Here is a 72,089-nt window from a genome sequence, read left to right as displayed (position 1 = left end):
CCAAAATAGATTCAAACGTACACCAAATGATCCCAAATTCTCCAGATATGATCCTTGATGCCTCGAGACCAAAAGCCCTCTATCCCTTGCCTTCAATTCTCACCAAAATGCAAGTAATTTGTGTGTAAAGATTCGACCGAACCCTTGCCCTTTTATAAGCAATTTTCGTCCAAAATTCGGCTAATCAGGGGCCAAGCCTTGGCCACCAAGCTTCCCCACGTCGTATACAACCTCCCCCAGCTCCTCCCCGGCCGTCCTATCGCCGAGATCGGCCTCCACGTGAGGTGGATTTGTGACGGTCGAATTCCATGGTGTGTTCACATTGTAACTTTCATTTATTACACTTTGACCCCCTGTTTTCTTCAAATGACTTTTCTACCCTTTCCATGACACCCCTGATCTATCCAACTGTACCACTAAGGCTCGCAAGATTAGTACTTCTCATTTCAGCCTAGAAATTTTCAAAAATCTCATTTTGACCTCCTTCGGGCAAAATTAGAAAATTACACTTAGGCCCGATTGACTATTTTGACCTTAAATCCTTTAGTTTCAACCCAAAATCGCTCAAGGGTTGTTCTATACATAAAATATTGGTCATTAGCACGCACTGTTGACTTTTTGGATGTTTCCTACATCGATTCAGTTTTATCAACCTAGTCGATAGTTGTACCGAAAATTGTTCCCGATCACATTTCTTTTACCACCTAAAATCATAACTTGTATTACTCGTCCTTACTATACCATTTTCCTTAATCATCTAGGGTTCGGGGTACTCCCTCTGGCTGATTCGGTCTCTTAAAACTGTGATAGTGTACCTTAAAGCCTCATTTTTTAAAAAATTCCATTTCTACCCTTCATTAAATATCGTTTAAAGCCTCAAATAATTCTTGGGTATTATAGGGAAAGATAGAGAGAGAGTGAGAGGTGAGGGTGAAAGAGAGAGTGCAAGGTGAGAGTGAAACAGAGAGTGTCTCTATCAAGGGTAAAGTAGTCTTTTACACTAAGGGTTAATATGGTAATTTTGATGGAGTTGTCCACCAAGTTGTCCAAACTTTTGTTCATGTAGCATTATCCATGTAATTATCATTAACATTCATTAAATAATTAAAGTTAATCTTATAATATTCATACATTACTTAAGGAGTGATAACTATTTTTTTAAAAAAAATAAAATTAAAAACTAACTTAATGGTGTTATTTTTGAAGAAAATTAACATATAATCAATCTATAAATAGAGGGGTACAAAAAAAAAAATTAAATAAAGCAATTCGAGTTCCCAATCAAAAGCAATTCTTAGGGCATGAACCATCAGTGTGCAATTAGCTCATTGATTGAAAATATCCATTTAACTGTAGTGGTTTTTTTGCATTAAAATAATGGTTGGAGGTTAGTATATATATATTTTGAAAATTTCTTTTATAAGTTGGTATCAAAGCTATGTAGTATTTCTACCTTATTTGTTGCTATAATTTTTAACATTGTCTATCTCATTATAGATTGTTTATGAATCTTTTGATTCTAAACATATATTAAGAGATTGGCATGTTATTTTGATATTTTTCCTTATGCAAACCTGATTGACTTAAAAAAAATGCACATATGTATAACGAGATTTGATTGGGGAAAATCTTTTATTTTTGTGAGAAATTGATGTGGAAGTCGATGGAAATTTTGATTGAGAGTATTTTGGCTTTGATTTCATTAGAAACAGAGGTTCAAAGGCGAAGAAATTAATAGGTTACACTAGTTGCAAATTCGGGTCAAGTTCGACCCGACTGGAGGTAGGGGATGGAAACAAATAATGGGATGATAGAATGCATATGGCCATGTGACGTGCCATAGGAGGAGTGTGTGATCCACGCACAACCCTAGGTAGCTCCCAACCTTGGTATTTAGTCACACCTAAAGTTTTTGGGGTCTCTGGTTCCATTTGTGAGGTCCATTTCTCCTAAAAAAAATCTCGAACTCTAGGTTTGGATAAATTCAACATAAAGTCGAGTCTGAAACTTGTTTTTCAACTTGTAAAATTTAAATTTTATGCAATTGCATGTATTATTTATCCTAATTCACATGTTTAATTATTAATGCATGCTTAAGTGAATTATTTGTTATTTTTGGTCAATTAATTCCCATCCCAACTTTTATGCATAATCAATGATATTAGCATGCATAATTTTTTTTATTGCTTATTTATTATATATGCATAATCTATTGAAAATTATTATGCATAAAATCGGCTAAATGTCATGTGATCAATATAATTTTGATTAATTAGAGAGTCGCAACATCTTTAATTAATTAAGATTATATATTGAGTTGCAAAAGTCACATAAAATTAAATGACATTAATTGCCAAATGTAAGACAATCAGGTTTAAATTGCTAAGTATGAACGATGTAAGCGATCTAATCACTTCAATATGATATTCATATGGACACAGATTAATTTCTACTAGTATCCATGGTTCAATTTTTGAATGTAAGATAGTGAAGGAATTGCTAAATGCTATTGATGAGCAATTTGAGTTTTTAGATTTAATGCACTTCTAGCACCCTAATGGCAAAGCTATCATCAATGAAACTTACCAGTGTTAAAGGTGTGCGTGAGCACATCATAAAGATGAGGGACATTGCGGCCCAACTAAAGTCTCTTAAGGTTGAGATATTGGAATCTTTCCAAGTACATTTTTATTTTGAATTCTCTTCCATATCAGTATGGTCCCTTCAAAATATCTTACAATACACATAAGGATGAATGGTCTATTAATGAATTTTTGACCATGTGTGTTCAAGAGGCCAGGAAAGGGGGCTGATTATGGAAATGGGAGAGAGTACACATATGATCACCACTACAAGAAACAAGATTTTTAGTAGAGGCCAGGGTCATCACTAAAAACCCAAAAAGTAGTCACTAAAAGTATTGACGGCCAGACAAACCGTCACAAGTCGACACTAATGCCCTCGTCACTAATGTAATTAGTGACGATAAAGTTGGTCGTCACTAAAGAAGATTTTTTTGTGGCATTTCCAGTTGTCACTAAAGTATCCATATTAGTGACGATTAAAGATGGTTGTCACTAAAAAGGCCACTTTTAGTTACAAACACAATATGGTCCTTACTATTGTTTTAAATTATCAGTGACAACACAAGATGACTCTCACTAAATTGTCGTCACTAAAACTTTTATTTTAGTGACGACCAGTCTTGGCCATCACTAAAGCCTTTCTCTTAGTGACGGCAATGGCTATCACAAATAAAATTATTTGTGATAACATGATCCACCTGTCACTAAAAGTGTATATTTTAGTGACAATTCTGGCCTTCACAAATGCTATATTCTTGTGACAAAATGTTTAGCCGTCACTAAAAGTGAATTTAGTGACAAGTTTGGCTTTCACAAATGTTATATTTTTTTGACAAAATGTTTGGCCGTCAGTAAAAGTGTAGATTTTAGTGACAAGTTTGGCCTTCACAAATGTTATATTTTTGTGACAAAATATTTGACCTTCACTAAAAGATTCTTTTTTTTTTTTTTTTGTGACAATTTCTGTTGGCCGTCACTAAAAGTGGTTTACCATTTCACATTATTTAGCCTATAACATGTACCATGTACACTTACTTTACGAATTTACAAACATCTGCTTTACAAAATGCTACAAACTATCACAATATATGAAATATATTGTTATACGATCATCAACAACCCAAAAGGCAAACATATATATATATATATATACACACACACACATTATCAACAATCAAAAGCTATAATTCAAAGTATCACTTTACAAAATCAATAAACCAACAAAATATAAAATATGTTAAACACTATTCATCAATCAAAACATGTCATATCAACCAAGCATCATAATTCATTACTAATGCTTTCTAATCTAACCTCCTCCATGAAGCTTTTTAGCAAGCTAAGAGTTTCTACTTGAGTTTGCTCTACTGTGCTTAATTTTTCTTTCAACTCTTTATTCTCTTGTCTTAGTGTTTCAATTGTTAAAGCCATTTGTAATTGAGAAGGAAGCTTGCCAAAGATTGAAGAAGGTGCAGGACCGAAACCATATCCACGAACTTGACCATGCCTTTCTTTGCCCATCACTTCAAGAAAAATCTGATTTTCATCAACGGGTTCAGAAGACTGCTCCTCAGCTCTTTGGGCTGCTATAGTTTGAATATTTTCCTATAAGAAAATGTTACACAAATAATTGTTACATATTGCACTTAAACAATATTAGAAAATAATTATTTTCCACAACTAAATAGTTAAGTTTGAGAACTTCAAGTGAGACAAAATTCATATCCAAATAGAATTAACAGAGTTACTAGTTCCCTTTGTTTTTCTCTAATGCTCATGGATGAATGTAATATGAGAACATTTTTAGTTGTTTTTTACCTTCTTGGATTGGGCCTTACAAGGAAGAACTTTAATTTTGATCCATAATATTGCTTTTACTTCTACAACATGCATAGTTGTGTAATTGTGAAATTTAATTGTGTGAAACATAAGAACTATTCATATTGTTGCTTACTTTTAGAGTTATCATTGTTTTAACAGATGAAAAGGGTAAGAAACAATGGCCAACTAAATTCGTCATTGGAGCCAAACCAAAGGCTAGTGTTAAGCAAAAATTTCAATTAACAAACTTAATATCTATGTTGGTCTTATTACAAAAGCCCAAAAACATCTTAATGCTGACTCTTTATATGTGGAGGGGGTTAACGTGGGTTAAGGACGACCTTAATCTGTTGTTAGTGGGCTTGTCATGTACATTTCTCTTGAAGACATGTAGATTTTCTATTTTCTACATATCTAGGTTTCTGTTGATTATGTTTTCTTGCTGCCTATTGTTTTTAGGTCTCTATTCTCTACATTTCTAGTTTGGTTTTGTATCTCTATATTTTTTATAATAAACAACTTGTAGCTTTTTTATCAAAATAAAAATGCATGCTCTCCAAAACCATTGTAAAGACAACCACATTTATAGGCTTTATTGATATTAGTGATATTATTTTTGGAAAAAATTAAAAACCATTATTGATAATAGTTTTGATTAATAAAAGTGTGTGAAATATTGTTAAAATGTGAACAATGAAAAATGATATAAATTCTTCAACTATAAATTTCATGTGACACTCCTACGATTTAGCAAAAAAAAACCCACCGCTCTATAAATTAATGTTAATAATAAGATCATAATTATTTTTATGATCAAGAACAACAACATAAACTTTAAAAGTAACTGAAATACTTATCACAATTTCTATAGACGTCAAATCAACCATTGACTCATCCTTCTTTTTGTGTGTCAAGTAAAACATTTCTACTTCTATTGGGTCATGTCCTAATTTTTTATCCTGGATTTAAGTAATTATCAATAAAAAGGTATTTCTAATTAATAGGTAAAAGAATACTACACAAAACGAGATGTATTGATAGAAATTAAAACATTGAAAATTTATACCTCTTCAGCTCTAACTCAAGCAAAACTTCTTGTACTAGTAGTTTTTCTCATCTTTAGCTTTGATTGATTGTCCTTATATTTCGAGTACATATGGAGTTGATGTTAAGTAATATGAAAAAATTAATTAATCAAATCAAAAATCTCATGACTTTCTTTACTTTATAAGTAAATAATAATAAATACAAATATAATAAAGTAAACACGTTGAAGTATAGTATACCTGAAACTCAGGTGAGCTCAACCAATGCACAAAATCTCTCCATTGCTCTCTCTCATTGTCTATTGGACCCACTTGGATTCTCTCTTCATCTGTGGTGTACACGTCGCAGTATTTGACCTTCAATCTATGCTTGTAGTTTGCAAACTTGTTTCTTATTTTTCTTATAATCCAATTTTTCCTATTTTCATTTTCCTCAAACTCAAATTTGTCCTATCAAAAAAAGAAATATATCTAAAAAAGAATTAAAAAATGACCATCTATTATAAATTTTGCCTATTGACCTTACCAGTACATATGAATACATTTTAGCTTTGTTGGCTTGAGGAACATCTTCCCACCTTTTGCAAGTTATTGGAGCATCCTCACACACTGCAACAATCTTCCCTAAGTAGCTTGCAAACACGTTCACATTTGGACCTATTATTTGGCTATAATTGTTAAACTCTAATGGCAATTTCTGATCAGCAGCTAAACTTATGAGTTTCCTATTTTTGGTATTCCCCCGAGTTCTTTTTCTTGAGATAGACCCTATTCATGTTAGAATAAATACAATGTAATTAACATAATTAGGAAAAAAATATACCAATATAAATTAGGTAAATACATTATAGATTAAGCTTAATTTTGACATGTACTTCTAACAGAAGAGTTTAAATGAGACAATGATGGAGGAATTGAACTTGATGACATAGACAGATTTTAATCAACGCTTAGAGAAATGTGTGCACTACTTATTAGCTACAAAATACATACACACAAATAAAAATTGCACTATCATGTTATTTTCATGGCATTGTTTTCTAAAAAAAGGCAATGATTTAATATTTTATTTTTCAATATGCAACATCACTTAAAAAATATTAAAAGTTTATTTAGAAATAAAAAAAGAATTTATATTATATTTAAAATTATTTTTGTATATTTGACAATTTATTAAATATTCACATCACATCAAATGGAACAATTTTCTAAATGTCTGATGTAGAATTTAGGCACATGACTACGTAGCTTGATAAGGACAAATAAATGGTGGCCACGTGACTACGTAGCTTGATAAGAACAAATAAATGGTGGCCATGAAATTAAAATATATGCCCTTGCAAAGAAAATATTTTATATTAGATATTTTAAAAAAATATTAAAAATTTTAAAAAAATGGTGATCACCCACCACCTAAAGAGAGTGATTAAATCTTATCACTCACAGGATACATATAGTACTAAGTATTAAAAATTTAAAAAAATAAGTGATCACCCACCACTCAGAAAGAGTGATTAAATCCTATTACTCACAGGATACATACCTCAAACAATACAGGTATCACAAATGCACACACAAGACGGAAAAGAGATTTAGTGATTTTAATGATAAAAATTAAATTATAGTAATTAATTTATTAAAAAATATTAAATTTAAAAACTAATAATATAATTCTCTTTAACTTTATGCGGGATTGTCGATATCAACGCACTATCCCTAATTTATCCGATTAACTTTTTAACTTTTTATTATGGCACACTTAATTAGCACGCCTTTATATGACACGTGTAGGCACGTGTCTTCACATGGTACATCCTAATGTCATGTCAAAGCAATTACCATTGTTTGATTGGAGTGTAGATTTGATGAAGAGGAATAGAGGCGGAGGTAGATGGGTGAGAATGAGTTTCAATTTTTTGACTTGGATTAAGAGCAACTATGGGTGGATGTTTCCCCCCTTTATGTTCCATGCCAAGAATTTAAATGATGGTTTTAACCACAACTACTCTATTTGGAGAAACCTTTTACCATTCTAACTTGACCCCTTGCTCTATGCTCTGGGAAGAAAATGGTAGGGCCAAGAGCAATTAAGTAGCATGGGATGCCCTTTGAGACAATAGAAAAGGAAGCATTCATGTGCTTCTCACACAAAGAAGTCCCTCTTATAGGGATCAAGGCGTACCCCAAAGCAGCAAAGGCCCCTTATTACAGCTAGAGATAGCACTAATTTTTTTAATTATATATTAATTATAAAATATTTTATTTTCATTCATTAATATCAAAAACTTGCATATATTTCTTAAAATCATTTGGTATCCTAATGCTTCATTGTTTAAGTAAAAAAATAAATATATATTAACTCTTCTTTTTATTTTTAAATCAATTAATTTATTCTAATTTATTTCATTATTTTTTATTTTATTATTAAAATTTTAATATAATTTTTTAAACAATTACCCACACAATTGGTAATAAACAAACACTACAATGTTATATAATAATTAACTATAAAATCGAAGATAAGATAAGGGAATGAGACATTAAAGTACCCAAAATATGACATCCAATCTATATATTAATAGCTTTACAAGAGATTAAACCATGAGATAATACAACTACTCAAAAAGTCAAACCATAAAATTAATTCACCCACATTGATAGCTTTGAATGTTGTCGATGCTCAATGCTGATAATGTTTGCTGAATACGATGGATTTAAGTTCATCGATATCATATGGGAATGGCCACTGACTACTGCTAGTTTCGACTAGATAAGGTTGTGAACTAACTTCTTGAAAATAAGGAAACGACACATTTTCTTCTTGGATGACTGGGTTTTCAAAATTCCAAATAGGGTTTGGATAATCTAGGAATGGCCACTAGCTGTTGCTAGTTTTGATTGGGTAAGGTTGTGACTAACTTATTGGAAATAAGGAAACGACACATTTTCTTCTTGGATGACTGAGTTTTCAAAATTTCAAACAGGGTTTGAATCTTCCATGAAGAAAGATCCATTGTCAGAATATGGGTTTGAATTAGTTTCTGGGTGAAATCAATTTTGAATATTAAGAGGGTTTGCATAAGAGTTTGCAAATAATAATTCTTTCAATAAAGCTAGATGAAATTGAAGATTGATGACCTATTGTTGGAGGGAAAAAATGTAGGATACATAGCCGTAAATAGGATCTTGAAGTTTAGCTTGGCTTTCATACAAAAGTGTAGCAGCAGCCCCATAACGATCACTTAGTAGAAGTTGGGCTAGGATCTTGGAGGCATTACTAGCACAAAAAATAGTATGGATAGCTGCAAAATCAGTAGGTCTTTCTTCATGGGAGAAGTAAGGGGTAAAGACGCACAATTGAATACATTTTCTTCTCAAGATTTTGCAGGCACCGCACAAAGAACCGGGTCCTGACATGATTTGAGTAGATTTAATTAGCTAGATCTAGGTACTGGGTAGATTTGGGTACTGGATCTGGGTACTGGGTGGCTACCGACGCGGGTCTAAGCGGCACCAACAACAGTGACAGGTGTGGATCTAGGTGGTTATCGACATGAGTCTAGGCAGCACTAACAGCGATGGTGGGCTTGGATCTATGTACTGAGTGGCTGCTGACGCGGGTTTGGGTGGCACTAACAGCGGTGGCGGGCGTGGATCTGGGTATTGGGTGGCTGCTAACGCCGGTCTGGATGGCACCAATAGCGGTGGCAGGCACGGATCTGGGTATTGGGTGGCTGCCGACGCAGGTCTGGGCAGCCCAACAGTGGTGGCGGGCATGGATCTGGGTACTGGGTGGCTGTTGACGTGGGTCTAGGCGGCTCAAACAGCGGTGGCGGGTGTGGATCTGGGTGGTTGCCGACACAGGTCTAGGTAACACCAACAGTGGTGGCAGGTGCGAATCTGGATACTGGGTGGCTGCCGATGCTGGTCAGAGAGTGGGAGAGAGAGAGCCGAGAGAGGAAGGTGAGTGAGAAAGAAAGAGCAAAGAGAAGAAAATTAAAAAAGAAAAATATTGACCAAGGGCACTATTGAGTGACTTATTTTTATTTTAACTTTTACTTTACTTGGACTTAAAACTAATTTAAGCCAAAAATTAATTATTATTTTATTTTTCTAGTGTTTCTTTTATAATAGCGGTGGCAGGAGCGGATCTCGGTACTGGGTGGCTGCCGACACAAGTCTTGGCGGCACCAACAGTGGCGACGGGCGTGGATCTTGGTACTGGGTTGCTGTCGATGTGGGTCTGGGCGGCACCAACAGCAGTGGTGAGTGTAGATTTGGGTGGTTGCTGACGCGGGTCTAGGCGACACCAACAACGATGGCGGGTGCGGATCTGGGTACTATGTGACTACCGATGCTAGTCAGAGAGTGGGGGAGAGAGAGAGTAGAGAGAGGAAGATGAGTGAGAAAGAGAAAGCAGAGAGAAGAAAATAAAAAATAAATAAATATTGACCAAAGGCACTATTGAGTGACTTATTTTTATTTTAACTTTTCCTTTACTTAGAGCCTAAAACTAATTTAAGCCAAAAATTAATTATTATTTTATTTTTTTATTTTTCTAGTGTTTCTTTTATAATTTATTAATATGTTTGTTAGGATATTTAATTAATATTGGGGCTAAAAATTTATGACAAAATATTATAATAAAATATTTTTTCCGTACATGTCTTTTATTTTTTTTATTATGACAAAATGTTTTGAATTTTTTTGGTCACCAGATTATTATTTTTTATGCCTAATATGATGTATTTTTATGAAAGATTAAATTTAATAAAATTATTTTTGTTAAAAGGTCTGACACAGACAATTCCAACACGTGGTTGTTGGGTTTAGTTGCAATTAAATAAATAATAATAATAATTGATAAATGATCAATTAATATTCAAAAGTGATTAAGATGAGATGGGTTTCATTCTAAAATAAAATTATCCTTAAGTAAAATAATTACAGAATTAAAATTCTAGTTCATCTTTATCTTTTAAACCTTATTAGATAAAGTTTTTTTCTCTATAGATAGAGAAAGAGGTCCCTACATAAGGTTTAAGAGGCACAGATGGGCCTTTTGTTGGGCCTGTAGTTATTGGGCCTTTTGTATTTTATCTATGGTGTAAGTGTATTTTGTTGGGCCTTCTAGTTTATTTTTGGTCTTTTTTATTTTTGATAGGTTTAGCCTTATCCCATGCTCCTATGCGGAGCCTTCATTTTTAATAAAATATAATTAAGGATAATGTTAAATACTTTCTTAAATGCAACTTGTTTTCTAAATTATTTTATTAATTAATAATAAATAAATTACATTTTAAGATATTTAATTAGCTATATAAATTATTTAAAAAATAAAATAAGATAAAAAAATATAGTGAGGTTTAATAACTTTCGTGGGGTAACACTTCAATAACACTTCCTAATGGCCTCACCTCTTGTAAATCCATTTTGATGTGGCCATGCTCAATCAAAAGGTCGAGGGATTTTTTCTAAGAAAAGGAATACATTTTTTTCTTCACATATAAGTGATTTTCTTGCAATTTCAAATGTTTTATATATTTCTTTAACGTGAAGTTATACATCACAATATCATCGAGATAGACCACTACGTGTCCAAGTAGTTTTGGAATACCTTACTTGAAAAGGTGCAAAAGGTGGCTGGGGAATGAGTTAAAATGCTCTTATTTGCATCTTAACTATTACACTCAAAATAATTATTTGCAATATCTTATAATCAATTTGAGTAATAACAATACATCTCGCTAAAAGTTGCATATTCAGTGATGACCATATCGAGTCATTACTAATGCTCCCCCATCTGTGATCGACGTTGCACGACACTCACTAAAGATTACGCATTCAGTGACAATCATATGGGGTCGTCACTAATGCTCCCCCATCTGTGACTGACGTTACGCGACCCTCACTAAAGGTTGCACATTTAGTGACGACCATATCGGGTTGACACTAATGCTCTCCCATCTGTGACCGATGTTGCGACACTCGCACTAAAGGTTGCACATTCAGTGACGACCATATGGGGTCGACACTAATGCTCCCCTATCTGTGACCGACATTGTGTGACTCTCACTAAAAGTTGCACATTCAGTGATGACCATATGGGATCGTTACTATTGTGCCTCCATCTATGACCAACGTTATGCGACCCTCACTAAAGGTTGCACATTCAATGACGACCATATGGGGTCATCACTAATACTCCCCCATCTGTGACGGACGTTTTGCATATTTAGTGACCACCATATGGGGTCGTCACTAATGCTGCCCTATCTGTGATCGATATTGCGCGACCCTCACTAAAGGTTGCACATTTAGTGACAACCATATAGGGTCGACACTAATGCTCCCCCATCTGTGATCGATGTTGCGCGACCCTCATTAAAGGTTGCACATTCAGTGACAACCACATGGGGTCGTCACTATTGTGTCTCTATTTGTGACCAACGTTGCGTGATCCTCATTAAAGGTTGCACATTCAATAACGACCATATGGGGTTATCACTAATGCGGGTTATAACTAATGCTCTCCCTTCTATGATCAATGTTGCGCGACCCTCACTAAAGATTACATGTTCAATGAAGACCATATGCGGTCGTTACTAATGCTCCCCCATACGTGACCGACATTGCACGACCCTCACTAAAGGTTGCACATTCAGTGACGATCACATGGGATTGTCACTATTGTGCCTCCATCTGTAACCAACGTTGCGTGACCCTTACTAAAAGTTGATATTCAATGACAACTACATGTGGTCATCACTATTGCCCATCATCTGTGATGGATTCTATCTGACCATCACTAAATATTAGAATTAATGATGACTTTTGACTGGCCGTCACTAAATATGGTCACTAAAAGTCTAATTTCTTGTAGTGCACTCAAGAATGCACTTAAGAATAGAATAAAGTTGCTCGAGCCATACATAAGGGAAAGGGTAAAATACTTATCTACTATGAGGTTAACAAAGAATCCAAGTGCTTCTTTTGCAAAAAGAAAGAATACTTAAGAAGATTGCCTCAAAAAAAAAAAAAAAAAAAGAAGGGAAAGGGTAAAATAACTCATTGAATACCCATAACCAAGGCCAACTTAAGGCATAGGCCACTAAGCCTAATGCTTAGGGCCCGAAAAAGAAGGGCCCCCCAAAAAATGACACACTAGGAGAAGGATGAGAGATGTCAGAGTTAGGAGACACTGAAGAGTAAGAGAGACGCCGAATGAAGGAGACTATAAACGTCAATAGAAGGAGACATTGACGGAAAGAGATGGTGGATGCCGACGGGATATGAGAGACTAGGAGATAAGGTTGTCGATGGGAGGAAAGACACCAAGAGCAAGAAATAGCAGACCCATTGTCACCGGTTAAGAAGCAAGATGTTGTTCAGTGCTTGTATAGGATGTCGGAGAGAGAGAGAGCTACAGTCGGTTGTGCCGTTGCCCTCTACTATCGGTTGCCAAGAGCCCCACCAACTCTTAAGCCAGCCTTACCCATAACAATAATATTTAATCTCTATCATATATGTTTAGCATCTATAATAACATGCATATAAAACTAATGAATAATATTTCAAAAAAATATTTTGTTGAGTGTCATTAAGCCAACGTCATTGATCATGGCAGGGGATTTAAACTAAGTACCAATTGAATTTAACAGTTAAAAATGTGAAAGATACCACTTTTGGAAATGCATAGGTATAAACATGATAGTTTTACTATTTGGACGGGGAGGGAGGGGGAGGCTTATTTATTGGAAGTGTAATAAATCTGTGTCTCAGTGTGTGTGTTATATATTAACATGCACGTGTAAAGCAAGCATCGTGGGGATTATATATATGTATACATAGTTTAACATGAATGATTCCCAGATATTTTGTTACCTAACGCGTCCTTTTGGAAACTACTTGCAGCATCATGTCTGCCTTCTACTGGCGGAATGAATCGATTTCGTGGCCGTTATTTGCTGTAATAGAACTGCGGATCAACTGTTCGACGCATTGCCAAACTGAGCTTAATGGCTATTAATTAAGAACAAATGGCGGTGGCCACGGCTACTCTAGGAGAGACGTGCGCTCGCAGTGGGTTCTTCATGACGACGGTGAATTCTTGCTTCTCCGATAGATCAACTTCGTCGCCGTCCACGGCCTTCCATTCCAAGTACCAGACTAAGTTGGCCACGAACAACTCCAGGTGAAGCAGAGCCAACCCGAATCCCGGACAGATCCTCCTCCCCGCCCCAAATGGCATCATCTTTATCTCTCTGCTTCCTGTTATGTCCACTCCTTCATTCATCCCATGCCCATTCCCATCAAGGAACCTCTCCGGCTTGAATTCCATGGGTTCCTCCCAAACGTTGGGGTCCCAACCCATCTCCGCCACCATGAAGTTCACCGTCGAGCTTTTTGGCACCATGTACCCCTCCAAGTCCACGTCCTCGTTCACCGCGTGCGGCAGCACGAAATGGCCCGGCGGGTGCCTCCTCAGCCCCTCCAAAACCACAGCTTTCAGGTACGGCATCCTCTGGAGATCATCCTCTCTTATGGCGGCATCGAGTTCCTTGGTTTTCAGTTGCGGCGGCGGCCCCACAATCGCCGTAATCTCCTCGTACAGCTTGGCTTGGACGTGGGGGTATTTGACAAGGTTGGCCATGATCCACTGCAGGGCCGTTGAGGTGGTGTCGGTGCCCGCGTTGAGAAACTCAGAGCAGAGGCTCACCATATCGTCGTCGTTGAGCTTCCTCTTCTCGTCCGGCAGCTCCAGATCCACCAACGTGTCCACATATGCCACCACGCCCTCTTCTTCTTTATCTTCTCGCGTTTTCTTCTCCTGTTCATCATGATCTTCGTCGGTCTCGGGCATCTTCTTCTTCCGTCGTCGTTGTTGGACGACTTCGAGTCGGGCTTTAATGAGAGGAATCAAAACCCTGTCCTGATTCCGGCGAATCCGAATCAGCTCGTTCCAGCGGCGGCGGAACACGATCTTCCCTAACCTGGGCCAGAAATTGAGAATGTTGAAACGGTTGAAACCCAACAGGAAGTCGCGTTGAACGGCCTCGATTTCGTTGATTTGCTTCTCGTTCAACTTGTCCCCAAAGCACATCAGGACTAGAAGACAGAACATGGCGTACTGGAAATGATCCACCACCTTGACGGCGGCGCCGCCGGAGTCTAGGAGGCGGTGGATGAGGATGGAGAGCACCCATTTCCGGGCGCGGGAGTAGGATCTGACGCGAGACGGGTGGAGGATCTCGGAGGTGAGATTGCGGCGGAGGAGGCGCCAGGTGGGGCCGTAGGCCGCGGAACTGATGTTGTGCTGGTTGCTGGACATAAGACGGCTGGTGGGGAGGGCCTTGGGCCGGTCGGAGAAGATGGCGCCGTTCTGGACGAGGGCGCGGTGGGCTGTGGAGTGGGCACCGATGAAGATGGCTGGCCGGGACCCGATGCGGAGGGTGACGATAGGGCCGTACTGGTCACGGAGGCGGCGGAGGACGGGCTCGAGCTCCGAGAATGATTTCCGGAACAGTAGGAAGCTGCCGATGACCGGAACAGAGGGTGGACCTGGAGGAAGCTTCTTACTAGAAGAAGAAGAAGAAGAAGAGGCTAATAGGGTTAGGTTGAGGAAGGACTTGAGCAAGAGAGCTATGCAGAGGGAGACGACGATGATGAACCACGTCTCCGCCATTCCTGTTTCTCTGCTCTCTCTCTATCTATCAATCAGTTTCGATAATTAGATAATTGAGGCTACTCTACAGCCAAAGATAGAAGACGAAACGAAACGCATACATAACAATCAATCAAGATTAAAGATATTAGGGTGCCTTTCATAAAAAATATTTTTAGATGAAAGTTTTTATGAAAAATATATCAAAATAGACTTTAATGATTATATCATAAAATTTAATTTTATAAAAAAATATAATATACCAAATAATAAAGGTGGAATTTAATTTCTCAACGTAATATTTTTTATAAAATTTTTATGTTATCAAACACACTCTTATTGTCCTCAGTACATAAGTTAAGTGACGAGTAAGTAATACGCTAAAATTAGTACCAGTAGATCATGAGTTCAATATTCAACTTAGATAAGAGTCAAAGGTATATCTGTGATTTACCTCTTCTGTTGAAATCGAGGGCACGAGCGGTGGCAGACCATATAAGGGCAATAATTTTAAGATTAAAGATATTATTTAAAAAGAAATTATCATAAAAAAAATAAAAACAAAAATCTTATAAATTAGTTGGATTGTTTTAATTTCAAAATCTAAAATTAGAGATCTCTGATGATTAAATTTCGTTTTTAAAATAAAGAATTATGTAGTTTTTCACCAGAAATCAGCCAAATTAGGTTATGGAATGGCGTTTTCACATTGGGTGTCATACTTAATTTAAGAGATCTCATAGCTAATTAATTTTAAATAAATTAAGAATTGATTAGATAATTTTTAAAACTTAGGAGATATCCGGGTCAGATGACTAAAGTTTTTGAGAAGAGAGTCTCGTGAACGATGAGTAGAAAATGAGGGTACATGATGCCATTCTATGACATTTTTCTATATCTTTATCTTCTTATATACCCTAATTATTGGGTGTAAGGATGAAAAAAATAGCCCCCAAGCCATAGATTAATTGGCAAAGGAAAAATCCCTCAGATTTCATATTCGAGGTTTAGTCAAGAAATAGTTCAGCAGGTAAGCATCGATCTTGAAAATGAAAAATGTTTGTCGTCCTCACGTTTGTGGTTGTACCAGGGTCAAAACCTATCTGCTGGATTCCCTAATTTACCTCTCTTGCTGAAATCGTGGAGTCGAACAACGGGGGACTCTCGTGATGATGCATTAACCAAAAAAATACTTAAAATATTCTTATTATTTTTACTATATTTCAACTCTTTTTATTCTATAGTCAAACAAAGTAAATTTGAACTATTTAATAGAACCAAATATCATTATTATTCTAATAATGATTGTATCAAAACAAAATTGTTATGAACACACCATTAAGCTCCCCAAATCTTATCTTTTTTAAAAAATACAATATAATAAATGAACATAAATATAAATTTAAGAAAGAGTGAAGATTATGCATATGTGTTTATAGTAGTTCGGCTAACTACCTATATCTACTACCTTTCACATCTCATTAAGAATTTTTTAACTTCACTATGGAACATTTTTTGTACGAGCAAACACTATTCTCCATATAAATCCTTAACTTTTGACTAGGATAGCCATAATCGTGCAAATACTTTTTAAAAGCCTCAAGCAATAACCCTGTTACAAGATAGAATGAAATACAAATTGAGAGAAAAATACTCTCGATGCTAGGGGTTATAAGAAATTAAGGTCAACACAAAGAGGATAGCACTCTATATTTTGACATAGAGATAGAAATGAATGAGTATGAATAACTTGTTCTTTGTAGACGAGAAATAAAGTTTTCACTTAAGCTCTTGTTTTTTTTTTTTCAACTTGTTTCTTACTTTCTTGTTCTCTTTTTCTTTCTTTGGTGCAAAGTTGACGTGAACATGTGTATGTAAAACTTCTTAGTACTTTAGGACACTATTTAGGAAAGCCAACTCTTTTTCCTATAGATAATCAAAGATAACACTCTTTTTGCAAATAAACTCTATTAGTACATGTAATCTCAAAAAAATCAAAGGTACATTAAAGAGAAATAAACCGTGATAGTACATGTAAGCCGAACTACTTTATATTTTGTGTGCTGTATTTTTTAATTCTTTTTAAAAATAAATAAGCTTAATTCACCTCTCATAAACTAACATACTCTACAACAATACTATTTAAAATCTCTCTATCTATACAAAACTTAAAATAAATTATTAGTATTATTAATGATATCAAACATATATATTCTACTCTACCCTATGTAAATAATAAATTATATAGTGGATGGATCAAATCACTCATTGTAGATCAATGAAACTACATATGGGATTACCTTTAGATTTGATTTATCTTTTAATAAATATATTCTTATGCATTCTAAACATTTATCTCATTTTATTGTTTGTTAAAATGCTAAATAAATCATTACCCCCCCCCCCCTCCCCCGAACAACCATTATAGTAGATGTCTTCTTAAAGTTGTCATCAAGCGTCGTTTTAATTTTATTAACAATACTAATTTTATTCATAATCAAAATAATCTCTTAAAGTTATCAACACCCAAACCAAATCCCAAATTTATATTTGAAGAATCCCAAACACTTGCAATTTGTGTTTTTCTAAAATACAACGATCAATTTGATCTCAAATCATAAAATAATTGATGGTGGATTTTGATTGTTATCCTCGTCCTCATAGTTAGAGATTTAGGTTTTAATTAGTTTTGGTGGTTGAAATAAATGTTGATGATGCAATGATCGATCACCCTCATTTCTGTGTCGAACTAAGTACCTTCAATGGAGTCGGGAACTTGCTCTCCCGGGATCACTCCAACGTTCAAGTCAGATTACGGTATGAACAGAGGTTTCAACTATCTCAGTTTCTATCTTAGAGAAAAATAAAGATCGAAATCCCTTACCCGTTGCTGGTTCTCTTCCTTTTATCCTCCTGTTAAGATAAGGATCCTCTTTCAAATTATCGGGATCCTTATAAATTAGATTTTTATAAATTTAATTACAAGTTATCCTTTGAGAATGACATAAAGATGGCAAATGGGCGGCCCGGCCCGCCTCCTGCTTGGCCCACCCATTTGGTGGGCCGAGCCAAATTTGGCCCTCAAGAGAGGTGGGCCGGGCCGAGGCAATGGAAATTAGGGCCCAGCACAGCCCTATGGCCCTTAATAAATGGGCCAAGGCGGGCCGGGCTGGGTCGGGTTGGCCCGTGGGCCTACTGAGCCGGGTCGGCCCATGGGCCATGCTATCTAGGCCGAGCCGTGGGCCATTTATATTTATTTATTTTTATTTTTTCTCAAATGCAACAAATATTTTTTAAATTATGTTTATAATTTATATGTTTGTATTACATAATTTTGTATTGTTTACAGTAAACATTATGTCTGTAAACATTGTTTACAGACATAATGTTATAATTTTATGTTTATTATAAAATTTAATGTAAACTGTAAACATAATTTTATAATTTAATGTAAAATGTAAACATAACTTTATAATTTAATGTTTACTGTAAACAGTGATGTTTACCGTAAACATAATTATAATTTTTATGTTTGTAAAATTATAGTAAATTTTACAAACATAATTTTTAATTATTATGTTTAAAATATGTTTATAATTACTAATTACAAATATTTTTTTATTTTTTTTTATTTTTTGGTGGGCGGGTTAGGCCATTTTAGCGCCCACGGGCCATTTTGGTGGCCGAGTCGGGCTGGGTCCCGGGCCACATATTGCTGTCCCGGCACGGTCCTTATTTTGCTAGGCAGGCCAACCCGACCCGTTTGCTATAATAACGGGCCGAGCTATAAGGCGGGCCGGCCCATGGGCCGCCCAACCCATTTCCCATCTCTAAAATTATATGACAACATGATAATTTCTTTTATTAATTTGCCCCCACATATGAACCCAAAAAAGATTTCACATTTCAAAGTTGTAATTTTCACCCAAGACTGAATAAAAACCCAAAAAATAAACTCTTCCCCATAAATAAATAAAATAATGAATAAAATAGAAAAATAAGATCTATGTTTATCAAGAAAAATGAATTTATGGAGTGTTGCTTTCTTTCTTCATCCATTTAGTGGACAATTCCTAGACTATGGGTGGGCCAACATGAAAGAAATTGGTAAAACATTATGATTATTATTATTATATGTCCTTTGGTGGGATCCCATCAAAATTTGTCCCACCATTTCGTGTCCTTTGGTGTAATTGACCGCGTGCCAAACCATATATATCCTTTCACACTTAAAATTCTCAAATCATTATGTTTATATACAAATTAAAAAGAAAAAAAATCTCAAATCATCCAAAACATGATACTTGACATTTACATAAAAAATTGCTACCTTTACAAATAATTAAAGGGATATTCTATTCACAGCCACATTTTTACTCTTCACAATTATATTTTAAAAGGCAATGTATATGTGTGTATGTATATATGTGTTTTTTATTTTTGCAATTTATAAAGAGTCGTGACGGGAGAAGATGAACAACAATAATTTCTAATGAAGATGAACACGAATTTACCCTTACTAAATTGAAGATGAACACAAATTTCTAATGAAAGTGTCTGTATTTTGGTTATAATTTGTGGATCGAAATTGTTGAGATTTGAAAATGTGTTATAAAGATGAATGTGTGTGAATGACTATTGGTGTGTAGAAGATGGTATTTTTGGAAAATACTGGATGCAAAGAGTTATTAAAGTGGTTGCAAAAAGTGAAAGAATAAAAATAAATTTTTAATAGATGCGAAGAGCAAAAAAGTGGTTGCGAATAGAATCTCTCATAATTAAATTAGTGAAAAGATAATCAAAGGTATCAAATGACAAAAATGCCCTCACTTAATTTGTTACTATTATCTCTGGATGAAATCCGAACAGATTTCATGAAATAAGTTCAATCAAGTTTCATCCCATGATGAAGTCCGATTGGCTTTCATGGAGTCCGAATTTCTTCCATTTGTAACGTCTTGATGATCAATGATAAAATTTGAACAAACTTCATCATCAAATGAAATCTAATTTAATTATTGACCGTTTCATTCCTTTGTTACATATAGCATTATTGACCTTACAAATCTATCTTTTCAGTTGGTGACTTTAAAGCATCAGTTTTGAAGCTCTAAAAGTCTTTTTATTTCGAAAAACGCCATTTGTCAAATTTTTTTATTTTAAAAAATGTCCCCTATCAATTACTTATGAGATATTATAATAAATTTAAAATTCCTAAAAAGTTTAATCCCATAACAAATCTCTGTTTTGTGAGGTGCAATTCAAAAGAAAAATAGCCAATCATTGACGCCCTAATTTTTTTAGCGTGCTATAATTTAGGACAATTTTAAGATAATAATTTTTTTCTATTTAAAATTACGACTAAATCATATCATTTCTCATATCTATCCCAAAATCTTCATTCATTTATCTCAAAAGAGAATCATCATAAACATTAAATACGGAAACTAGAATTGAATCTAACATCTTCACATTAATCATAAATCAATTCTTACATTCTCATTAACCATAAATAAAGTTATACATCATCATTAACTATAAATAAGACTATATATCATCATTTCTCAAAACGTTTAGAATTCAAAGTAATAAAACTTAAATACATGGGCTACATAACATACATTCAACTCATCATACACTTTGCTAAGTGTCATTTCATGCCTCATTCATCTTCGTTTCTACTACAATCTTCATCCGGAACGTTTGAATATTCCAGGGGCAAAGCCCAAGTTAGATGATAAATCATCTAAGTAAGGGAACAAAATATTTAATGCTCATATATGTATGCAATGCACATAACATCATAACTCTCATGTTTGGGTTGACTGCACCTTAAAATTATCCACCATTTTTACAGTCTCCCTACCAGACCAAGGTGTATGGATGCACCATTGGCAAAGTAACAGAGTCAATACCTAATCCTAAACCCATGCAACGTATGACCGTAAATCTCATCATGCTCATATACATATTTCATCATCAAAACATGTAAATGCAATTTATATGACATACTTACATCAATGCATGACAATATGATAAAATTATTTACTTAAAATTAAATTTTGAAGTCGAACAACTTACAAATCAAACATTTTCATAAAACTAAATCTAGTTGGGAAGTATCACTTACCTTACAAAAGATAATTTTGCCCCTAGCATAATTTTGCCTCAAAATTCGCGTCGAACTTCTAATCGTACTCAATTATAAACCTTGACGTACCCTGGGCATCATAATTACTTAAGAAAATCATATTTCTATTTTTTTTTCTAATTTTCCTAATTTCTCTCATTTCCTCATATTATTTCCTCAAGATTATGAAATGAATACTTTATCATAAAATTTTCTCAATTTCTCTTCACAATAATTCCTAAAACAATATTCCTAAGTTTTATAAATTTCCTCATAATTTTCAAAATCCATACTCTATTTATTTCTCATTTTCTTTTTAATTTTCAAGCATCTATTGCCTAAAAAATCTATAATAAATACCAATCATGCATTTCTCTTTCAATTTTATCTTCAAAAATTCTAAAATATCATTCTCATATTTTTGAAATTTTTCAAGAAATTTTTGAAGATAATTTACCTTCCTGCATAGCGATATGGTATTCCTCTATACTGCGACAAAGTCTCGGTTTGCATATCTAACAACGCCTTTTGTCACAAATTTTCATACAAACTACCAAACTCAACCTATAGGATTTTTATAACAATTTTTTTGATATTTTTCTCTCTCTCTATATATTTTTTTTCTTTTTTTCAAATCTCTCTCTCACTCTCAAATTTTTCTTCCTTACAACCTTTCTCTCTCTAATCTAAGTCCTCCAACCTTTCAAGTTTCCTCTAATTATAGAAGGTTGAATTAAGCTTAGCACAATTGTAGTAACCCACTATCTTTAATTATTTTATCACATTTCTTAATTATTTTTTACTAAATCTCATTAATAATCTTTAATTATTTGTCCACACCCTATTTTGTGTCCCACATTTCTCAATTATTTCACCCATTATTTTTTATTATTTGTCCACTCTACTTTATCTTCCACATTTCTCAATTATTTCACCCATCATCTTTAATTATTTTATCACATTTCTTAATTATTTTTCACTAAATCTCACTCATAATTTTTAATTATTTGTCTATACCCTACTTTGTCTCCCACATTTTTCAATTATTTTACCCATTATTTTTAATTATTTTGTCACATTTCTTAATTATTTTTCACTAAATCTCACCCATAATCTTTAATTATTTCTCCACACCCTACTTTGTCTCCCACATTTTTCAATTATTTCACTCACTATTTTTAATTATTTTATCACATTTCTTAATTATTTTTTACTAAATCTTATTTTAAATAGATTATATTTAGTTCATTAATTTTAAACTTATTTTCTTAACCTACTAATTCTAACTCTATTTACTTAGCCTAGCCCATTAACTTTAAGCCCATTTATTTATCATTTTCTCTTTCAAATTAGCCCATTAACTCTAAGTCCATTAATTTTCTCAATTATAATTTTTAATGGATGTCAAAAAATATTTTAAATTTAAAAAAATTAATTATTATTATTATTACAAGTTAGATATTATCAATAAAATTCAAAAGAAATGTTCTCCACCTGTATCCAAAGGTGAAGCTCCTGCTCCTCTTCTCTTCGTTATGTTTATTGGCTATTCATTATCCAATAATACTGAACATTACTCTACTAAGATTAGATAGCATCTCTTTCTTTTACTTATTACTCATGTAATTTAGACCATCCCAAAAACAAGACTTGACTATGGTTCTGAAACCAGCGGTTTTGGTTCTATTATTTGCTGGTGGAACCAAATCAAATCGAACCGTCTCTGTTATTTTAATTAAATTTATGTTTAATGGATATTCATTATCTATTCTTCTTTTCTTTAAGTAAAAACTTTTAAAGTGTATCCAAAATATTCTCTTCACATTTCAGAAGTGTTCTTGACAGTTATTTTTAATATGAAATATTATAATGATAAAGTTAAAATTTAAATATATCTAATATCTATTAAAAATTCAAATGGGCTCACAAAACTAAAATTAAGCCACAATTGTTATTGAGATTATAATGTTAAATTTAAAATTTAAATTATATTTTATATATATATCTATAAAAATTAACTACGTTAATAAGATTTGAACTCAGTTACTATAAAGCCATCCAATAAACTTTCACTTATTTTTTTTTTTATTTTTTTTCTACACGATCCCTACAGTATTAAATAAGCAAACCTTTGATATAGTGTCTATTAAATTCCAAAAATACCTTTTCATCAATTTATTTAAGAAAATTAAAAGTAACTATATTAAATTATTGATAAGATTTGAACTCGTAACCTTTATAATTATAATAAATTTAAAAATAATTTTACTAATATATCAATACTTGTAATATTTAATTTGAAAAATTATTGATAAGATTGTATACGGATGGGATTACCTTTAGCTTTGATTTATTGCTACACTTTGATCAATATTATTCTATATTGTACCTAGTTTGACTCCATCATAGTTCACATAAGAAAAGAGAAGTTGTCGATTTTTGAACATAACTATTATTAAGTATTATTTTAACTTATTCTCTCTATCAACATTCAATAAAACTTAGCTTGGCAATAAAAACCAGAGAGAATCAAGTCATAGGACCCCATAACTCATTGAGCACCCATAATCAGCGTCAACTTAAAGGCGTAGGCCTCTAAAACTAATGCTTGGGGCTACCAAAAGGAGGGGGCCCCCCAAAAAATGGCACATCTTGAGATGGATCCAGGATATTTAAGTAGTCGAAGTAAATAACGGTGAGATAAAACGTAAAATTTAAAGTTATATAATAATTATCCATATTGATAAAAAATATTATAATATAACGTTAGGAAACATGAGAAGAGGGAGAGGGGATATTTAGGAAGAATTGAAATTATAAATAAAATTACGATAATAATTTAAGCTTTCAAAATTTTTTGAACAAAAAGATTAGATGGGGGTAAAAATGTAAACTCAAAATAAATATAATAAATTTTCAAAAAAAAAATTGTCTAGGCAGTGTCGGCAACTGTAAACACCCCGCCCGGATAATCCCAACCACCCGGACTACCCGAACGAAAGCGTTTACGGAATGGAAAGAATAAAACACTAGACAAAAACCACCATGGCATGCATACAAAAGAAGTAAAATAGCTGAAGTTAAACTATACACATGCATGCACTACGGGTACTCCGCTAGTACAACAGTCACATGATAAATAAATACATACAGACTCTTGTGCCGACATACACGAGACACGAGGAATGACCCGGCACAGTTAAGAATAATAGAGTGGATCTCACTCAAACATCAGAGTTGACGGGGACTGACGAAACTGCCTGTACACCATACCGACTCTGCTGCTAGAAGTTGACTCTTTTGCCCTTGACCCACGCTGCCACTACTTGGAATGATGAAAAATAAAATGAGTCGAAAGACTCAGCAAGCATAAGGAAAGAAATGCTGTAGGCTGTACATATCCAATAAACTCTCTCCCCAGAACATCAACTCTCATGTACATACAAGCCATGAGACGCTCAGCACAGTATAAAAGCATAAATAAAAGCACGTATCGGTCCTTGGGACTCACACAAGACACACGGCACCCAAGTCCCATACCAACATGCCGCTGCCCTGATAGGTAACAAATATCTCCAACAAACCTGTGTGCGTTGTCCTGGGTCGGTGCTCCCGACACCCGTGTGCTCTTGTCAGTCCTCCCGACACCCGAGCTGTAGAATAGTCGAGCCCCAGGCTCCCTCGGAATGGTCCTCCCGTCTAAGAATTGTGAACTGTCAGTAACCATACAAAGCACATAAAAATGCAATGTGCGTAGTGAGCATCAACGTGATACATTAGCGCTCATACATCCAGGCATCAGCCATGCTCCGCCCACATAGTAAACCATACGCGATGCATATACCTGTGCCAAATGCAATCTAATTATGCTAGAATGTTCGTGTTCAAGCATACTTAAAAAATGAATATCCCAACATGCATCCCGTACCCATATGCATATCAAACCATGAACGATAATACAATATATCAAATCATGCAGTAAATCACATAAACCACATAATGGTAGGGCTAGTTAGTAGTGTCCGGCACCGGTCAACGGTTTGTGATTAGGAGTGTCCGCCTGACGGTCCACTTCAGGGCCGTACGATAGTCTACTCCAACGTCACCAAACAGCCGACCCCTACCCCACTACTCGATAGCTCTAATCGACTTACACCCAAAAATTCATAATCAAACCTGCACATCTAGGAACCTAGTTCTCGAGTAGGGTTCGGCATCATTCCGAAAGGAATGGGGTCAGTACAAACCCCTGTAGGCACACAACAAACGAATTCCCAACGAGTCTCATATTTAATTTAAATTAAATCATATTAATTAATTCCCCATTTCCTATAATTAATACGCGAAACCGAGATGAATTAAGGGAAGGCATGGGGTTCATAAAATAGAAAGAGCTCACAAATGTATTTAACCCCAGAAGTCTCTTAATTAAATTAATTAAGCAAAATTCGCACAATAACCGTTTATAACGAACGTAATTAATTTATGGAACCAAATCATGTTAAGGGAGGATATAAAATTCATAAATCAACTGAGAGACATGAAGAGAGTAATGACATTGCCTCGTTTTAGCAGATTACAATGTTTTTATACTTGCACGCCACCAAATTAATACACGCTGCAAATTAACATAAACTCCCAAAATTAATAAAATTGGACCCAAAATTAAATTCCGTACAGAATGTTTAATACATAATTCCCTACTTACCTGCCTAATTAAAACTTGATTAAACCTTATTTAATCTTCAATTTTTCCTCAAAATGGCCTCCTGCGTGCTTCTTCTTCTTCTTCTCCTATTTTTGCTTTTTGGAATTGCCTGATTTTTTGCCCAATTTCATTCCAAATTGAGGCTTAAAAAGGAGAGGGAAGTGGGCGGCTCAGCGCACACCGCGTGGCAGCTACTAGCTGCCCATCGCCTTGCCCAAAACGATGTCGTTTTGGGCAAAGTTTTGGCTGAAAAATCAACCAAAATCCTTCAAGCGTGCGCATGCCCCGTGACTCAAACCCGTTCCTTGCCCAACGGATGTCCTCGCGCGCGACCGTCCGCTCCAGCAGCTCCTTTAACATATATACACATAGCATTAAATTTAAAATGAACCTTGGCCATTTTCGCAAATCACATTTTAACCCCTTAACTTCCAAAAATTAACACTTGCACCCCACATCTAATTTTCCTCTTATTACACTCATACCCCGAACATTCCAAAAACTTCACCTAATTAATTCCTTAATTGTTTTCTTAAATACTCCCAGTTAATTTAATTAATTACCTTTAATTTCCTATTTCTTCAAAACAACATAAATTATTATTTTACTTTAAATTAACCCAATAAATAATTATTTCCACATACCATTAAATAATTCAACACTTTCAAAATTACCCAAATAAATTATCACATTCCCATACATTCCCAAAGATTTAGGAATTAATTACCCCAAGCCCTATTATGAAGTTTATTATTATTCACCTCAGGAATAAAATATATTAACATCTCATTTAAATTAAATTAACACTATAACTGAATATCTAATTTAAATACCGAATAACATGCAGTTACAATTCTCTCCCTTAATAGAATTTCGTCCTTGAAATTCGCGCTCAATTCATTCTCTTGAGATACATTCGCATCTCCCGTGACAATATCTGACATTCTCCTTGAGACGTTCCATATTATCATTTTCCAGTATTTTTACAAGTTCGAGTCTACTACGCATCCTACTAGACTTAATACACGAGCACATCTTTCCAATCCATCTCTCAATCGGACCACGTTATACCTTAATCAGCTTAAGGAACAACATCCATCATATTATATACAACCACAATGTTCTCCTACTACAATGTCATAGTCCAACCGTTCCCCAAGCTATCTTGTGTTCTCATCGCACTTCTGTTTGGGACTATCTTGACCACATATCAACCGAAAGGTAAGCTCAAATTCAGAGGTATTCAATCCCCAATAATAAACTGGTTCGTAGCACAAAACTCAATGCAAATGCAGCTAACTTCAAATGCAACCGGTAGTGACAGGAGCGGAGCCATCCTCTTGCATGACGAGAGGATAATACTCGGTAACGTGACCGAGACCTGCTATGAACTTACAAAGCATAGGAACATGGAAACGATATACATACTCAATCAAAAATTCAACAGCAATATCCTTTAGTCTAATTTTTTCCAACTGATTCTTAACTAGGTACACAACATTTTCTCAGTAGTACTTTCTCCCACAATTTGTCGCATATGCTCGGGGTCCCGTCAATAAATAAGGGTAGTCATTTAATCAAGCAATCAAAGAATAAACGTTCTCCCACTCAATACACCTTAAGATCTAAAATGTCACCAGATCTCCCCCCTAAAGGAATCGACATACCCAATTGTTGGTTCCTACTATGACTTATTCGGCGACCACCCACCCTCAGTCTTGTCTTGCTATTGATCTTAACTCCAAATAGCTAATTGACCATACATCCTCTTGATCGCTAAATACCAACCCTAACCTCCTCAGAGATTCTATAAGTTAGCTGGAACATAATCTTTAGAACCGGTGTTATCTTCTCCGTAACCTGCTCGACTGAAAACACCCCACCATATCAATAACTGTTATAATCCCCAAGGCATCTCATAGGTCTTGCTTCTGGGGAGAAGTGACTTAAAATGTGGGTTAAGCATTCTTCTAGCTGGCATAACAGACCATCTCATGCTTCCGTCGATGTACCACTTGACCAGCACCCAAAAGAGTCTCATCTCCTCAACCGGTCAACAACTAATCCTAGGACATGTAGTCTGCAATTAGTACCGAATGTACTCATAGCAACCACTACTCTCACAGCAGAACCCAATAGCTACTTAGACATACATCCAACTTCGGTCCTAGCCATACACCCGGGGTATCTCCCGCAACATCAATATGGGTTTTCTTATTCCTAATTCACTTTATCACGGATGCTCCACGACGGCCCAAAACATCTACTACCATCTTTGCTTAATCCTATTTATTACAGAATCTCAAAGCCTTAGTCTTTCACCACGCCAACCTCGACGTCGCCTATACTCCGCTCCACCTGTGAGAACTAAACATCTATACATACCCTATCTAGGTAGTGATGCCAAATCTCCAAGCAACATAACTGCTGTAAGCTCCAAGTCCACATTTTCGTAATAGTCCTTCAATTAATTCCCATCACAGATCTCTCTTGGAATAAGCTTGACCCCAAACTTATCATAAATACATTCACTTTAGTGCTCTATTTGTTAAGCTCCATCTAGAACTCAGGACTTCATATTGGTGTTCTGATTTATCCATCCAGATTCAATTAAACTTAGGGTTGATGTCTAAAACCTCCAAGGAATGCAAATCCCTTAAAACCTCAATTTGCCTTCACACCCCCATCACATTACACATCTCTTGTTTGAATTTATATAGACAGTTTAACTGTCAACTACAACCAAGTTACCGTATTACCCAACCTTCAGTTTTTCGTCTCAGTACACCATGTACACATCTCGGTACCTATGTATCTGCCATTTACCATCGGAGTCCTATAGCATATTCTCACCATGTGGGACCTCTCCGTACCACTCCGGGCAAAATCTAATCATGAACCTTCAGCTCACATTCTACCATGACCTTATCTCGCATGAAATTAATGCAAGCTTTTTGTAGGGCATCGGCAATGCTTGGTGAGACCAAGGAACTTGAAACCTCTATCTCTGTCGCCGGTCCCGACCAATCCATAAATACTGCAAAGGCGTCGGTCAACCTAAATGGCATGGCCATAAACTTATAGCGGCCGTACAAGTATGACAAGCAATCGTTAAAAACACCTCGAAGTTAGGCCAACCAATCACAATAACATCATGCATTTATAATTCCTTTTATATTAACAATTTCATCACACCACCATAATGACCAACTTTCTACTTACACACCGGAACCACACCGGATGAGCACCGTGAGCCACAACTCCACACACACAATTTCCTCAGGCAAGTATCCCATGCCCCAGCTCACTCTAGGCACGCCTCGCGAACACGTGCCACATATTCATTCAGAACTGTATTCTACACCATTACAAACTCTTACTCACCCAACTCATACGCATAGGTCATTTCCATCCATTTTGATACTATTATAGCGCAACACAAATATTACATCTAGGGCTCACACCTCATTGATTCTTATACACATACCAAGATAACCACACATACTCGAGGAGAGTTTACACAAAATTTCCATTTCTTTAATTTACACATACCCTATATAACAACGATTACATCCACACCAACAACCAAAAGAAAATACATACACAAACCCTATTTACAATCAACTCCCTATCTCATTTTCTTGCTAACCCAGGCATGCTCTCGCTAGGTGGTGCTCATTGCGTCCTCTTCTGCTCGGGATGTGGCCTCATCTGTCAAACTCACCAATCCCCCGCTGCACCCAACACTAGAGTTGGGTCCCACGGATTCATTTCTCAAGCGAGCAGGACTTGTCTCTCTAACAATCCCCAAAAGGTCTCGTGGATCGTCTCTTGAAATAACTCGTCAAGCCGATAAATATGACTCACTAGGTATTCCTTTTCGTCCTGCTTGCCTCCCAATCCAGAAACAAACTCCTGTTCCCATCGACACCATAAACAATTCAATGTTGGGAGGTCATCCGAATTAGTAGGGGTACACCGGAATTTGATCTTCTGAGTTCCTTTGGAGTACTTAAAATCTGCATTCAATACCAAATATCAGGCAAATATATTAAGACTAAACCAACCTCTTACCCAACACCTAGGGGCAGGCACAAGTCCTAAATAAATCCCATTCATGCCATCTCATGGTCCTATCCTAACGTGCACTTATCACCCCTGCACGAATTTAAATTGGGACACAATCTCTCACACGAATCAGCAAAACTTAACTTAACGCAGCTTGACCCTATTCAATTCACCTAGACCTTTCTAACTCTTCCCGACAACCTTGGTGTACAGGAACTCGTCCCCCCAAAACTGACTCAAACGACGCTTTGATATTAACAATTGTAAGCACCCCCGCCTGGATATCCCAACCACCCGGACTACCCAAACAGAAGCGCTTACTGAAGGGAAAGAATAAAACACAAGACAGAAACCACCCTGGCATGCATACAAAAGAAGTAAAACAGCGGAAGCTAAACTATACACATGCATGCACTACGGGTACTCCGCTAGCACAGCGGTCACGTGATAAACAAATACATACAGACTCCTGTGCCGATATACATGAGACACAAGGAACGACCGACACAGTCAAGAATAATAAAGTGGATCCCACTCAAACATTAAAGTTGACAGGGATTGACAAAACTACTTGTGCACCATACTGACTTTGCTGTTAGAAGTTGACTCCCTTGCCCTTGACCCACGCTGCCACTACCTGGAATGATGGAAAACAAAGTGATTCGAAATACTTAGCAAGCATAAGGAAAGAAAGGTTGTAGGCTGTACATATCCAATAAACTCTCTCCCCAGAACACCAACCCCCATGTACACACAAACCATGAGACGCCCAGCACAGTATAAAAGCATAAATAAAAGAATGTATCGGTTCTTGGGACCCACACAAGTCCCATACTAACCTGCTGCTGCCCTGATAGGAAACAAATATCTCCAACAAACCTGTGGGCGTTATCCTGGGTCGGTGCTCCTGACACCCGTGTACTCGCATCGGTCCACCCGACACCCAAGTCTTAGAATAGCCGAGCCCTAGGCTCCTTCAGAATGGTCCTCCTGTCCGAGAACTATGAACTGTCGGTAACCGTGCAATGCACATAAAAATGCAATGGCGTAGTGAGCATCAACGTGATACACTGGCGCCCATACATCCAGGCATCAGGCCATGCTCCGCCCACATAGTAAACCACATGCGATGCATATGACTGTGTTAGATGCAATCTAATTATGCTAGAATGTCCGTGTCCAAGCATACTCAATAAATGAATATCCCAACATACATCTCGTACCCATGTGCATATCAAACCATGAACGATAATTATCAAATCATGCAGTATATCACACAAACCACATAATGGTAAGGCTAGTCAGTAGTGTCCGACACCGGTCAATGGTCTGTGACTAGGAGTGTTTGCCCGACGATCCACGTCAAGGCCGTACAACAGTCTACTCTAACGTCACCAAACAGCCGACTCTTGCCCCACTACTCGATAGCTCTAACCGACTCACACCAAAAAATCCATAATCAAACTCACACATCTAGGAACCTAGTCCTCGAGAAGGGTTCGACATCATTCCAAAAGGAATTGGGGCGGTACAAACCCCATAGGCACATAACAAACGAATTCCTAACAAGTCTCATATTTAATTTAAATTAAATCATATTAATTAATTCCCCGTTTTATATAATTAATACGCGAAACCGAAACGAATTAAGTGAAGGCATGAGGTTCATAAAATAGAAAGAGCTCACAAATGTATTTAATCCCAGAAGTCTCTTAATTAAATTAATTAAGCAAAATTCGCACAATAACTGTTTATAACAAACGTAATTAATTTATAGAACCAAATCGAGTTAATGGAGGATATAAAATTCATAAATCAGCTGAGAGACATGAAGGGAGTAATAATCTTGCCTCGTTTTAGCAGATTACAACATTTTTACGCTCGCACGCCAACAAATTAATACACACTGCAAATTAATATAAACTCTAAAAATTAATAAAATTGGACCCAAAATTAAATTCCAACCATACAGAATGTTTAATACATAATTCCTTACTTACTTGGCTAATTAAAACTTGATTAAACCTTATTTAATCTTCAATTTTTCCTCAAAATGGCACTTCTTTTTCTTCTCCTAATTTTGCTCTCTAGAATTGCCTAATTTTTTGCCCGATTTCATTCCAAATTGGGGCTTAAAAAGGAGAGAGAAGCGAGCGGCTCGGCGCATGCCGTGTGGCAACTGCTGGCTGCTCGTTTTGGGCAAGGTTTTGGCTGAAAAATCAGTCAAAATCATTCTAGCGCGCGCATGCCCCGCAACTCGAACCCGCGCCTCGCCCATGGATGTCCTCGCACGCGACAGTCCATTCCAGCAGCTCCTTTAACATATATGCACAGCGCATTAAATTCAAAATGAACCTTGGCTATTTCCGCAAATCACATTTTAACCCCTTAACTTCCGAAAATTAACACTTGCACCCCACATCCAATTTTCCTCTTATTACACTCATACCCCGAACATTTCAAAAACTTCACCTAATTAATTCCTTCATTATTTTCTTAAATACTCCCAATTAATTACCTTTAATTTCCTATTTCCTCAAAAAAATATAAATTATTATTTTACTTTAAATTAACCCAATAAATAATTATTTCCACATACCATTAAATAATTCAACACTTTCTAAATTACCCAAATAAATTATCACATTCCCATACATTCCCAAAGATTTAGGAATTAATTACCTCAAGCCCTATTATGAAGTTTATTATTATTCACCTCAGAAATAAAATATATTAACATCTTATTTAAATTAAATTAACACTATAACTGAATATCTAATTTAAATACTGAATAACGAGCCATTACAGCACCTGCCCCTAGAGTGGATCCGCCATTGGGCACACCAAGAGAAAAACGAGAGATGTTAGATGGAGGAGACATAAGAGAGTGAGAGAGATATCGGAGGAAGAAGACTGTTGATGTCTATAGAATAAGATGCTAACGAAAGGAGATGGCGGACGTCGACGAGAGTCGAGAGGCTAGGAGAAGCGATCGTCAGCAGTAGGAATGAGACCAAGAGTAAGAGATAGCAGATGAGTTGTCACCGATTAATAGGCGATGACGTTGTTTAGTGCTCGCACAAGACAAAATGAGGAAGGAAATGAGAAATGGAGAGATAGAGTGAAAGAGAGAGAGAGAGAGAGAGCGCTACAGTTAGCTGTAATGCTGCCATCTACTGCCAGCTATCTAGGGTCTCACCAACTCTTAATCCGACCTTGCCGATAGCAATAATATTTAATCTCATCATATATGTTTAGCATCTATAATAACATGCATATAAAACTAATGAATAATATTTCAAAAGAATATTTTGTTAAGTGTCATTAAGCCAACGTCATTGATCATTGAAGGGGATTTAAACTAAGTACCAACTGAATTTAACAATTAAAAATGTGAAAGATACCACTTTTGGAAATGCATAGGTATAAACATGATAGTTTTACTATTTGGACGGGGAGGGGAGGGTAGGGTTATTTATTGGAAGTGTGATAAATTTGTCCAATTAGCATTTTTGATAGAAAAATGCCACTTGTATAAATTGTTTGACACACAACGAATGTAATGACGAAAATACCCCTCATTGATTACCTATCAAATTGAATACCCACAAAAAATTCTAGCTTATTCTTCACCTATTCTTTCTCTCTCTCTCTCTTCACCACGTCTCTTCCATCTCCAACTTGTGTCTTATCCACCTCTAGCCATTAGTTCGTTCTCCATCTTCGGCGTGCATCACGTCCTTTTTCGACCTTTCGTTGATCGTCCATCTCTGGCTGTTTGTTGGTCCTCCACTAGCAGCAGTCATGCGTGATCGCGTCTCCTCCACCTCCTGCTTGTGCCCTTCAAGAGCATTCTTGGTGTTTTTTTTCCAACATAAACTTCTAATATTTCTGGGAATAAAAGTATTTTAACTGGCTAGATGAAAAACCAATTATAATTGGCCAGATGAGATTGTTAATCAAGCAACAATTTTATTGATTAATTTCACAATTTTTAGGTTGTTAATTGGCCGTGGATGAAGTCCAATCAAGCCAAATGAAGTCCGATCAAGATAGATGAAAAAGTTCGATCGGATTTTATCTATGGTTGATTAACAACCTAAAAATTGTGAAATTAATCAGCAAAGTTGTTGCTTGATTAACAATCTCATTTGGCCGATTGTAATTGGTTTTAATCTAGCCGGTTGAAGTACTTCTATTCCCCAAAATATTAGAAGTTTATGCTAAAAAAAAAAAAAACCTAAGAATGCTCTTGAATGACACAAGCAGGAGGTGGAATGAGATAGGGTCACGCACAGCCGTTGCTGGTGGAGGACTGACGAACGGCTAGAGGTGAATGACTAACGAAAAGCTAGAGGTGGACGCGATGCACGCCAGAGGTGGAGGAGACATATATGGAAAGAGAGAGAGAGTAGGTGAGGAAGAAGCTAAAATTTTGGACAAGTATTCAATTTGATGGATGATCAATGAGGGGTATTTTTATCATTACATTCTTAGTGTGTCAAGCAGTATATATAAGTAGCATTTTCCTTTTTCATATTCGTGTGTCAGTGTGTGCGTGCGCGTGTATGTGAGTTAGCTATATATTAACATGCACGTGTATATGGAAGCATCGTGGGGATTATATATATGTATGCATAGTTTAACATGAATGCTTCCCAGATACTTTGTTACCTAACGTGTTCTTTAGGAAGCTACTTGCAAATTGCTGGATAATGGAAACTACTTGCAAATTGCTGGATAATGGAAACTACTTGCAGCATCATGTCTGTCTTCTACTGGCAGAATATATCGATTTCTTGGCCGTTATTTGCTGTAATAGAACTGCAGACCAACTGTTCGACGCATTGCCAAACTGAGCTGAATGGCTACTAATTAAGAACAAATAGCGGTGGCCACGGCTACTCTAGGAGAAACGTGCGCTCGTAGTGGGTTCTTCATGACGACGGTGAATTCTTGCTTCTCCGATAGATCAACTTCGTCGCCGTCCACGGCCTTCCATTCCAAGTACCAGATCAAGTTGGCCACGAACAACTCCAGGTGAAGCAGAGCCAACCCGAATCCCGGACAGATCCTCCTCCCCGCCCCAAATGGCATCATCGTTATCTCTCTGCTTCCTGTTATGTCCACTCCTTCATTCATCCCATGCCCATTCCCATCAAGGAACCTCTCCGGCTTGAATTCCATGGGTTCCTCCCAAACCTTGGGGTCCCAACCCATCTCCGCCACCATGAAGTTCACCCTCGAGCTTTTTGGCACCATGTACCCCTCCAACTCCACGTCCTCGGTCACCGTGTGCGGCAGCAGGAAGTGGCTCGGAGGGTGCCTCCTCAGCCCCTCCAAAACCACAGCTTTCAGGTACGGCATCCTCTGGAGATCATCCTCTCTTATGGCGGCATCGAGTTCCTTGGTTTTCAGTTGCGGCGGCGGCCCCACAATCGCCGTAATTTCCTCGTACAGCTTGGCTTGGACGTGGGAGTATTTGACAAGGTTGGCCATGATCCACTGCAGGGCCGTTGAGGTGGTGTCGGTGCCCGCGTTGAGAAACTCAGAGCAGAGGCTCACCATCTCGTCGTCGTTGAGCTTCCTCTTCTCGTCCGGCAGCTCCAGATCCACCAACGTGTCCACATATGCCACCACGCCCTCTTCTTCTTTATCTTCTTGCGTTTTCTTCTCCTGTTCATCATGATCTTCGTCGGCCTTGAGCATCTTCTTCTTCCGTCGTCGTTGTTGGACGACTTCGAGTCGGGCTTTAATGAGAGGAATCAAAACCATGTCCTGATTCCGGCGAATCCGAATCAGCTCGTTCCAGCGGCGGCGGAACACGATCTTCCCTAACCTGGGCCAGAAATTGAGAATCCTGAAACGGTCGAAACTCAACAGCAAGTCGCGTTGAACGGCCTCGATTTCGTTGATTTGCTTCTCGTTCAGCTTGTCCCCAAAGCACATCTGCACTAGAAGACAGAACATGGCGTACTGGAAATGGTCCACCACCTTTACGGCGGCGCCGCCGGAGTCGAGGAGGCGGTGGATGAGGATGGAGAGCACCCATTTCCGGGCGCGGGAGTAGGATCTGACGCGAGACGGGTGGAGGATCTCGGAGGTGAGATTGCGGCGGAGGAGGCGCCAGGTGGGGCCGTAGGCCGCGGAACTGATGTTGTGTTGGTTGCTGGTGATAAGACGGCTGGTGGGGAGGGCCTTGGGTCGGTCGGAGAAGATGGCGCCGTTCTGGACGAGGGCGCGGTGGGCTGTGGAGTGGGCGCCGATGAAGATGGCTTGACGGGACCCGATACGGAGGGTGACGATAGGGCCGTACTGGTCAAGGAGGCGGAGGAGGGCGGGCTCGAGCTCCGAGAATGATTTGCGGAGCAGTAGGAAGCCGCCGATGACCGGAACAGAGGGTGGACCTGGAGGAAGCTTCTTACTAGAAGAAGAAGAAGAAGAGGCTAATAGGGTTAGGTTGAGGAAGGATTTGAGCAATAGGGCTATGCAGAGGGAGACGACGACGATGAACCACGTCTCCGCCATTCCTGTTTCTCCGCTCTCCCTCTCTCTATCAATCAGTTTCGGTAGTTGAGGTTATGGAATCGCCTTCACATTATTAATTTAATTTAAGGTTAATTCACTCCTTTACTTCATCAATTTTCATTTTCTATCTTTTGAGATTACTCTCCTTCCACAATCTTCCATCACCATAAACTTTAAAATTAGTCATAAGCCCTCTTCAAAAAGCTAAAGTTGAAGGGCGTCATACTTAATTTAAGAGAAGTCGTAACAAATTAATTTAAAAAAATTAAGAATTGAGTAGATAATTTTTAAAGTTTAGTAGATATTCTGGTCAAATGACTAAATTTTTTGAAAAGAGAGTTCCATAATAGAAAAGAAAAAAAAATAGGATAAATAATGCCATTTTATGATATGACTTGTTACATGATTTGTGCTTAATAACAATTATATTGTTCGATATCGTAGCATTATCACATCAAGACAACAACAAAGAGAGGGAGTGGGCAAAATAGAAGGGCGAGATATGAATTGAGAAGGGTTGCAACCCAATTAACCCCTTCCCATGGCCACCCTTGACTGTTGTCCTAATGTGACAGTATCATGTTAACGTCGGACAACAAACCAAATTTGATTTTATTATACATTTTTATATCTTTATTTTCTTTATATCTCAATTTTAGAGTGCAAGGATGAAAAAAAAAAACTTAAAAATATTATTATTAATTTTACTATATTTCAACCCTTTTTATTCTATAGTCAAACAAAGTAAAATTGAATTACAATCATTTAAGCTTTTCCGCTACTTCCTTTACTCTCCCATTATATTTCATTACCTCACCCCCTCTTCCACACATAGGTTTAATAAGAACTATTTAATGGAACCAAATATCATTATTATTCCAATAATTATTGTATCAAAACAAAATTGTTATGAGCTCACCATAAAGGGATATATCCTTATTCTTTTCTACAACTTATTTGGATGTAGTTTCAAAAATCTAATCACATTTATCTCACTATCTTTTCTCTGATAAATATATCAGGTGCTATTTTTTCTCTTTTTATTGTTTCAATTCACTAATAAGAATCCATTTAGATAGGGTTATCAAAGTAAAAAAACACAATGCAATAAATGAACACAAATATAAATTAAAAAATGAGAGAAGATTATGCACATGTGTTTATAGTAGTGGTTCGATTAACTGCCTATGTCCACTACTTCAACTTCTCATCAAAAGAAAAAATGCTTCATGTCAATGGATTTTTTAACTTCACTATGGAGTGTTTTTTGTACAAACAAACACTATTATCCTCTATACAAATACCTTAACTTTTGATAGGGTCAATTATAACCTTTCAATGTTTTTTTAAAAGGCTCAAACAATAACCCTCTTACAAGATAGAATGAAAAACAAATTGAGAGAAAAAATACTCCCAATACTAGGGGTCCTCATAAATTAAGCTCAACACAAAGAGGAGAACACTCTAGATTTTCAAGTAGAGATAGAAATGAATGAGTATGAAGAACATGTTCTTTGTAGATGAGTGATGATGCGGAGCCGATCACCTTCTTCTGTCTCGGACCAAGTACCTGCAAAAAGGGTGGGGACTCGCTCCCCGTGATCCCTCCGACGCTCAAGTCAGTTCATAGGGTTTTTGAGGAGTATAATAGTAATGGAAGATAGTAAAAGAGTCCCTTAGGAGTTAGATCAGATTTCCATACCTGTAGAGGTTGCCCTCTATTTATAGATGTCCCGTGGCCTTTTCCTTAGGAGATAAGATATATTTCAAAAGGAGAGGTTGATCCCCTTTCCATGGGGAGAAAAGATAATCTTCCATAATAGAGATAATTCTTGGGATATTTAAATATATTATTGGTTGACTTAATCTTCCTCTTTATCTCTTTCCAGTTCAAAATCATAATAAAGATTATAAAGATAAGCGGAGCTCCTAAGTCTTGACACGTGGCGATCACCCATTGGCCTTTATTAGCACACATGGCTCCAAGTTAATAGTAACCTCTAGGGGTAGCACAGTAAAATTGCCCCCCTATAAATATTCCCTCATCACTTGCCCCCCACTCCTTGAGCTGATCGAGCGAGGAGTTTGAGTAGCTGAAGGAGTAGTCATCATTATTTTTTTGAGCCTCTGTAAAAAAGTTCTACTAAAAGTTGGGTTAGCAGTCTCGAATGCTGGATTCGCTTTTCAAGTCTCCCAGTGCCCTTTTACTCTTCCCATGCAGAATGTGATTAGGTCGCTCGAGGTGATAGAGACGTTCGGGGATTTTCCTATAGTAGAAAAGGGGCCATCTCTTAAATTAGTACATATATATATTTTTATTGTTATTTTTGGCCTAGGGCCGAGGCTATGCTAGTCGAGGCCGCATTCCTCATCTTCGGGGGCTGCTGGCCGAGGTTGTGGTGGCTGAGGCCTTGTGCCTGATCTTTGGGGGCCGCTGGCCGAGGCTGCGATGGCCGAGGTTGCGTGCCTCGTCTTCGGAGGCCGTTGGCTGAGGCTGTGGGGGCCGAGGCCGCTTGCCTTATCTTCGGGGCCGCTTGGCCGAAGCTGGGTTGGTCGAGGTTGCGCGCCTTGCCTTCGGGGCTGTTGGCTGAAGCTGTGTTGGTTGAGGCTATGGTCCCCTTTGGTCTTCGTTTGGCGGAGGTTCGTAGCCTCCGAACTGATGCCTTTTGGTCTTCATTTGGCGGAGGTTCGTAGCCTCCGAACTGATGCCTTAATTAGTAGGGGTGGTCCCCTTTGGTCTTCATTTGGCGGAGGTTCGTAGCCTCCGAACTGATGCCTTAATTAGTAGGGGTGGTCCCCTTTGGTCTTCATTTGGCGGAGGTTCGTAGCCTCTGAACTGGTGCCTTAATTAGTAGGGGTGGTCCCCTTTGAACCTTCGATTTTGAGTTGTCAAGAGTTCGAGGATCATAAGTGATCCTTTGTTTTTGAGTGTTCGGGGGTTCGGGGCCCCCCGAGGATCATATCTGATCCTTTTTTTTTTTTTAGTGTTCGGGGGTTCGAGGCCCCCCGAGGATCATATCTGATCCTTTGTTTTTGAGTGTTCGGGGGTTCAGGGCCCCCTAAGGATCACATCTGATCCTTTACTTTTGCGTTGTCGAGGCATTTCAGACCCTCGGTCTTCATATGCACATGCTGGCTTGGATTGTAGTTGATGACGGGATTTTAAAGAATATCCATATTTTATTTTCGGCAAAATGCCTACTTCCACAATCCGAAATAACATTCATATTTTGTTTTCACGGTTCGGCTTGATGCCTACGTCCGCAATAAGAGATAATGTTCATATTTTGCCTTCACGGTTCGGTCTTGATGCCTACGTCCGTATTCCGAAATACTGCTCGTATTTTGTCTTCACGGTTCGGCGAAATGCCTACGTTCGCAATCCAGAATAATATTCATATTTTATTTTCGCGGTTCGGTCTTGATGCCTACGTCCACGATAGCCATCTCTACCGTCTTGTCATGCAAAAATGCATCCTACTAACCATTGGCTATCTCTTTGAGGGTTTGGAGCTAGCCCAATTTGGCCCTTGCTGCCGTCATGGAATAAAACCCCCATGGGTAGAAAAAGATGCTATGCTTATTGGGAAAGCCCTTTATTGACGTTGTAGCCCAAAAGATAAGCCAAAAAAATATAATGTATACAGCATGAACAAAATCAAGCTTCATCATCTTGAGGTTTTTGACCTCAATAAGTGCAATTAATAAGCAACGATGATAAACAAACACATAGACTCAATGGATTAGAAAAATTAGCAGTACCTTGCTGCCGTGAAACTTCATCCATTGATTCTGCTTGTCTTTTTTTTCCCAGCCTCTAAAAGGTTTTATTTTAACATAAGGCCGCATAGGATGGCAAAATCAAGCCTCATGGGATCTATAAAATAAGATGAACATCTTCTTTCTCCTGGATTACCGCTCCCAATTTCTTCTCCCATTTTTTCGGAAGCCGTTAATGAGGTCACATAAGAGCCAAGCTTATGGGAAAACAACGAAAATTGACACATACAAAAATTGATCTTTACACACATAAATTAACAGTTGATACGCATAGTGCCTCCGGCTATTTTTTTTTCTTTTATGTAACAGTGATCGATGTATAAATATTAAACCAGGGAGCATACCGTTAATGAGGCCACATACATGAAACCTTTTCTTTTCCACTCAATCTGATTGTGCTTCGAGTGGCTTGAGATTATACTTGGCAGACAAAAAGAAAAACGAGGCCCCACGGTGGGCGCCAATTGATGATGCGGAGCCGATCACCTTCTTCTGTCTCGGACCAAGTACCTGCAAAAAGGGTGGGGACTCGCTCCCCGTGATCCCTCCGACGCTCAAGTCAGTTCATAGGGTTTTTGAGGAGTATAATAGTAATGGAAGATAGTAAAAGAGTCCCTTAGGAGTCAGATCAGATTTCCATACCTGTAGAGGTTGCCCTCTATTTATAGATGTCCCGTGGCCTTTTCCTTAGGAGATAAGATATATTTCAAAAGGAGAGGTTGATCCCCTTTCCATGGGGAGAAAAGATAATCTTCCATAATAGAGATAATTCTTGGGATATTTAAATATATTATTGGTTGACTTAATCTTCCTCTTTATCTCTTTCCAGTTCAAAATCATAATAAAGATTATAAAGATAAGCGGAGCTCCTAAGTCTTGACACGTGGCGATCACCCATTGGCCTTTATTAGCACACATGGCTCCAAGTTAATAGTAACCTCTAGGGGTAGCACAGTAAAATTGCCCCCCTATAAATATTCCCTCATCAATGAGAAAGATAATTTTCACTTAAGCTCTTGTTCTTTTTCAGCTTGTTTCTTACTTTCTTGTTCTTTTTTTTTTTTTTTTTTTTTTCTCTCACGCAAAGTTGATGTGAACATATATATGGAAATCTTCTCAACACTTCAAGACACTATTTAGGAAAGACAACTCTTTTTCCTATAGATAATAAGAGATAACACTCATTTTTGCAAATAAATCGTGTTAGTATATGTAATCTCAAAGAAATCAAAGGCATATTAAAGAGAAATATATCAGAGATTTGATTAGAGAGAATTAAATGTCATTTCAAACTGCATTAAATACGACCCAATAGCTAAACAATTTAAAATTTCAAGTTGTGCGAGCTACGTTACTCAAGTGATGTCATACTTTAGTTGAGTAACAATCTATCCATTATTTCAAATTAAAATTCATATCTTAGTTATTTGAGTAATAAGTGTAAGCACCCCCACCCGAATATCCCAACCACCCGGTCTATTCGAACAAAAACGCTTACATAAGGGAAGAGAAATAGACATAAGACAAAAATATCCTGACATACATACATGAGAAATACAACAGTGGAAGCAAAAAGGGTAAACAAGCATGCCCACAAGTACCCCGCTGGAACAACGGTCATGGAGTATATAAATATATACAAGCCCTGTGCCAATAAATAGGAGATACAAGGAACAACCCGGCACAGTCAAAAATAAAAGACAGAAGTTCTAACAAAATATCAGAGATGATGGGGGGTAGCTAACTGTACACCCTACCAACACGGCTGGCTGCTAGGTGGCGCGGTCCTCGCTCTCGGCCTTCGATTTACCCTTATCTGGAAAGATGGAAAGCAAGGTGAGTCGCAAGACTCAGCAAGTTTTAAGAAAATGAAGGCTGAACAGTAAATAGAGGAGATCATCCCAACACAATCCTGCACGTACACACAAACCATGTGAAGCAACAATACAACAGTGCACCATAATAAAAGCACATACCGGTCCTTGGGGCCCACATAAGACACCTGGCACCCAAGTCCCATACCAACCTGCCGCTGCCCTGAAAGGCAATATAAATCTCCACAAACCTGTGCGCACTATCCTGGGTCGGTACTCCCGTCACCCGTATCCATGTCGGTACTCCCAACACCCGAGCCATAGGCTCCCTCGAAACGGTACTCTCGTCCGAGAACTAATAACTACCAGTAGTCATGTAATGCACATAAAATGCAATAGCGTAGTGAGCATCAATGTGATATATGGCGCCCATACATCCAGGCATCAAGCCATGTTCTGCCCATATAGTAAATCACACGCGATGCATATGCCCGTGCTGGATGCAGCATAACCAAGCTAGAATGTCCGTGACCAAGCATAACCAAATCATTATAAATCCCAACATGCAGCCCGTACCCATGTGCATACCAAACCATGCAACAAGAATAAAATGTAACCAGGCATGCTATAATCATATAACGGCAGAGCTAGTCAACAGTGCCTGGCACCGGTCAGCAGTCAGTAACCAGGAGAGACCATCTGACGGCCTAAGATAGACCGCACGACAGTCACACCGTCACCGAACAGCCAATCCTTGCCCCCATTGCACAATCGCTCTAACCGATAAACAACCAAAAATCCAATAATAATACCCGAACAGCTAAGAACCTAGCCTCGGGTGAGTACGACATCATTCCCATAGGCTTGGGGGTGGCACAAACCCCCGTAGGTAACCAATGAATAAAACCCTGGAAACTAGTTTAATAAATTAAATTTTAAAACAAACCGTTTAAAATTCCATAATTTATTAACAGCCAAAACCAACGAAGGAATGTCAAATAAATTAACAATGAAAGAATCAACGATGAGGGTATAAAGAACTTGCCTTTACGAAGCTATCCTTAGGCTCGATTCAACCCAACACGGTAAAAATTATACACACTGCAATACCCCAATAATTTGCCAAAATTAACAAAATTGGGCTTTAAAAGAAATTCTAACCGTACAGAATATTAATTACTAGCTTGTCTACATACTTGACAATTTAAATCTTCAACTAAACTTGAATTAATCTGACTTTCAGCCCCAAAATCTCTCAAATTTCTCCTGCGCGCACGCTGCTGTTTTCTGAAATTTGTTTACTGATCGTATTTAAAAAGGACGCCCGAAATTGGGCTTTAAATAGGGGCAAAATGGGCGGAGGAGGCGCGGCCACGTGGCAGCGCGCAGGCCAACCGCTGGAGGCCACCACTTCTGACCGAAACGACGTCGTTTCGGACGTCCAGTGGCTGAATTAAATCAGCTAAAAATTCGGCCCTCGCGCGCGCACACACGCGAATCGAACCGGTGACCTCGCCCTTGCCCGTCTCGCACGCGAACCGCCCGCGCCTACGCTCGCCTTCAACCTATAAAATGCAACCATTAAATTTAAAGGGGTCATTGGACCCTTTTCGGAAACGCACCAACACCTTCCAACTTCCATTAATTACACACTCACCCCTTATATTAATTACACTAACACCCGAAAACTTATAAAAATTCCACAATTAGATTTATTTCAATTTTTTTTCTTATTCCAGAAATATTCTCAAATAATTAACTAATTACCCTAATTTCTTATTTCCTTAAAACCACATAATTTAATATTATTTATAACAACCAATTATTTTAATATTCCTTTTAAATTAAATTACCCCAAAATTAAATTAAATTGCCATTTACGGGGAGTTACAAATCCTCGCCCCCTTAAAAGAATTTCGTCCCCGAAATTCGTACCTGACTAGGCAAATAACTGAGGATGAAGTCGCCTCATGTCCTCCTCTAGCTCCCAAGTAGTCTTCTTAGGGGTATGTTTGTAACACCCCGTCTCGCCAGGCGTGTCACTATAAGGGTATTCCCGGGATTTCTTTTTTTTTTCTTTAAGTTCAACACGCGCGGTATTTCAAGAACAATCTTCACATGCAGAAACAAAACCCCGCGAACCCCAGTCTTGCCCGTTTAACTATCAAAATCAATAATCTAAACGAGTCTTAATACAACGCAGCGGATACACTAATACCAAAACACCATTGTATTTCCATAGCAAAATACTTAATACAGATCAAATGATAAAATCGCTATTATACAACTGTTCATTTACAACCTGAAATACATACTAAAGCCTCCAAACGTTACAACGTCTAACAAACTAAGCACCATTGGCCCTCAACCGGCCACATCCTTGCTTCCGCAGCAGTCCCTGGCTGGAACATTAAACGTTCCAGGGGCATAACCCAGATTAGATGATAAACATCTAAGTGAAGGTATGAAACAGTTATACAATGCATGAAAGACACACGAGCATGGCATATTCAGACAAGCGGCAACATGCAAAACATGTCTAACTCGAGATATCACCTTGACATACTTAATCCCTCGAATGTCCCACTGTGGCACACGTTCACCTGGTCCAACGTTAATCCCTCGGGTGCACCGTCGTGACACCCGTTCACCTGGTTTAACATTATTCCCTCGAGTGCCCCCAGTGTGACACCCGTTCACCTGGATTAACATTGCCCCAATCTCAAGCAGACCCCATCCCGCCCCATACGGACCCAACGATGCAATTAATCTTGACCCCAAATGATATGAAAATTTACACGCCATGCACCAACATTTTAAAATAAAACAGTTAATGCAATGAAGCAAATATCGACACAATGATCATAAGTAAAAGCCTTGTAAAACAATTTATGTCTAGGAGGGTATAATCGCTCACTAGAACTCACCACAAGCACCTAAAACACTTCTAAGACAAGGAAAAGTTGGAATCAAACCACTCACCTTGAATGTATTCAGATCGCCTCGATCCTCGTGTAGCGCCTCGGTTTGCGTGCCAAATCCCAAATGTTTGAACTTATACTCAACCCCAAGCCATAATACTTCCTAAACACCATATTTAATTAAGGAAGCATTAAAATCCATTTTCCTCAATTTTCCATAATTTTCTCTATTTTCTCCCAACTTTCTCCTCGTTAATTCCAAAATAATTATTTCTTCAACTATTTTCCGAAATATTTCAACACAATAATTCCTAGAATAATTAAATAAAAATATTGGAATTAAAATTACCAAAATAGCCCTTCGCACGCGCTCTCACGCGCCCTGCGCGTGGCTGCGCGTGGAGGCTGGCGCGTGCAGCCACGCGCGTCGTCTTCTTCCTCAAGACCCGCCGGCGACGACCCCTCCGATGACCGATCTGAGCACACCCCCTTCAAGCCCTCGGTGAGTCGATCCCAACGGCACCATTTTTAGGCCGAAAGCTCGCCGGAAAATGGCCCAAATGGCCAGTTGCAGGTCCGGCGAGGCGGACCGCCTCGCTTCTTCGAACAGCCTCCAAACCTTGACGAAAATGCTCCAAATGCTCCAGAACCCTTCTAATCGATGTAAGGAGCAAAAGCCCCTTAACCACTCCCTTCGATTTGCTCCCCATCGCGAGAAATTTGAATGTTAATTTTCGGCCAAAACCTAGGTTTTTATAGCGAACCTCCGGCCCATTTCCGGCCAATCAGCGACCGAGGCTTGGCTTACAAGCTTTCTAGCGCCGGATACTACCTCCCCCGAACCACCCTCGGCCGTCCCATCGCCTGAAACGACCTCCACGTGCGGCGGAAGGCGGCGGCCGAAATCCTTCTTGCGTTCACACTGTGCAGCTTTTGTTAATTTGCACTTTAGCCCCCCTGATTTCATTAATTCTCAATTTGGCCCCTTCCTTAACACTCCTAATAAATCCAATTATATCACCATGTCCCGCAAGTTTAGTACATCTCATTAGACCCTCGAAACTCCTGAAAAATTACCGTTTTGACCTCCCTCGGGTAAAATTAGAAAATTACACTTAGGCCCGATTGGTCAAATTGACCTTAAATCCATTTGATTCAACCCGAAATCGCTTAAGGGTTGTTCTACACATTAAATACTAGTCCTTGACGCGCTCCGTTGATCTTCTGGACGTTTCCTACGTCGATTCGGTTTTCTCAGCCCGGTCGACAGCTGTACCGAAAACCGTTCCCGATCCCACTTCTTTTATCACTAAAAATCATAATTCGAATCACTTGTCGATACTGTATAATTTTCTTTAGCTATCTAAGGTCCGGGTTACTCCCTCGAGCCACTTTGGTCTTTTAAGACTGCAATAGTGTGTCCTAAAGCCTTATTCTTTTGATAATTCCACTTGTACCATTCATCAAATATTATTTATGACCTCAAATCATTCCTGGGTATTACAATGTTGGTGCCACTAGACCTTTACATAGGGAATCGTGTGGTTGCGGAACACTTCCTATTTTCGATCCACGATACTAACAGGCATCTTGATGAATGACGCATCCTCTCTCACCACGAGTGGGTGATAATCAATAACATGCCGGGGATCTGCCACATACTTGCGAAGCATAGAAACATAAAAAACATCATGTACGTGGGTTAACTGAGGTGGTAAAGCTAACCGATAAGCCAACGATCCAACTCGCTCCAATATCTCAAACGGTCCCACATAGCGAGGACTCAACTTGCCAGATACTCCAAAGCGTCGAACACCCCTCATCGTCATGACTCGAAGGAACACATGATTACCCACATCAAACTCCAAATCCCGGCATCATCTGTCTGCATAACTCTTCTAACGGTCTTGAGCTGCCTTCATCCTAGCCCGAATCAACTAGATCTTCTCTGTCGTCTACTCTACCAACTCCGGTCCAAGCAACGCTCGCTCCCCAATCTCAGTCCAGCAAAGTGGCGATCTACACGGTCGCCTGTACAATGCCTCAAAAGGTGCCATCCCAATACTGGCCTGAAAGCTATTATTGTAGGCAAACTCCACTAGCGACAAATGATCATCCCAACTCCCATGGAAATCCAATACACAGGCACGGAGCATGTCCTCCAAAGTCCGTATGGTCCGCTCCAACTGCCCGTCATTTTGAGGGTGGAAGGCTGTACTGAAAGTCAACTGGTTCCCCATAGCACTTTGCAATGCCTCCCAAAATCGTGAGGTAAACCGAGGATCCCCGTCTGACACAATGTTAGTTGGGACTCCGTGCAGTCTCACCACCTCATCAATGTATAACTTGTCCAGTCAATGAATAGGATAGGTCTTCTTGACAGGTAGGAAGTGCGCGGATTTAGTCAACCGGTCGATAATCACCCATATCAAATCGTATCCCCGGCTAGATCGTGGCAATCTTGAGACAAAATCCATAGCTATACGCTCTCATTTCCACTCCGGCACAGATAAAGGTCATAACAATCCCGCGGGCCTCTGGTGCTTAGCTTTGACTTGCTGGCACACTAAACATCGCGATACAAACTCGGCTACGCTCCTCTTCATACCGCTCCACCAATATTGACGCCGTAAGCCCTGATACATCTTCGTCGCTCTAGGATGGATAGTATAAGGAGAACGATGAGCCTCCTCTAGGATCCTCTACTTGATATCACTGTCACTCGGCACACAAATTCGTCCACGGAACAATAGCAAGCCATCGTCCCTCTGGCTGTACCCCAATGGCCCAAATCTCTCCATATCAACCATGATCTCGCCAAGCTCCACAACCTGTCGCTGTCGATCGCAAATCTGACCCTCTAGATCCGAATGGATACTCATGGCAGCACAATAGAGTGTAGGATTGTCTGATGCCACTGAGATGATAAGGTCACTCATTTGCTCCAGTAAGAACCACTCTTGCATCATCATAGCTGCAACTGATGCCCCACGGCGACTTAGAGTGTCTGCAACCACATTAGCTTTACCCGGGTGATAGAGGATCTCACAGTCATAATCTTTAAGCAGCTCTAACCAACGGCGTTGTCTCATATTAAGTTCCCTTTGTGAAAAGAGGTACTTAAGGCTCTTGTGATCCGTGTAAATCTAGACTCTCTCACCATAAAGATAATGCCTCCAAATCTTCAAGGCAAATACTACAACTGCCAACTCCAGATCATGTGTAGCGTAATTCTCTTCGTACCTCTTCAACTGTCTAGATGTATACCCATTCACCCGGCCGTCCTGCATCAAAATGCATCCCAACCCTGCATATGAGGCATCATTGTAGATAGTAAATAACTCACCACTCCTGGGTATCGTCAGTATTGGCGCCGAAGTCAAACGCCGCTTCAACTCCTGGAAGGACCTCTAGCAAGACTCGTCCCAAATAAATCTGGCGCCCTTCCTTGTCAACTTCGTCATAGGTGATGCAAGTCGTGGAAAGCCTTCTATGAACCGTCGGTAATACCCGGCAAGGCCAAGAAAACTCCGGATCTCTGTCACTATCATCGGTCTTGGCCAATCCATCACGGCTCTGGTCTTCTCTGGATCTACTGAGATACCCTTACCTGAGACCACGTGTCCCAAGAATACAACTTAGGTCTGCCAAAACTCACATTTAGAAAACTTGGCATACAACTGCTCCTCTTTGAGCTTTTGTAGAACCATGCTCAGATGCACCTGTGTATCTCAGGGCTTGGTGAGTAGACTAGGATGCCGTCAATAAAAACTATGACAAAAGAATCTAGATATTCCTTGAATACCCTGTTCATCAGATCCATAAACACCGCAGGTGCATTGGTCAGCCCAAATGGCATGACCACAAACTCGTAATGATCGTAACGTGTACGAAATGCGGTCTTCGCAATATCCTCATCTCTGACCCGCACCTGATGATAACCTGACCGCAAATCTATCTTGGAGAACATCGATGCACCACGCAACTGATCCAGTAAATCATCCACACAGGGTAGAGGGTACTTATTCTTAACTATTACCTGATTAAGCTGTCGGTAATCTATACACAGCTGCATAGACTCGTCCTTCTTACGTACAAACAATACTGGGGCCCCCTATGGTGATGTACTCAGTCGAATAAACCCCCTCTCCAAAAGATCTTGCAACTGTACCTTGAGTTCTTTCAATTCATTAGCAGCCATATGGTAAGGAGTCTTGGAAATGGGCTGCGTACCTGGCATCAGATCGACTGCAAAATCAATCTCCCGGTGCAGTGGCAGTCCCGACAACTCATCTGGGAACACATCTAGAAAGTCTCGCACCACAGGATAGTCAGCCAACTCCTTTTTCTCCCCAGCTATCACGGTTACGAATGCAAAATAGGCTTCACACCCTAGTCGGATAAGCCTCTCGGCGTGCATAACTGATATTATCGGCGTAGTCACCACTGGCCTCACACCCCGATATGTAACAACTGATCTCCCCTGGTACTCAAATGAAATCACCTTCTAATGACAATCAACCCTAGCATAGTGCCGTGAAAGCCAATCCATACCCAACAATAAGTTAAAATCCTGGATCGCCAAAAAAATAAGATCCCCCAAAAATACCTAGTCATGAATCCCTATCTCACAATCCCTGACCATCTCACTCCCCAACAATACCGTCCCTCCCAGTGTCGAAACAGACAAATAAGGCATGGGATCTTATGCAACAGATGGGGTGCTATGAAAGAGTGGGTAGAATCTGTGTCAAATAAGGCACGTACATCGTGGCTATGGAGAGAAAGTATACCTTGTACTGTGTCACTACCCTCAGCTGCCTCGGTTGCTTTCACTGCAAACGCCTTCCCTTGCATTTGTACTCTCTCTGTGGGCCCTGGGCGCTGCACTACTGGTAGGGGTAATGGTGCTCTTGGACCCTGCGCCCTAGGTGTAGACTGTCTCTGAGCTGATCTGGGTCCTACTCTGCTAGTCTGTAGCCCTTCAAACTATGCGGGCTGGGTGCACCTATTCGTTCGATGGCCTCTCTGTCCACAGCGAAAACAAATGATATCCTGCCCTGTGGCTGGTGTAGCTAGTAGGGCCGGTGTAGCCGGTCTAGGCCCCTGTGGACAGTTTCTCTTCAAATGTCCCGACTGACCACAACGATAACACACTTCCCGACGTACATCCCGGCACTGCCCCTGGTGTCTCTGCCAGCACTGCCGGCACTGTGGAAGCCCTGAACTCTTACTGTCCGCATCCCACTTTCTCTTCTTACTGCTGCTCCCTGCGCTCTTCAGGACTAACTGGTCCGATCGAGCCTCCAATCGATCCCGCTCCACTACGTGGGCCCGCTGAACAGCCGTAGGAAAGTCGGGTGCCTCGATACTAACCATGGCGTGGCGAATCTTTGGTCGCAACCCATAAAATCTTTAAGTAATGCGACACCAGAACTATCCCCTGCTCCCGGTGTACCTGAATATGACGCCTAGGCCGTAGCGGTCCTACCATCATGACTGCACTTCTGACGTAACTGAGATGCCGCCAGTACGTCCAGGGCCCGTAGGATACCTGCCAATGTCTCCTGCATATCCGGAGGCCCTGGGTGTCTCTCATCTCCTGTACCTGTCACCTGTACCTCAGGAGTAGGAACAAGGTGCCATCTACCTCACGCCGGCGGTCTACCACGAGCTCGACCACGACGTGCGTCCATGAGTCCTACATAACCAAGATTAATTAGAACGCATTTCGAAATTACAGACACGACCTAACATTCTAACTCTACCTAACAGCCTTGGTGTACAATTACTTGTCCCCCAAACTGACTCAATGACGCTCTGATACCAACATTGTAGCACCCCCGCCCGGATATCCCAACCACCCGCTCTATCCGAACAAAAGCGCTTACATAAGGGAAGAGAAATAGACATAAGAAAAAAATACCCTGGCATACATACATGAGAAATACAACAGCGGAAGCAAAAACGGTAAACAAGCATGCCCACAAGTACCCCGCTAGAACAACGGTCACGGAGTATATAAATATATACAAACCCTGTGCCAATAAATAAGAGATACAAGGAACAACCCGGCACAGTCAAAAATAAAAGACAGAAGTTCTAACAAAATATTAGAGATGACGGGGGCAGCTAACTGTACACCCTACCAACACAGCTGGCTGCTAGGTGGCGTGGTCCTCGCCCTCGGCCTTCGCTTCACCCTTACCTGGAATGATGGAAAGCAAGGTGAGTCACAAGACTCAGCAAGTTTTAAGAAAAGGAAGGATGAACAGTAAACAGACGAGATCATCCCAACATAATCCCGCACGTACACACAAACCATGTGACGCAACAATACAACAGTGCACCATAATAAAAGCACATACCGGTCCTAAGGGCCCACATAAGACACCTAGCACCCAAGTCCCATACCAACCTGCCGCTGCCTTGAAAGGCAACATAAATCTCCCCAATCCTGTGCGCACTGTCCTGGGTCGGTACTCTCGACACTCGAGCTATAGGCTCCCTCGAAACGGTACTCCCATCCGAGAACTAATAACTACCAGTAGCCATGCAATGCACATAAAATGCAATGGCGTAGTGAGCATCAGCGTGATACATGGCGCCCATACATCCAGGCATCAGGCCATGCTCCACCCATATAGTAAATCACACGCGATGCATATGCCCGTGCTGGATGCAGCATAACCAAGCTAGAATGTCCGTGACCAAGCATAACCAAATCATGATAAATCCCAACATGCAGCTTGTATCCATGTGCATACCAAACCATGCAACAAGAATAAAATGTAACCAGGCATGCTATAATCACATAACGGCAGAGCTAGTCAGCAGTTTCTGGCACCGGTCAGCAGTCAGTGACCAGGAGAGACCATCTGACGGCCTAAGATAGACCATACGACAGTCACACCATCACCGAATAGCCGATCCTTGCCCCCATTGCACAACTGCTCTAACCGCTAAACAACCAAAAATTCAATAATAATACCCGAACAACTAAGAACCTAGCCCCTGGTGAGTACGGTATCATTCCCACAGGCTTGGGGGTGGCACAAACCCCCGTAGCCAACCAATGAATAAAACCCTCGAAACTAGTTTAATAAATTAAATTTTAAAACAAACCGTTTAAAATTCCATAATTTATTAACAGCAAAAACCAACGAAGGGAGGTCAAATAAATTGACAACGAAAGAATCGACGATGAGGGTATAAAGAACTTGCCTTTACGAAGCTATTCTTAGGCTCGATTCAACCCAACACGGTAAAAATTATACACACTGCAATACCCCAATAATTTGCCAAAATTAACAAAATTGGGCTCTAAACAAAATTCTGACCGTACAGAATATTAATGACTAGCTTGTCTACATTCCTGACAATTTAAATCTTCAATTAAACTTGAATTAATCTGACTTTCAGCCCCAAAATCTCTCAAATTTCTCCCGTGCGCACGCTGCTATTTTCTGAAATTTGTTTGCTGATCGTATGCAAAAAGGACGCTTGAAATTGGGCTTTAAATAGGGGTAAAATGGGCGGAGGAGGCGCGGCCACATGGCAGCGCGCAGGCCAGCCGCTGGAGGCCACAGCCTTTGATCGAAACGACGTCGTTTCGGACGTCTAGTGGCTGAATTAAATCAGCCAAAAATTCGGCCCTCGCACGCGCACTAGAGGTATCAAAAGGGGCCGCCCGGCCTAGCCCGTGACGGGCCGGGCTTTGGCCCGGCCCGTTACTGTTCAAACGGGCCGGGCCGGGCCGAGCCTAGCCCCCAAGAAATTAGGCCCACGGCTGGGCCAAAGAAATTAGGCCCACGGCCCGGCCTGTCTAAGGGCCCCGCCCGTGGCGCGTTGGGCTCTTATGGGCCAAAGAAATTAGGCCCATGGCCCGGCCCGTGGCCCGTTGGGCCCTTATGGGCCAGTAAGGCCCTTACTCTCTTTTTTTTTTTTTAAGTTTGTTATTCTTTAGTAATTATTGATATTGGATACTAAAAAATTTAATTTCGCAATATATATAAATAATAATCATCAATTTATTTAAAATTTTTAAGTTAAATTTTTTATATATTTAAATTATAAATAAACATTATCCTTTTTATATGTACATTATTTTTCATATCAATTCACAAGAAAAATTATAAGGCATATAGAATTTTGAAATATAAAATAATGAAATAATATTTAAAACTTAATAATTAAGATAGAAAATATTTTAAAAAGAAAAAAATTAATTTTTATATATGTATTATTTTGATATTTATATATGTATATATTATATGTATTATTTTTAAAAAAATTATTTTAAAAAAAGAAAAAAAAAAGGTCGGGCCCACCAGGCCTGGCCCGCTAGGCCCTGTGGGCTAGAAGGCGGGCCAGGGCCCGGCCCGGCCCTCTAGCCCACGGGCTGGCTCGGTCCTGCCCCTTTGTAGGGGGGTCGTGGGCCGGGCCGGGCCCTATCCATGGCAAAAAAGCCCGACCCCGGCCCGGCCCGTTTAAAAAGCTCGTGGACCGACTCGGGCTGGCTCTTTTGACACCTATAGTGCGCACACCAGCGAATCAAACCCGCGACCTCGCCCTTGCCCGTCTCGCGCGCGAATCGCCCGTGCCCACCTTTGCCTTCAACCTATATAATGCAACCATTAAATTTAAAGGGGTCTTCGGACCCTTTTTTGGAAATGCACCAGCACCCTCCAACTTTCATTAATTACACACTCACCCCCTATATTAATTACACTAACACCCGAAAACTTATAAAAATTCCACAATTAGATTTATTTCAATTTTTTCCTTATTCCAGAAATATTCTCAAATAATTAACTAATTACCCTAATTTCTTATTTTCTTAAAATCACATAATTTAATATTATTTATAACAACCAATTATTTTAATATTCCTTTTAAATTAAATTACACCAAAATCAAATTAAATTGTCATTTATGGAGCGTTACAATAAGATTTGTTACTTGAGTAAAATTTTGGAGCTCTCTTATTCCCTCTATATTAATTGAGTAAAACTAAACATTACTCGAGTAAGATTAGATAGTCTTTATTTTTGTATTTATTACTGGAGTAATTCAGATTATCTCATAAATGATTCTTAGTTTCTCAACTAATTAGTCTAGTAACAACATGTTTTACTCGAGTAAGTTTTTGGGATTGTTTTTTAAAAAATTGATCGAGTAACAATCTAGGTAATTGAGTAAGATTGACTTCAGCAAGGAATATATATAGTTCTCTTAATTTATACCTGAGTAATGCAATCTGATACTCGATTGAATTTTTAACCTTTTTGGTTTCTTGATAAAATAATCGAGTAATACACTTAAATACTCGAGTAAGACTTGCTTGCATAGGACTTGTCTCAGAATTTGTCTAAATTAGTCGAGTGACATAATTTGACCAGAGCAGACACTGAATAGAAATTTCCTAAACTCTTGATACTAGATTATTTTATTTGTTTAGTCTTTGATACTTGAATTTTTGCTTTGAAGACTTTTATGATCTAAGAAATTTAGGTTTTAATTAGTTTTGGAGGTTGGAATGAATGTATAATTTTCTGTTTGATGCTTGACCTTGTTTATTAATATGGCTATAGTTGATGTTTGCTTAATTGTGAAGTTTGTTCTATTTTGGCTGTGTAATTCAAGTAGCTAATTTTAATGTATTATATTAAATGAAAGCAAAACATGATTATTTTTATGATCTAAAAAAAATTAGATTTTTATAAATTTGCCCCCAGAGATGAACCCAGAAAAGACTTCACATTTCAAAGTTGTCATTTTCACCCAAGACTGAATAAAAACCCAAAAAATAAACTCTTCCCCATAAATAAAATAGACAAATAATATCTATGTTTATCAAGAAAAATGAATTTATGGAGTATTGCTTTATTTCTTCATCGATCCATTTAGTGGACAATTCCTAGACTATTGGTGGGGCAACATGAAAGAAATTGGTAAAACATTATTATTATTATTATTATTATTATTATTATTATTATTATATGTCCTTTGGTGGGGATCCCATCAAAATTTGTCCCACCATTTGGTGTCCTTTGGTGTAATTGACCACTTGCCAAACCATATATATCCTTTCACACTTAAAATTCTCAAACCATTATGTTTGTATACAAATTAAAAAGAAAAAAATCTCAAATCAAACAAGTTATCCTGTGAGAATGACATGACAACATGATCATTTATTTTATTAATTTTCCCCAGAGATGAACCCAGAAAAGACTTCACATTTCAAAGTCGTCATTCTCACCCAAGACAGTCACGGCATGCATCCCTAAAAAGTCTTTCATAAAGAAAGAAAAAAAGATGCACAATTTGACTGAATAAAAATCCAAAAATTAAACTCTTCCCCATAAATAAAATAATGAATAAAATAGACAAATAATATCGATGTTTATCAAGAAAAATGAATTTTTGGAGTATTGCTTTATTTCTTCATCCATTTAGTGGACAATTCCTAGACTATTGGTGGGCGAGTGGTGGGGTAAGATGAAAGAAATTGGTAAAATATTATTATTATTATTATTATTATTTGTTGTGAAATAGAGAGAAAAGAAGAGATGAATATAATCATACCTTAAAAAGTGTATATCATTAAGAACCAAATCCCTATATTTATAGGTAAAAATTATGGTTGTAGGGGTACAATAGTCATTCATCAATAATTAATAATTTACAACACTCCCCCTTGAATGATTATTTTATATAACAACTATCTCATTAAAAATCTTGTTTGGAAAAAATTCAAAGGAAAAAAAAAAAACTACTAAACTAAGGAAAAAAGTATAGAGAAGTTGTAAAATAACTTGGAGTGTCAATGTGTTGCCTCATTAAAAAGTTGCCAGGAAAACCCAGTGGGATAAAACTTGAGCAGAGGAAAAAGAGTACATCTACGTACTCTCCCTGATGTTTATCATTGAAGATCTTTGAGTCAACTCATTCCAATCCCATGTACCAATTTCTTAAATGTAGATGTTGGCAATGTCTTTGTGAATAAATCAACCACATTGTCACTTGAGCGAATCTGTTGAACATTGATGTCTCCATTCTTTTGAAATTCGTGTGTATAGAAGAATTTTGGAGAAATATGTTTGTAACACCCCCTTCCCCAAGCTACCTTATCTTCGGGGCAACCAAGAAGAGAGAATGTTATGGATCATGAAAGGACAAACAATCAGCCATATGCAAACATACATCTTATATTCCCCACAAAAACTCAAACTAAAACAAAAACCTGAAAGGTTACAAGCATAGTTCCATTCAAGCTAGGTCATACAAAATACATTCTAAACAATCACAAACAATATCTCCCAAGGCTTGTGACGTGAGAGTAGACCCGCACACACATTTTTCTACACATCCTTCCTACTCGACTCCTCATCAGCTATTTCTTTACCTTTACTTGGAATGATGGAGAGTACAAAGTGAGCTACAAATAAGTACATGTATGGTGGGTGGTATCCAATAAGTACATGCATTTATAAATTTTGCGTAATTTTATTGCTTATGCCCATATAAATGATTTAATTATAATTATTAATATCAATTATTGACTCTTGTTATGCAGTGGAAGGAAGTGGACGCCATCATGCTCAATGTGCTAATTAGAAAAAAAAATTATAATTTGTTATTATACAGTTCAATGTGTTATTATTAATTTAAAAATGACCAAGTGTGTTAGTTTCTATCAAATTTAGTTCAAGTGGCTAAATACATTTATTTGGGTTGAAAATTTTTAGTAGCACTTAATAGGATCTAGAACACAAATTAATTTAATGTTGGGTTTAATTTATAAGAAACTCATTCTTGGCCTAATAAGTGAGGAAAACTAAAAAGAGAAAAAAAAAAGAAACCCAAAAGCCTAAATAAAGCCCACCCAACTCAAAACTTAATAAAAAAGAAAAAACCCTAAAACAACTTTTTCCCCTCAAAGCTCACGCCTCTTCTCTTCCTCACCCATCTCACTTCTCTCTTCTCTCTCAACCCACACATCATCTCTCCCCTAGAAGAAGAAGAAGAAGAAAGAGGTAACTATATTTTTATTTAATTTTCCTCAAATCAGCCTTTAATAAGATGTATATTTTACATACAATATATATACATAGTGTCATAATACATATGACTGGTTCAATTTTATATCAATTGGGTATTATAGGCATGTAATTTTGATAGATTTAATGGAATAACAATGCTGCGCATATTCGGTGGCTTTTTTGCTCCTATTTTAAATATTCGTCAAAAATTGTATATGTTGAATTTTAGGGAGATTCAAGTTGAAAAATACCCCCTATGAGTTTTCTATCATCTTGACTTGGAATGACATCATTCGGAGACTCGTAGAAGTTTTTATGATATTTTTTGTATACATGGATAGATTTATACGAGAACAGTGTTTTGGAGGATATAAAAATGTTTTGGAACGCCAAACGTTGCTGTAATGATCTCATTTTTTTATATGATGAACTTATAAGAGTTTAATACATCTTGTGTAAATTTTATAATTTTATGACATCGTTTCCTATTTTTAAATGAATTTTGAAAATGTTACTGCATGCTGCCAGAGAAAAAAAAATTTATGTTTGTGGATTTGGAAAAATAATTTGAGGGTCTTGTAATCTGAATCTTGATATGAATTTAATTGAAGATACATATCCATAAGTTATTTAGCCCACCAAAATGGATTCACATGATTTTATGGTAAGAATTTCAATTTATGCTTGTCTTTGTAAGGGTTGACAGTTTGAATTCGTAAATGGACAGTGTTTCACTAGTAGGTCTCTATTGTAAATGTTTTCTTCATATTTTTTCATTTAATTCTATTTATACATGTAGTATTATAATAAATTAACTTAAGAAAATATTGTAGTGAATTAGAGTCATGTTTAAAAGGTAATGATAATGAATTAGGCAACTAAGACTCCTCCACTTGCAAATCCAGGAAGTGAATTTTAAAGACTTTAGGTAAGTAGACTCTCTCTAAGTTTCACCCCATGTTGAACGGTTAATATGGAAACATTGTGCTTTATAGTTGGCTTGCAGATATTTAATGCTAAATCTTCTAGTTACTTTGTGTAATTTCCTTACATACAATTAAAATGATTAAGCATGTATATATAACATGTCATTGCATCAATGAACACGCATAGGCATTGATTAGAGATGGTTAAATGTTTTTTTTTTCACATGAAAGAGGTGTAAAGTTGCAAATTTTCTTTTAAAGATATGTAACTCAAGTTTTAAAGGAAATGGGTGAATGTCTATGGCATGAATAATGTGAGTGGGAAATGGGGCATGGGGGACCGGTGCACCCAACCTATGAAGAAATGTGAACGTGAAAGTTGAAAGTGGAAAGTGGAAAGAAATTTTTAACCGCTTTGCGGTACTACTGGTGGAATGAACCTGGTTCCAAATAAGAATTGTCCACTGTATTCTGATTGGTTAGATGACACATCCTGTGAGCTCACGGTAGTAATGAAATGTTTTGAGAAGTTAAAGTAAATAGGGATACATTTTTCGAACTTTATTCAAACTTTGCATGTCACAAGCATGCATCATGAGCTTGGAGTTTACTTGTTGAGCTTTAGCTCACCCTTTTATTTTCCCCACGTTTTAGGTGATGAGAGCTAGATGAATTGAGGAGATTGCTTGGAGGCAGACTCACTCGGTAACCCATGGCATAGGGTTTTAGTTTTGGACTTGTTTTATTCATTATTCATTTATTTACCCATTTCTTTAATTGTTTAATTTTGGAGTTTCGAATAAGATAGTTTTGGCTTAGTTGGTTAATATTTCTATTGTTGTGGATGCATTGTCCCTCTACAGGTTGGCTAAGTCAAATTTACAGGGTAGACTCTGTCGAAACTTTTATAGAATTTTATAAGAAAAAAAATATAAGCTAAAAATGAATTTATTTTATTTTCGCATTTAAAGTGAGGTGAACGTTAACACATCTAGGTTTAGGACTTCTAAACTTGGGGTGTTACATTTATGGTATCAGAGCTAAGAGTTTTAAAAGCGATTATGTAGACTTTAAAAACTTGATTAAAGGGTATACGGGTGATGAGTCATGCCACAAGTGAGTCCTCCCCGATCATCTGGTAAGGTCAATTTTTTTTAAGTTATTGCATGTTCTTTAATGTTAGAATGCTGTGATTTGCCTGCATATTAATACGTAGTGTTTCCTTATGAGCATGATTTTTGCTTTCTTTTAGTAATGGCTCATACCATCCATTCTCAAGACCAAGAGGCAACTTCTCAAGCTCAGAATGAAGGGACAGGCAACGACGTGGTCCCTTAAGGCACTCCGATGACCATGGAGGCCTTTATGCAAGCACTAGCTACTTTCGGGCAAACCAACCAACCAAGGAGAAATGAAACACAAGAGCATGGAAAGATCTCTGAATTTAAGAAGCTATCCCCACCATGGCTGTTAAACTCTCAATTTTACGGGTACGATTTTATGATTTTTTGCACCGAAAACCATTACAATTTTATATATCGAAGACCCTCTTATGATTTTATGATTTTAACAACCTTGATCCCTACCATCATTTGCTGGCACTAGTGATCCCCTTGAAGCTGAAAAATGGTTGACTAAGATTCAAAAAGCCTTCTTAGTCATGGAGTGCACTGATGGGTAGAAGGTTAAATATGCGACATACATGCTCCAGGGAGATGCATATGATTGGTGGCTGATGGTTCGACGCCAACATGAGAAAGACACCAACCCCTTCACCTGGAAGATGTTTACTAAGGTTTTTGATGACAAGTACTTTCCCAAGCGCATCCGCGAACAGAAAGAGAGGGAATTTATGAGGTTGGAGCAAGGAAGTCGAACAGATGCAGACTAGGAAGGAGAATTTGCCCGATTGGCTAAAATTGCTCCAGATTTAGTAGCGATAGATGATAGAAAGGTGAGATGTTTTGAGGAAGGATGCAAGCCTCAAATAAAACAAGTAGTGATTCTGTTTGAGCTTCCCACTTACCGGGAGGTGGTCAACAAGTATATTCTGGTGGAAAGGGCATAACTCATATGCAAAGAGGAGATTAGAGTTCAACTAAGTGGCCAAAAGTACAAGGGTGGGAACTCTAGGGGCTGGAACAATAATGGGCAAAAGAGGAGAAATAACATAGGGAAACATTAAGGTCACCAACAGAATAAGTAGCCAAGGAGGACTTGTCCGAAATGTGGTAAGGAGCACCTTGGTGAATGCCTTTAGGGAAAAGGCGTGTGTTATAAGTGTGGGAAGCCAATGCATTTTACCAATGATTTCAAGTGTGTATGCTACAATTACGGGAAGCCGGGACACATAGCCAAGAACTGCAAGGAAGAAAAGAAGACTACTCTAGAACGAGTCTATACCATGTCCAAGAAGAAGGCTGAAGATTCAATAACTGTAGTGTCAAGTACTTACAATTTACAATTGAGTACCTTTATCAATTAATACGATTTGATTACATGCATACATATATATACATATATTCTATCATGTAGGCAACGTGTATGTGGGTGACACACTTGCGACTATCCTGTTCAATTCCGGGGCTACCCATTCATTTGTTAGTCCCACATTTGCTGAAAAATTGAGTTATCCAACTCCGCAACTAGATACCCTCTTTAGTGTGTCAACACCATCTGGAGTAGTATTGAATTCAAGTTATGTATTGAGAAATTGTTTGATTATAGTGAATGGGAGGGAGTGGTTAGCAGATCTCATAGCATTGGATATCCACGATTTTGATGTCATATTGGGGATGGATTGACTATCGCGGTATCATGCTACAATCAACTGCCATAAGAAGAAAGTGGTGTTTGAGCCCCTGAATGAACCTCGTTTCTGCTTTGTTGGAGTTGAGGTGAAGCCTTCAATTCTAATAATAACAACAATGAAAGCTCGCCAACTGGTGAATAGGGGTTGTATGGCCTACTTAGATACAATAATTGAGAATGCCCAAGATAGACCCTTCTATTGAACAAATTCCAATCGTCCAAGAATATCAGGATGTGTTCCCAAATGACCTTTATAGTCTACCACCTGAAAGGGAGATTGAATTCTCCATCAATTTAGTCCTTGGAACAACCCCAGTATCCAAGGCACCGTATCGTATGGCTCATGCTGAACTTAAAGAGCTCAAGGAGCAGCTATAAGATCTCATGGATAAGGGTTTTGTTAGACCCAGTTTTTCACCATGGGGTGCTCCTGTGTTATTTTTGAAGAAGAAAGATGGTTCCAAGAGGCTTTGTATAGACTAGAGAGAGTTGAACAAGGTGACAATAAAGAACAAGTATCCGTTTCCAAGAATCGAAGACTTGTTTGATCAGGTTCAAGGTGTTGAATATTTTTCTAAAATTGATATGTGATTTGGTTACCATCAGTTGGGAATCAGAGAAGATGACATTCCAAAGACCGCTTTCCGTACTTGATATGGGCATTATGAGTTCTTAGTAATGCCTTTTGGGTTGACAAACGCCCCTGCTGCATTTATGGACTTAATGAATCGGGTCTTGAAGGATTATCTAGATCAATTTTTCATAGTCTTCATCGATAACATATTGATCTATTCGCAGTCCAAGGAAGAACATGAAGGGCATTTGAGGATGGTGCTTCAGAAACTTAGAGAAGAGAAGTTATTTGCTAAATTCAAGAAGTGTGAATTCTGGCTAGACAAGGTGCCATTTTTGGGGCATATTGTATCAAGGGAAGGTATTGCAGTCGACCTGAGTAAGATTGAGGCAATTCGAAACTAGCCAACACCAGTTAATGCCGGAGAAGTCCGTAGTTTCCTTGGGTTAGCTAGTTATTACCGAAGGTTTATGGAGGGCTTTTAAAAAATTGTCTCACATTTGACTCAATTGACCAGGAAGAATATGAAATTCCACTGGAGTCCGGATTGTGAACGAAGCTTTGAGGAGTTAAAGAAACGGTTGACAACAGCGCCTATCTTAACAATTCCATAGGGTAGTGAGGGGTTTGCTATCTACAGTGATGCTTCTAAGAAAGGGCTCGGTTGTATCCTTATGCAAAATAGCAAAGTGATTGCCTACGCCTCAAGGCAACTGAAGGAATATGAGAAGAACTACTCAACTCATGATCTCGAGTTTGCAGCCGTTGTTTTTGCATTGAAGATTTGGAGGCACTACCTTTATGCGGTTAGGTGTGAGATCTACACTGATCATAAGAGTCTTAAGTATTTCTTCAAATAGAAAGAGTTGAACATGAGACAACGTAGATGGTTGGAACTTGTTAAAGACTATGATTGTGTTATTAACTATCATCCTAGTAAGGCCAATGTGGTTGCTGATGCAGTTAGTATAAAAAGCCATGGAGCTATAGCTGCCTTACAAGTCATTCAAAAACCATTGTTGGTAGATATCCAGAGGCTTAACTTAGAGATCATTCTGCGAGGTAAGTCAGGCTATCTTGCCAATATGACTCTAAAATCGACACTTCTTGAGAGGATCAAAACCTTACAGTTCGAGGATCCCCAAATATTGAAAATTCAAACTGAAGTGGCTGAGGGAAAATGCTTGGACTATGTTATAACTGCAAATGGTGCTCTTCAGTATGGTAATAGACTGGTGGTCCCTAATAATGAAGAACTGAAGCAAGAGATTATGAGGGAAGCTCATAACACCCTATACTCGATTCACCCTGGAAGTACAAAGATGGTTTGAGATTTAAGAAAACATTTTTGGTGGATTGGCATGAGTCGTGATGTGGCAACTTACGTTCAGTGTTTCCTTACTTGCCAACAAGTCAAGGATAAACACCAACGACCCTCAGGCCTATTACAGCCTCTTATGATTCTAGAGTGGAAATGGAAACGAGTAGGTATGGACTTTGTTGTTGGTTTACCTAAGATAAAAGGTTATAATTCTATCTGGGTGATTGTAGACCGTCTTACTAAGTTGGCCCACTTCTTGCTAGTAAAGACTACTTATAATATGGAAAAGTATGCAGAGTTGTACGTGGCAGAAATTATCAGACTTCACGGAGTTCCAATATCCATTGTATCTGATCGTGACCCGAAATTTACCTCCACATTTTGGAAAAGCCTACATAGGGCCATGGGTACACAATTGAGGTTTAGCACAACCTTTCATCCATAGACAGATAGGCAATCAAAGAGAACAATTCAAACCCTTGAGGATATGTTGAGAGCTTGTATAATTGATTTTCGGGGTGCTTGGGATGAATCCCTCCCATTTGTCGAGTTTTCATACAATAACAGTTACCAAGTAGCGATTGGTATGGCGCCTTACGAGGCGTTGTATGGAAGAAAATGTAGATCACCAGTTCACTGGGATGAGGTTGGAGAAAGAAAATTATTGGGCTTAGAGATAGTAAAGCAGATTGCTGAGATTGTTGAGAAAATCCGTCAACGGATGAAAACAACGCAGAGTAGATAGAAGAGCTATACTGATAAAAGAAGGAAGCCATTGGAATTTACTACAGGTCATATGGTCTTTTTGAAAGTGGCGCCAATGAAAGGAGTTATGAGATTTGGAAAGAAAGGAAAGCTAAGCCCGCGTTTCGTTGGACCATTTGAAATACTAGAAAGGGTCAGTGACTTGGCTTATCGGGTTGCACTACCACCAGCATTATCGGGGGTACACAATGTATTCCATGTCTCCATGCTAAGGAAGTATATCTCGAACACATCTAACATCCTTAGTTATGAGTCACTGGACCTTCGTGAAGATTTAACGTATGAGGAATCACCGATCAAAATCTTAGAGAAGGCCGATAAGGAACTTAGGAGGAAGAAGATAACATTAGTCAAGGTCCTGTGGAGAAATCATGCGGTAGAAAAGGCCACTTGGGAGCGCAAGGATCAGATGCGGACCAAGTATCCACACCTTTTTGGTAAGTTTTAATTTTGAGGACAAAATTTATTTTTAGGGGGTAAGGAGTTGTAACACCAAGTGTCATTTTACATGCATTTATAAATTTTGCATAATTTTATTGCTTATGCCCATATAAATGATTTAATTATAATTATTACTGTCAATTATTGACCCTTGTTATGTAGTGGAAGGAAGTGGACATTGTCATGCTCAATGTACCAATTAGAAAAAAATTATAATTTGTTATTATATAGTTCAATGTGTTATTATTAATTTAAAAATAACTAAGTGTGTTATTTTCTATCAAATTTAGTTCAAGTGACTAAATACATTTATTTGGGTTGAAAATTTTTAGTAGCACTTAATAGGATCTAGAACACAAATTAATTTAATGTTGGGTTTAATTTATAAGAAACTCATTCTTAGCCTAATAAGTGAGGAAAAAAAAAAGAGAAAAAAAAAAAAAGAAACCCAAAAGCCTAAATAAAGTCAACCCAACTCAAAACTTAATAAAAAAGAAAAAACCCTAAAACATCTTTTTCCCCTCAAAGCTCACGCCTCCTCTTCCTCACCCATCTCACTTCTCTCTTCTCTCTCAACCCACACATCACCTCTCCCCTAGAAGAAGAAGAAGAAGAAAACAGGTAACTATATTTTTATTTAATTTTCCTCAAATCAGCCTTTAATAAGATGTATATTTTATATACAATATATATACATAAATGTGTCAAAATACATATGACTGGTTCAATTTTATATCAATTGGGTATTATAGGCATGTAATTTTGATAGATTTAATGGAATAACAATGTTGCTTAGATTCGATAGCTTTTCTGCTCATATTTTAAAAATTTGTCAAAAATTGTATATGTTGAATTTTGGGGAGATTAAAGTTGGAAAATAACCCTCTATGAGTTATCTATCATATGGACTTGGAATGATATCATTTGGAGACTCATAGAAGTTTTTATGACATTTTTCGTATACATGGACAGATTTATACGAGAACAGTGTTTTGGAGGATAGAAAAATGTTTTGGAACCCAAAATGTTGTTGTAATGATCTCATTTATTTATATGATGAACTTATAAGAGTTTTTTACATACTTTGTAGATTTTATAATTTTATGACATCGTTTCCTATTTTTAAATGATTTTTGAAAATGTTAATTGAGGATGCATCTCTATGAGTTATTTAGCCCACCAAATTGGATTCACATGATTTTGTGGTAAGAATTTCAATTTATGCTTGTCTTCGTAAGGGCTGACAGTTTGACGTCATAAATGGGCAGTGTTTTACTAGTAGGTCTCTATTGTAAATGTTTTCTTTATATTTTTCATTTAATGCTATTTATACATGTAGTATTATAATAAATTAACTTAAGAAAATATTGTTGTGAATTGGAGTCATGTTTAGAAGGTAAGGATTATTGAAAATTTTAAAATGAATGATAATGAATTAGGATTTTTTGGCACATTGACGTCGTGGGCTACTAAGACTTCTTCACTTGCAAATCCAAGAAGTGAACTTTAAAGACTTCAGGTAAGTAGACTCTCTCTAATTTTCACCCATGTTGAACGGTTAATGTGGAAACATTATGCTTTGTGGTTGGCTTGCAGATATTTAATGCTAAATCTTCTCGTTACTTTGTGTCATTTCCGTATATACAATGAAAATGATTAAGCATATAGATATAACATGTCATTGCATCAATGAACACGCATAGGAATTGATTAAAGAAGATTAAATGTTTTTTTTTTCACATGAAAGAGGTGTAAAGGTGTAGATTTTCTTTCAAAGATATGTAACTCAAGTTTTAAAGGAAATGGGTGAATGTCTATGCCATGAATAATGTGAGTGGGAAATGGGGTATGGGGGACCGGTGCACCCAACCTATGAAGAAATGTGAACGTGAAAGTTGAAAGTGGAAAGAAATTTTTAACCGCTTTGCGGTACTATCGATGGAATGAACCTGGTTCCAAATAAGAATTGTCCACTGCATTCTGATTGGCTAGATGACACACCCTGTGAGCTCACGATAGTAATGAAATGTTTTGAGAAGTTAAAGTAAATGGGAATACATTTTTTGAACTTTATTCAAACTTCGCATGTCACAAGCATGCATCATTAGCATGGAATTTACTTGTTGAGCTTTAGCTCACCCCTTTATTTTCCCCACGTTTTAGGTGATGAGAGATAGATTCATCTAGTAACCCATGGCATAGGGTTTTAGTTTTGGAATTATTTTATTCGTTATTCATTATTTACCCATTTATTTAATTATTTAATTTTAGAGTTTCGAATAAGATAGTTTTGGCTTAGTTGGTTAATATTTCTATTGTTGTGGATGCGTTGTCCCTCTACTGGTTAGCTAAGTCCAATTTACAGGGGAGACTCTGCCGAAACTTTTATAGAATTTTATAAAAAAAAAAGTATAAGCTAAGAATGAATTTATTTTATTTCCGCATTTAAAGTGAGGTGAATGTTAACACATCTAGGTTTAGGACTTCTAAACTTGGGGTGTTACAGAAGAGTAGAGAAAAACTTGCCTTCTTCAATGCTTATCCGCGACTAGAGACTCCTTGGATGGTAAGGTTTGGTTTGATGTTAAAGAGAAGAAAAGGGTTTGAGAAGTTACAGAGAAGCTTACGAGAAAGAGAGCTCGAGTTTATCTCCTCTGTTTAATGATATTTTTTTTCACAAATTCTCTCTTTTATATTTTCTCTCTAAGTTATGCTTATCCATCCATTTATTTTCCAAAATTTATTTATTATTTCCTAAATCCAGAATGTTCCATGTGTTTCCTAAATCAATGGCAGTTCAGGTGATATATATATATATACACATATACATATTGACAGAGTGCGAGAGACATTCAGATGAGCTATAAGGTATTTAGATGAAAGGCTCAAGCATTGTGAGAGCCATTCGGATGCAATAGTGAGCCATTCAGATGGCTCACTTAATTTTACACTTGGTTCATTCGGATGGAAGGGTGGCTATTCGGATATGAAGGTTTAATTGGCTAAAACATGGATTTTGGGCAGTTTTGACACCTCTTCGAATTTTAGTCATAACTACCTCATCCAAGCTTCGATTTCAGTGATTCAAGATGATATAGAATGAAAAGAGAAAGATCTACAACTTTCATGTTTTGATTTTTGAGAGATTCGGGCTGCATCATGGTCAAAATCGGGTTGCAAATTGAAAACTGCACATAGAAACATAGGCCATCCGAATTGCCCTCTGCCTATCCAGATTGCTTCACTGTAGCATCCAGATGGCACTCACAAAACTTCAACTAAATGACCTCTGGCCATCTGGATGGCCTTACTCTCATCTAGATGTTTGCTCCCTCATTCGAATCCCATCTTCACAAGCTTAAACCATCTAGATGCTCTTCCACCAACACTCTTAAACTTCAATTATTATTTTCCTAAGTCCCCCAAAACACTAACATACATACTTATTCACACACCACACTAAATCCAAAGCTAACTTAAAAATAATCCTACTCGTGAGACACAGAATAATACCGAGTTATTTATTAATATCGGCCCCCCATCTTTGGGTCGTTACAGTGTTTTGTCCTATCTCATTTGATATAGCCTCATTTGAGTTGTGCAATACATGCTTGCTGCATTATCTTCATACAATATTGTTGGGCTATTTTTCGTTGAGGTTAATCTGCAAGATGCTTTGATATGATGGGTCATTCCTCAACCATATACATTCTCGACTTGCTTCATGGATTGCAATAATTTTAGAATGATTTGAAGATGTTATCAAGGTTTGCTTCACATATCTCCAAGATATAATTGTTCCTTTACGCCTAAACACATATCCTATTTGTGATTTAGGTTTATATGGATCGGAAAGATAACCTGTATTTGCATATCCTACTAAAGAAGATCCAGATTTTTTTGAATCAAATAATCCTATATCATTGGTACCTTTTAAATATCGAAAAATGTGCTTAACACTATTCCAATGTCTTTTAGTGAGTGCAAATCTAGATTTTGCAAGGAGATTTATAGAAAAAACTATGTTTGGTCGAGTGCAATTTGCTAGATAAGTCAATACTCCAATTGCACTAAAATATGGTACTTCAGGACTAAGAAGATCTTCCCTATCTTCAAGTGGGCAAAATAGATCTTTTTACACATTGAGTGATTGAACGACCATAAGTGATGCCAATGGATGTGCTTTATCCATATAAAAGTGTTTTAAAACTTTTTCTGTATATGAAGATTGATGAATAAATAATCCTTTAGGAAAATGTTCAATTTGCAAACCAAGACAGTATTTGGTTTTCCCCAAATCTTTTGTCTCAAATTTATTTTTCAAATAATCTATAGTTTTTTTAACCTCTTCAATAGTTTCAATTAGATTTAAATCATTAACATAAATTGCTACAATTGCAAATCTAATATTTATTTTCTTTATGAAAACACAAGGGTAGACATCATCATTTTTATAACCTTCTTTCAACAGATATTTGCTAAGGTGATTATACTACATACGTCTGGATTGTTTTAATCCGTATAGTGACATTTGCAATTTAATTGAAAACATATTCTTGGGATATGTATTATTTGTGTAACGCCCCGCTTTCTCGGGCACGTTATAAGTTGGGACAATTCTAGGATAATAAATTTTTTTTCTTCCAAATTTATGCTAAACCACATCATTCCTCGAATCAGTCCCAGCATTCCCATTTATTTTTCTCGAAAGAGAATCATTATACATATCAAATATCAAATGCGGAAGCAAGGATTGAACCTGATATCTTAACATTAATCGAAATTTAGATCTTACATTATCGTTCCTCAACATAACTTAATACAAAGCATAGGTCCTCAACTAACATTAACCCTAAATAAGGTTATACATCATCATTCCTCAAAACGTTTAGAATTTAAAGTAGCAGAACTTAAATACATGGGCTGCATTACATACATTTCATTCATCATTCAGTTCATCATGCACTTTGCTAAATGCCATTTCATGCCTTATTCATCCTCGTATCTACTACAATTTTCATCTGGAACGTTTGAATATTCCAGAGGCAAAATTTAAGTTAGATGATGAATCATCTAAGTAAGGGTACAAAATGATTTATCATGCATGCATGCAATGTCTTACTTCATCGTAGGGGTCAACTGCGCCCTTCCTGCTACTCCCATTTTTATAGCCACCTCTTTCGAAGTTAGGGTGTATGGGTGCACCCTTGATAAACTAGCGGCATCAGTTCGTACTCCTAACGGACAACATGCATGTGATCAATAATTTCAACGTATACATATGCATTTCATAGTCATGTCATGTATGCAGTCTACGTGATGGACACATATCAAGGCATGTCAATATGATGAAAACATTATCGAGGATCGGGTTTTTAAACATAAATCACTTACAATCCAAGTAATTTCCATAAATCTAAATTCAATTGGGAAGTATCACTTACCTTCTCAAGCTTATCGATCTATCTCGATATTCGCGCATTGTCTCAAAATTCGTGCATCGCCTCTATTTGCGTGCCAACCTCAAAATTTGCACAATTCACTTCAACTTTAAGCCTCAAAGCATCCTAATCACCATATTTGATTAAATAAGCGTTAAAACCTATTTTTCATAATTTATTACATTTTCTTTATTTTTCTCTCTATTTCTCCCTATTTTTCCTCAATAAATTGAAACTAAATATTTCTCAAATATTTTGCTCTGACAATTCATAAAATAATATTCCTGAATTTCTAAAATTTTCTAAGAAATTTTATTCACCTTGATTAAGCCCTCTCAGGCTTCCTCGGCATGCGTGCTATATCCTCGAAACGCGTGCTCGATCAATTTTCTGGCCCAAAATCTTCAGAATATTAATAAATACCCAAATCCTATTTTTCGGGATTTTTTGAGAATTTTCTCGATTTTTTCTATCTTTTCTTTCTTTTCTTTTCTTTTTCTTCCCTCATCTTTCTTCTTCTTCTTCTTTCTTCTGCCTGCAACTCTCGTGCCTCTACTTCTTTTTTTTTTCTTCTTTCTTTTCTTTTTCTTTCTTCTTTTTCTTCTTCTTCCTTCTTCTTCTTCTTCTTCTTCTCCTTCCCTTCTTCCCTTGCTTCTTCCCACGCGACATCCGCGCATGGCTGCCACCGCCCAACCACTGCTCCACCTGTCGCTGCTACGAGCTCCGCCGCCATAATCGGCCGACACCGCTGGCCGCACCGCGCCACCCCTAGCTGCTGCCCCTGTCGTTGGCTGCCACCGCAACCCCTCCCTTGCTTGCTGCCCATTTCCATGGCAGCCATGGCTATTGAAACAGCAGCTTCGCGGCTGCCATGGCTGCGCCTCCATTCCTCTCTCTCGATCTCCATTCTCTCCCTCACGATCTTTTTCCTTATCTCTCGCATTCTCTAGGTCAGGCTTGCTACCGTTTCCATCTCAGCTATTGATCATGGCGACTCTTGGCCATTGCTTGCTTCTTTTCCTTCATTTCTCTCCCTATTTATAGCCAATATGCGAACTCTCTTTACTACCTGGCCATCCCTCTTTGCGTGTAGCACACTCAAATTGCAGCCACACGTTTGCAGAGCATGGAGATTGCAGGCCATGGAGTTACAAGGAATGGTTTAGAGTTGTAGAGATATGACACTCATACACGCGCACAGCTTCGCACATCATATATATTTATATATAATTACATATTATATAATAAAATTACATATTTAACTCCTAATTTATATCTATTTCACGTGAACCATTCTCTAATCACAATCATATCCTCAAACATCAAATTAATTGACATTACGATACCGAAAATTCAAAATTAATAACTTAAATTTTACTCGATATAGACAATTCCGCCCCAGTATCCTCACTAAGCTATCGTTTCATCCTGAAACCACTAAAGGGTTTCTCATTACAAAAATCGGAGCCCCCTCAGGCTTCCGTTGACTTCCCGGAAGTCCCCTACGACAATTCGATTTTGCAGCCTAAATGGCAGTTGCATTTTAACTGTACCGAAAATCGTTTTCGATCCGATTTCTTTCGATACCATAAATCTTATCTCGGAACGCTCATCGAGACCATATCATTTTCCTTAGTTAATTTCACTTTAAGACACTCCCTGCAATCGATTCGGTACTTATAACTGTTATCAAGCCAATTTTTCAGTATTCTAAACTTGCATAAATTACGTGGCAACCTCATGAAAATATGGGTTCTTACATTCTCCCATCCTTACAAAAATTTCGTCCTCGAAATTTGCCATATATTCTAAATCTTAAAATCCAGCCTTGAATTTTTCATCTGACCATTCAGGTAACTAAGACGTAACATACCTCATTAGCTGAACACTTCAAATCAAATATCTATTTGGTCCTTGACAAACACCTTAGATCCGCTGTTAACAGGCCACACACCTATGGTGTTATCGTCATTCTAGAGCCTCCCTGTCCCGTCTCCGAGAGTTATAATTAACTCGACTTCTGTTACTTCTGATACTTTTCTCAATACCAGCCTAAATCTCCAAATTTCACAGATCCTCAATCCTTTTAAGGAGTTACACTAACTCAGGTTACCAACCTTTGCTTGAACTTAACCTTTATTCAAAATTTTTGGTTCGACTCCCAAAATCTATCAGGACATCTAACTCTTTGGAACTTCCGATCCTCATGGTGCTTATGAGAATTAATTTTTGATTTCATGTTCACTGATATAGAGCCTCATGTTTTCATCATTTCTTTCTCGATTTGCTTACGACCTAGCAAGCCAATCTCGGTCTCAACATCTATTGTGATGTTCCCTAACATTATCCTCAATGTTCCTCATGTGTCTCCCTATCTAAGGAGTACACCAATATATTCTCGATAAACACATTCACCAACGCGACTTCAATGCAGATGGTACTTTGGTCAAATCATCAAATCACAACTCTATTGTCGTATTCGGAATGCCTCATTCCCTTATCTTAGCCTTGATCGCACATCAATCATAGAAATATCCCAGCCTCTTGCAGCTGTTTTATAATTCGTCAATTCCGAGGTAAAAGACATCGACTCTTAATTATCACCTCTTTCAAAACCTAATAATTTACGTCCTCAGTCAAGCCACTCATAGTTAATCATCCAATATCCTCAAGCTATCATTGGCAATCATCATTTAGA

General features: G+C 38.0%; 3 protein-coding genes across 3 annotated transcripts; 1 reads left to right on the top strand and 2 right to left on the bottom strand.

Annotated features, from left to right (window-relative positions):
• Window positions 1–13,263: 13,263 nt before the first annotated feature.
• LOC127799910 (cytochrome P450 89A2-like) lies at window positions 13,264–15,214 on the bottom strand. Its single transcript, XM_052334190.1, has one exon. The coding sequence runs from the start codon at window positions 15,135–15,137 to the stop codon at window positions 13,482–13,484; it is 1,656 nt and encodes a 551-aa protein (XP_052190150.1). The 5' UTR covers window positions 15,138–15,214; the 3' UTR covers window positions 13,264–13,481.
• A 19,408-nt stretch (window positions 15,215–34,622) lies between these two features.
• Window positions 34,623–36,610, bottom strand: LOC127799911 (cytochrome P450 89A2-like). Its single transcript, XM_052334191.1, has one exon. It carries the CDS (start codon window positions 36,548–36,550, stop codon window positions 34,898–34,900), a length of 1,653 nt encoding a protein of 550 aa, XP_052190151.1. The 5' UTR covers window positions 36,551–36,610; the 3' UTR covers window positions 34,623–34,897.
• A 24,917-nt stretch (window positions 36,611–61,527) lies between these two features.
• Window positions 61,528–62,754, top strand: LOC127799791 (uncharacterized). Its single transcript, XM_052334014.1, has 2 exons — window positions 61,528–61,812; window positions 62,284–62,754. Exons 1-2 carry the CDS (start codon window positions 61,528–61,530, stop codon window positions 62,752–62,754), a joined length of 756 nt encoding a protein of 251 aa, XP_052189974.1.
• The last annotated feature ends 9,335 nt before the right edge of the window (window positions 62,755–72,089 follow it).

The sequence above is a fragment of the Diospyros lotus genome, chromosome 4 (genome assembly GCF_014633365.1).
Source record: "Diospyros lotus cultivar Yz01 chromosome 4, ASM1463336v1, whole genome shotgun sequence".
In the NCBI taxonomy this organism is placed as follows: Eukaryota; Viridiplantae; Streptophyta; class Magnoliopsida; order Ericales; family Ebenaceae; genus Diospyros; species Diospyros lotus.
This window is presented reverse-complemented; position numbering and strand designations above follow the sequence as displayed.

Coding starts and splice junctions, on each gene's coding strand:
- LOC127799910 (XM_052334190.1), bottom strand. CDS start 15,137: ATGGCGGAGACGTGGTTCATCATCGTCGTCTCCCTCTGCATAGCTCTC.
- LOC127799911 (XM_052334191.1), bottom strand. CDS start 36,550: ATGGCGGAGACGTGGTTCATCGTCGTCGTCTCCCTCTGCATAGCCCTA.
- LOC127799791 (XM_052334014.1), top strand. CDS start 61,528: ATGCCTTTTGGGTTGACAAACGCCCCTGCTGCATTTATGGACTTAATG. Junction 61,813..62,283: donor TCGACCTGAGTAAGATTGAG/GCAATTCGAAAC, acceptor TTCTTCAAATAG/AAAGAGTTGAACATGAGACA.